Source organism: Mercurialis annua, linkage group LG8 (genome assembly GCF_937616625.2).
Source record: "Mercurialis annua linkage group LG8, ddMerAnnu1.2, whole genome shotgun sequence".
Classification (NCBI taxonomy): Eukaryota; Viridiplantae; Streptophyta; class Magnoliopsida; order Malpighiales; family Euphorbiaceae; genus Mercurialis; species Mercurialis annua.
Genome location: NC_065577.1, coordinates 34,996,848 through 35,057,795, shown reverse-complemented (window position 1 = coordinate 35,057,795; position 60,948 = coordinate 34,996,848). Strand labels below are relative to the sequence as shown.

At 34.6% G+C, this 60,948-nt stretch overlaps 3 protein-coding genes across 3 annotated transcripts; 1 reads left to right on the top strand and 2 right to left on the bottom strand.

Moving 5' to 3' along the window:
• The first annotated feature begins 21,874 nt into the window (after positions 1-21,874).
• On the top strand, positions 21,875-22,936 carry LOC126661257 (organ-specific protein P4-like). The gene is made up of 2 exons (XM_050355082.2): positions 21,875-21,950; positions 22,116-22,936. Exons 1-2 carry the CDS (start codon positions 21,906-21,908, stop codon positions 22,704-22,706), a joined length of 636 nt encoding a protein of 211 aa, XP_050211039.1. The 5' UTR covers positions 21,875-21,905; the 3' UTR covers positions 22,707-22,936.
• A 586-nt stretch (positions 22,937-23,522) lies between these two features.
• Positions 23,523-23,948, bottom strand: LOC126661978 (uncharacterized). Its single transcript, XM_050355862.1, has one exon. It carries the CDS (start codon positions 23,946-23,948, stop codon positions 23,523-23,525), a length of 426 nt encoding a protein of 141 aa, XP_050211819.1.
• A 3,595-nt stretch (positions 23,949-27,543) lies between these two features.
• On the bottom strand, positions 27,544-29,062 carry LOC126661372 (uncharacterized). Its single transcript, XM_050355205.2, has 2 exons — positions 29,005-29,062; positions 27,544-28,521 (listed from the first exon to the last, which is right to left on the bottom strand). The coding sequence occupies exons 1-2, from the start codon at positions 29,047-29,049 to the stop codon at positions 28,102-28,104; spliced, it is 465 nt and encodes a 154-aa protein (XP_050211162.1). The 5' UTR covers positions 29,050-29,062; the 3' UTR covers positions 27,544-28,101.
• Between the last annotated feature and the right edge of the window lie 31,886 nt (positions 29,063-60,948).

Here is a 60,948-nt window from a genome sequence, read left to right as displayed (position 1 = left end):
AATAGTTTTTAACTGTGGCATCATCCAAATTTTCTCTGATTAAAAATTCATGGCTTAATTTTTTGGCTTCATACCCAGGAGCTGATATGATTGTTAAGTTGCGAGAGATCCGCCGTATTATTTCAGCTTGGGATCGGGACTCTTATTGAGACACAAATGTGATGCTGAAAAAAGTGCATAAGAATATTGTAAATCTTAAAGTTAGAAATGATGTTTCTATTCTCTTCGACGCACATGTATCGCAACGTTCTTCTCTGAATACTGAATTTTCCAAACATTTAAATGACTTGGAATCGTTGTGGCAGTAAAAATCCAGAGTTAACTAGCATCTTTTTTATGACAAGAATACAAGGTTTTTCATATGGTAGCCTCTATGAACTATTCAAGTAATTATATCTCTGATTTGGTGATCAATAATGTGTGTTATAGTTCCCTAGATGATATAAAACAACATGTTTATGATTATGTTTTTGATTCCTATAAGCAGCGGCCGCAAATCACCTTTTCCTTGGCTTCTATGTGTATTCAACAACTTACTAGTTTGCAGGCTTCGACACTTTTGAATCCATTTACTGCAGAGGAACAAACTACAGCTTTTTTAGATCACCAAAAAAGGGATGAAGACAACAGTTTTGCCCAGAACTTTCAGCAGTTGCCGATGGTTTTTTCTTCCCCGAAGGTAGCAGGTTGTGTTATAAAACAAAGGCAGGTTACAGGTCCTTCCCCAGTTCATGATAAATATTCCTTTCGACATTGATCCATTTGATAATATTATATCTTGCTTTAATTCACAAGCAGAAGATGAGAAGGAACTACCAGATGCAGATGTTGCAAATATGAGTCGTTTGAATGACATTGAGAGTAATAAGTCTGGTCCATCAACTTCGGAAGATGAAGTTAATAAGACTTGGCAAATCAGACACGACTTGGGAATTTTTGACAGAAAGACAAAATCAGCAACTGTTAAGAAGCTGCCTCAGAAATTGGCACCAAAATCTAACATACAATAACTCTTTTCCTTTCAAGGTCTTTTTAATTTTTATGTCTAATGCCGTTATCTTTTGTTTCTTGGAATTGTAGAGGTGGTATTTCTTTCAATAGGAAATAAATATTTAGGAAAAACATGGTGGCTACTCAAAACCTGCCGTTTATTAGTTTAATCGAGTCTAAGAAGGAGATCGTGGATGGAAATTGTATTAAAAATCTTTGGCCTAACGTGGATTTTATGTTTGCTTTTATCCTACTATTGGTGCTTCAGGCGGTTTGGTGCTCATTTGGAATTCAGTCCTTCTTCGAAATGTGGTTTGTCCTCGTTGTATCGTTATGGATTTTGTGTATGATTTTAAGCCTTTCCATCACATTTTGATTTACACCAGTAATATGGCTGCAGAGAGGACTGTTTTTTGGAAGGATTTAAGATGTTTTTTGGGTTTCATTGGCACTATCTTCATTAGCGGTGATTCTAATGAAATTCTAGCTCTAGAGAAGAGATTAAATGGCTCAGTTTTTACCCCATCTATGTTGGCCCTTTGTGATTTTATTAATGATGCAGAGATGTTAGATTTGCTGCTTTAGGGGAGGTTTTTTACTTGACAAATTTCTTTTCAAGATCTCGTAATTATATATGCTTGATCTCTACGACTGCTAGCTCACTTTTGCGAAATATGTTTTTATCGGCTTTGCCCAGAGGTTAGTAAGATCATGTTCCTATTTGCTTTTGTTCAACAAATAAAGTTGATTGGGGTCCTAAATTGTTCCGTTCAATTGATGCTTGGTGGGATCATGAGGAATTTAGTGACTTTGTGGCTGCCAAGTGGAGTGATATCTACTTGAATTCTACTAATCTCATTCAGAGGTTAAAAGATCTAAGCCATCATATTGAGGCCTAGAATTTAGAGGTGTTTGGTGATCAATCTAAAAGAATTAGAGAGCTTTTAGAAGAGATTCTTATAAAAGAAGTATCATGAGACGCAGGGCTGATTTCAGATGAGGATGGTGTTGTCTAAGCTAAACAAAGAACTTTGGGCAGTAGAAAATAAAATGGTATCTTTATAGATTCAGAAATCCAGGCTAAAATGGAATGTCGTGGGCGAAAAAAAAACACTAAGTTTCTTCATAGTATGGACTCAATCCATTATAGAAACAATAATATTTCCTCCTGCATAGACTCAATGTTGAGAGGTTCTGATCAGCGTCTGCCTGCATAGACTCATGCTGATGCTCTGTGGTCATGTCCCCTTGTATCCTATTATTATTCAAAGAATTGTGTTCAACTTGATGCATATTTTTAGTCATAAGAGTTGGAGCAATTTTTTTCTGAAATCGTGGGATCATGGCACCCCTAAAAGTTTGCTCGTCAAAAATAACATTCATGTCTTTATATACAAATGAGTTTGCAATGATCGTACTGAACGAGCTCCAAAGATTAGTACCTCCCATAGATGAGGCAATATTCTTTTCAGAACTTGACCTAACTTTGATAGACTCCACTTCATTACGAGAGTATATTAAAAAGAAGCTGCTCTAACTTATCAAACTGGACTGGTAAGCTTGATTCCACCAAATAAACTGATAAATTGTCATCTCCAAATTTTAAATCAACCAAATGATTTATAAAACGACATGTAGTGAAGATTAGAACAAGGCCCATATTCATACGATCCCACAAATCCACCGTTGGATGAACTAAAATAACTTCATAAACAGAATCATCAACTTGTTTAAAAACCTTCAAAGTCAAAAGTGAAACAGGGATATCCGAAATTGACACCCAAACAAAATGCAAATAAGCATGGCTATAATCTTCCACCACTCCAAAGATTAAAAATAATCAGAGAGGGTTGGTCCTGCATTCATAATGAAATCCTCCGCCTCAATAATCGAAGCAAACGTAAGAAGAACTTGTCCGATCAACTATATGTTCTCAAATTTAATATTTCTTACAAACATGAATTGCTTCGTTTGTAGAATAGTTTGTATGTCATTCACCCTTGCAACAATAGATCTCATCATCCATTCCTTGTTTGCCAAAGCTAAGTTGCCATAGTGAATATCAATTGTTGGTTGCTGAATTATCACTGAAGCTTTCGAGTCCTCCGGATACAACGATCCCCCAAAATTCACATCCTTAAATAATCTCCTATCTCTAAAGGAAGGTGAGTTGATTTTTTTTGGGACCGAAATTTTCCTCTCAGGCCTAGGGTTATTGATCAACTTCTTTTCAGGAAACATAGAAACAAAAGATCCAAGTTTTAACCTCCCAATTGCCGCCATATTCAATTGACTGAGAATATACGATATAGGTTTAATTGAGTCCAGTTTGAGAAATCAAAAATTTAAATTACGTTTGGTAAGCTTAGTTACCAAAGAAACCCCTTTCAATAACTCCATGTCTCGCAAATACTTTTTCCAAATCTCAAAACCTCCAAGTTTTGGGAAAATTCTCGAAATAAATCAGGCTTGCTGTCACGACCCAATCTCAGGGCCGAGACCGGCGCTAGGGAATGGGAGTGGTTGCTCCGAAACCCGTAGCAAGCCTAAAAAAACGTAAAATAATTTTTCGCAAATATAAATGTCATGCATGACGTAAATAAACACGTGTCGTGCAGAAACACACATGCCAGGCACACATATCCTCTGGCAATCACAATATAAATAACGCAGCAGGCGTAAGACGTTTAAAACTTTAAAACATTAAAGTTATATTTACAGAAAACTATATATTACAAGCTGACTGACAAAATACTTATCTACTGCAGCTCTAAGAGTAAAGTACTGTTTCTTTACATACTCAAAAATACAGACTTCTGGGAGTAGGATAGAAGTCCGTTGCTTCAAAGCGTCTTTATCCTGAAAGGAAATCTGTGAGGGGTCAGTATATTGGGATATACTGAGTGAGTTTATACATTTACTAATAAGTATTCAAATAAAACATAAAATCGCAATCAATCATATGCAGCCAAGTACAGGATCCGATTGAAACCTTAATCCTCAAACATACTAATAATCAATCTATCAATCCAATCATAAATATCAATTGCGAGTCCAACTCGCTGGTGGCCCAGCCACTAGATACGGGGACTTCCAGGCTACACCGTAGCCGAGTTCACTCTGCGTATCTAAATCATAACCCAATCGTAAATTTCATACTCATCATCAGCTCCCAGCTGAGTCATATCAAAACTGGTGATCACACAGTCCTATTGTCGCCCAATAGGTAGCACGTTCCATCGGATCAATACTGGTTTCAAATCAAACATATGCAATTCATAAAAAGAATTCGCATACCAAACATGAAATTCAAATACAAAGCAATATAAAATAATTGCTTAAATACTTTAAAAGCAAATCGTATAAACTCACTGAAAACGCTTATCCAAAAATACGTCGGGGCTTTAGAACGTCAAGCTTCCCGAACTCCTGGTCCAGCTCCTTCTTGCCTTGCTGGATCTAAAACAAATTTCAAAACATTTGACTCACATCAGAATCCTATTCTAAGATTGACTCTAGACTCGAGATTCAATACGTTTTTCTTTCATTAATCATCGTGCTTCTCACGTATTTACCGATAAATGATATCAAACTCGTTTACGGACCGTATACCACTTCAAACTCTATTCACGTTTAACCTCATTAGGTTAACTATTCAAGTTAATCGATAACTAATCGATTCCGACAATCCTACGCGAAACGGGGTAAGATTTGAAAATGAAACGGCCGGGCGAACTGCTGTGCGAGAGCACATCCCACTGTGCGTTCGCACAGCAGACTGTGCGTTCGCACAGTTGACTGTGCGTTCGCACAGTCTGTTCAGACTGTGCGATCGCACAGTCTTGCTGTGCGTTCGCACAGCACCTGTGCGAACGCACAGGGTGCTGTGCGTTCGCACAGCTAAGCTGTGCTACGCACAGTACGGGTTTTTCAACCCCGGACCCGATTCCGACATGCTTTCAACGATCCGACATCCAAACGAAGCGTAAACGTGCCAAAAACACTAATTCTAAACTCTAAACGCTATAATCGAATTCAATAATCAATAAAACGATAAAATCGTTTCGTGGCATAAAACTTTGAATCGATATAACTCAAAATATAATCAACGAAACGGTAAAACGTCAAGCTTACCGTGATTCGCCTCGTGAATACGATCAATTCGAGTTATTAAACGTCGAAAATGGACGAGAAACGGAATCGAGCGACGGAAACGTACGTTGTCGCCGTTTATGATCGAAAGAAATGGAAAGGAGATGAAGTCTGGATGGTTCCTTCATCTGAAGGAAAATATATATATAATCTGGCTAATTTGCACTTTGGTCCTTGAAACTTTTCAAAAGTTTCAATTCAGTCCAAAACCTATTCGCGTCTAAATTTTAAACAGTCTCCGATTGACTTGAAACTTTTACCATAAATACTATAAATTATTTCGCGGACTTTGGCGAAATAAAATTCCTTACGGGATTTATAAATTATTTTATATCAATTTCCAAACTTAAATCCTCAAATCCCGCTATTTAACTTATTAAAATTTATTCAAATTTCCCGATATAATTAAATTAAATTCTTCTTAATTTAATTTATCGGAAATCACGACACGTGGCACGACGTAATTATCTTAAAATATTTTGGGGTATTACATTCACCCCCCCTTAAAATAAATTCGTCCTCGAATTTAAAAGTTAGCCACGTACCTTGCGTAAATAGATATGGGTACTTCTGCCTCATATCCTCTTCTGTCTCCCACGTGCACTCTTCTATGGACTGACTCCTCCAAAGAACTTTCACCATCGGGATTCTCTTGGTTCGCAATTGTCGTATCTGGGTATCGACAATCTGCACTGGCCGTTCTTCGTACGTTAGCTCTTCGCTCACGTCTACTGCTTGCGGTTGAATTATTCGAGAAGGGTCTGGTACATATTTCCTAAGCATGGAAATATGAAAGACAGGATGAACTTGCGACATCTCCTGTGGCAAGTCTAGCTTATAGGCAACTGAGCCTATACGCTCCACGATCTGATATGGTCCGACATATCTCGGAGCCAATTTACCCTTCTTTCCGAAACGAATTACTCCCTTTATCGGTGACACTTTGAGAAACACGTAGTCTCCGAGTTGAAATTCGATATCCTTCCTCTTGGGGTCCGCGTAACTCTTCTGTCGACTGGAAGCAGTAGTCAAATGCTGTTTTATCAACGGGACTTTCTCTGACGTAATCTGAATGATCTCTGCTCCAGTGAGTTTTCGTTCACCGACTTCGTCCCAACAGATAGGGGAACGACATTTTCGCCCGTATAATGCTTCGTAAGGAGCCATCTCAATGCTTGAATGATAGCTGTTGTTGTAGGCAAACTCGACTAGAGGTAGGTACGTATCCCAACTACCTCCAAAGTCTAATACGCAAAGTCGAAGCATATCTTCTAACGTTTGAATCGTCCGCTCAGACTGGCCGTCCGTCTGAGGATGAAACGCAGTGCTAAAACTCAATCGTGTTCCTAACGCGTCTTGTAAGCTCTTCCAGAAATGAGAGGTAAATACGGAACCTCTATCTGAAACGATTGACACGGGAACTCCGTGTAGGCTCACGATTTTATCGATGTAGATCTCTGCTAACTTTGCTGCAGAATACGTCGTCTTGATAGGAATGAAGTGCGCTGACTTCGTTAAACGATCCACGATTACCCAAATAGAATCAAAACCTTTCTGCGTCTTGGGTAATCCGATTACGAAATCCATCGTGATCTGCTCCCATTTCCATTCCGGAATGGGTAATGGCTGAAGAAATCCATAAGGCCGCTGATGCTCCAACTTGACTTGTTGACAAGTCGGGCATTTCGCCACGAACTCTGCGATATCTTTCTTCATTCCGCTCCACCAATACGTTGATTTGATGTCATGGTACATCTTCGTGGAACCAGGATGAACGCTATAAATCGTTCCATGAGTCTCTTCCATGATCTTCTGTCTTAAGTCTTCCACGTCTGGAACGCACATTCGATTACCATATTTCAAGATTCCGTTGACAATACTGAAATCTTGACTCTTTTCTTGTTGCACTTCCTCAATTAGATGCTTCAATTGAGGATCGCCTGCTTGCAACTCTTTGATCTGATCTATCAACGTTGATCGTATCGTTAACTGAGCCATTAGGTTTCCGAGAGATGAGATCTCGAACTCCATTCCTTGGCTAAACATCGTATGTATCTCGTTGATTAATGGCCTCCGCCATGTCGTTGTAACGTGCGCGAGACTTCCAGCTGACTTCCTGCTTAAGGCATCTGCCACTACGTTGGCCTTGCCTGGATGGTATTGTATCGTGCAGTCGTAATCTTTCAGTAGCTCCATCCATCTCCGCTGTCTGAGGTTTAACTCTCGTTGGTCAAAAATGTACTTGAGACTCTTATGATCTGTAAAGATCTCGCACGTAGCGCCGTATAAATAATGTCTCCAGATCTTTAACGCAAAAATCACCGCTGCTAGCTCTAGATCATGCGTGGGATAGTTCGTTTCGTGCTTCTTGAGCTGTCGCGAAGCGTATGCAATCACTCGACCGTGTTGCATAAGAACACATCCTAGCCCAACTCTTGATGCGTCACAGTAAACTGTGAATCCTTCCGTTCCTTCTGGTAACGTTAGGACTGGTGCCGTCGTCAGACACTCTTTCAATTTTAGAAAACTTAGTTCACACTGATCTGTCCAGTTGAATTTCGCGTTCTTTTGAGTTAACTTCGTCAAAGGTACAGCGATCTTCGAAAAATCCTGTACAAATCGTCGATAATATCCTGCCAAGCCAAGAAAACTTCTAACTTCCGTAACTGATTCAGGTCGTTTCCATTCTATCACAGCTTCAATCTTCTTTGGGTCAACCTTAATGCCACTTTGTGAAACCACATGACCTAAGAAAGCCACTTCCGTTAGCCAAAATTCACATTTAGAGAATTTGGCGTAAAGCTGATGCTCTCTTATCGTCTGTAGTACTATCCGCAAATGTTGTGCGTGCTCTTCTTTTGTAATCGAATAGATTAAAATGTCATCGATGAACACGATCACGAACTGATCCAAGTACGGTTTGAATATTCTATTCATCAAATCCATGAAGGCTGCTGGGGCGTTCGTTAATCCGAAGGACATAACGAGAAATTCGTAATGTCCATATCGAGTTCGGAAAGCAGTCTTCTGAACATCGTCATCGCGAATCTTTAGCTGATGATAACCTGATCTCAGATCAATCTTGGAAAAGTATTTCGCTCCTTGTAACTGGTCGAACAAATCGTCGATCCTAGGTAACGGATACTTATTCTTAATCGTCACCTTGTTCAGCTGTCGATAGTCAATACATAATCGAAGCGATCCATCCTTCTTTTTCACAAATAGCACTGGTGCACCCCATGGGGATACACTCGGTCTGATGAAACCACGATCAAACAACTCTTCTAGCTGATCCTTAAGTTCCTTGAGCTCTGCTGGCGCCATTCGATAAGGTGGTATCGATATCGGCTTCGTGCCAGGAGCCAATTCGATACAGAACTCAATCTCGCGGTCTGGGGGTAATCCAGGTAATTCCTCTGGAAAAACGTCTGTATATTCTGACACAACTGGCACGCCACTTAAATTTATACTTTTCTTCTCCATGTCTCGTACTATCGCTAAAAATCCTTGACATCCCTTCTTCAACATACTACAAGCTTTAATAGCTGAAATAATACTTGCAGAAGATTCCATTCTATCACCCTGAATTGAAACTGCTTCAATTCCAGGCGTGTTAAACGTTACCGTCTTCTTCCGGCAATCCACATTGGCATAGTGCTGAGCTAGCCAATCCATTCCTAATATGACATCAAAAGCTAATACTTCAAGTAAAATTAAGTCAACTAATAAATCTCGTCCTTGAACTTTCACTGGACAGGACGGATAAACGATACTAACTTCCACACTCTCGCCAACTGGGGTGGCTACGGACAAAGGATTCCTAAGGTACGCTGGTTGCACTCCTAACTTACTAGCAAAACTAGGTGAAACAAACGAATGCGTAGTGCCCGGATCAAATAAAATTAGAGCGTCTTGAGAAGCGATAGAAAAGGTACCTTGCACCACCGCATTGGAAGCCTGAGCCTCCTGAGGATTCAGTGCAAAGACTCTGGCCTGACTCCCGCCAGCCTGCGAAGTCTGACCAGTACCGCGTCCTCCGCCATTTCTTCCTCCTCGATTTGCATAACCACGGCCTCTCTGGCCAGTAAAGGTACTTCCTGTCTGATCGTATCCTGATGCTGTTTGCTGTGCAGTCCTCTGCTGCTGATAAGTAGGTTGTACTACAGTAGTCATCGAACCCTGAGGCATCTGCCTCGGACAATCTCTAGCAAAATGGCCCCGTTGACCACAGTTAAAACATGCTCCACTAGCAGTGTAACACGCGCCATAGTGCCTCCTATTACAGTTCAGACATATAGGAACTCCGCCTCCCATGTCACTCATCGATCTGGCACTAAATCCAGTGCCTGAAGTACTGACTCTAGTTCCATATCGAGCTCTCTTATTTCTCTGCTGATGTGATGGAGGTCGAGAATAATTCCCAGCATATGATCGGGTAGGTGCGCTCTGTACGCTACGAAACGTATTATCTCTCACAGGTGCAACATTGGAAGGGTCAGGAATTCTTCCAAAACGAATCAGAGAAACTTCCATTTGCCTAGCACTATCAATCAGTTGCACTAGGGTTCTTCCGATATCAGACGTTAGACTCACAAATTCAGCTCCTAGACCCTCTACAAACCTCGAGTTCACCCTGACTGGGTCTGTAGTCAGGTCTGGTGCAAACCTACTCACCCTGGTAAACTCCGTCACATACTCTTGCACAGACCGATTGCCTTTACTCAGGGTCAACCACTGGCTACGATAACTCTCCGTCACCGCATATGGTAAAAAGTATTCCCTAAAGTGGTTTGCAAATTCAGCCCAGGTCATAGTATCCATGGTTGGCTGAATATGCTGCTGAAACCAATCTTTCGCGGGTCCTTTCAATGACATTTCCACCATAATGATGGTCTGTCTCTCATTAGCTTGCAGACGTCGAGCGTTACGTTCTACTTCTTCGAGGAAATCGAGAGCATCGCCTGTACTGTCAAACTTAGTTGGTTTGAGGCGCATATAAGCCAAGACGATATCTCGGTCAGTGAAAGCCACATTGCGTAGCTGTTGTTGCTGTAGTTGTTCACGATGCATATTCTGCACCTCAGCCTGATTGGCTTGCATAGCCGCAATTCCCGTAAGAAACTGATTCAGATCAAAACCCACAACATTAGGTTGCTGGGCTTGCGCTTGCACTCCAGGTGCCTGCGCCTGGGCCTCTTGGCCACCACCTCCTCCACCCTGAACAGAAGACTCATCTTGAGCTTCTGGATGGACGTCATGCGCCCCTTCTATAACATTTCGTGCTGCAGCGGCAGCTCGCTCTACTTCTTGTCGTTGGTCAGACATCCTGACCAAGACAAACAACGTCACTTAGCCACATAATCGCATACTATCGCAAACACATACCGTATTAAACACGCATCTCGTCACATGCGAACACACACGTATAACAGACTCACATCCTAGAGGGAAAGCTGAAAGTTGGAAAATCAAACGAATACGTAACAAAGACAAGACTCGAGTCCTATGTGCTGCAGTAGAATCCTATGAAAATCAATCACTCTTCTAACATAAGCAATGGTAACTGGACCATGCTCTGATACCAACTTTGTCACGACCCAATCTCAGGGCCGAGACCGGCGCTAGGGAATGGGAGTGGTTGCTCCGAAACCCGTAGCAAGCCTAAAAAAACGTAAAATAATTTTTCGCAAATATAAATGTCATGCATGACGTAAATAAACACGTGTCGTGCAGAAACACACATGCCAGGCACACATATCCTCTGGCAATCACAATATAAATAACGCAGCAGGCGTAAGACGTTTAAAACTTTAAAACATTAAAGTTATATTTACAGAAAACTATATATTACAAGCTGACTGACAAAATACTTATCTACTGCAGCTCTAAGAGTAAAGTACTGTTTCTTTACATACTCAAAAATACAGACTTCTGGGAGTAGGATAGAAGTCCGTTGCTTCAAAGCGTCTTTATCCTGAAAGGAAATCTGTGAGGGGTCAGTATATTGGGATATACTGAGTGAGTTTATACATTTACTAATAAGTATTCAAATAAAACATAAAATCGCAATCAATCATATGCAGCCAAGTACAGGATCCGATTGAAACCTTAATCCTCAAACATACTAATAATCAATCTATCAATCCAATCATAAATATCAATTGCGAGTCCAACTCGCTGGTGGCCCAGCCACTAGATACGGGGACTTCCAGGCTACACCGTAGCCGAGTTCACTCTGCGTATCTAAATCATAACCCAATCGTAAATTTCATACTCATCATCAGCTCCCAGCTGAGTCATATCAAAACTGGTGATCACACAGTCCTATTGTCGCCCAATAGGTAGCACGTTCCATCGGATCAATACTGGTTTCAAATCAAACATATGCAATTCATAAAAAGAATTCGCATACCAAACATGAAATTCAAATACAAAGCAATATAAAATAATTGCTTAAATACTTTAAAAGCAAATCGTATAAACTCACTGAAAACGCTTATCCAAAAATACGTCGGGGCTTTAGAACGTCAAGCTTCCCGAACTCCTGGTCCAGCTCCTTCTTGCCTTGCTGGATCTAAAACAAATTTCAAAACATTTGACTCACATCAGAATCCTATTCTAAGATTGACTCTAGACTCGAGATTCAATACGTTTTTCTTTCATTAATCATCGTGCTTCTCACGTATTTACCGATAAATGATATCAAACTCGTTTACGGACCGTATACCACTTCAAACTCTATTCACGTTTAACCTCATTAGGTTAACTATTCAAGTTAATCGATAACTAATCGATTCCGACAATCCTACGCGAAACGGGGTAAGATTTGAAAATGAAACGGCCGGGCGAACTGCTGTGCGAGAGCACATCCCACTGTGCGTTCGCACAGCAGACTGTGCGTTCGCACAGTTGACTGTGCGTTCGCACAGTCTGTTCAGACTGTGCGATCGCACAGTCTTGCTGTGCGTTCGCACAGCACCTGTGCGAACGCACAGGGTGCTGTGCGTTCGCACAGCTAAGCTGTGCTACGCACAGTACGGGTTTTTCAACCCCGGACCCGATTCCGACATGCTTTCAACGATCCGACATCCAAACGAAGCGTAAACGTGCCAAAAACACTAATTCTAAACTCTAAACGCTATAATCGAATTCAATAATCAATAAAACGATAAAATCGTTTCGTGGCATAAAACTTTGAATCGATATAACTCAAAATATAATCAACGAAACGGTAAAACGTCAAGCTTACCGTGATTCGCCTCGTGAATACGATCAATTCGAGTTATTAAACGTCGAAAATGGACGAGAAACGGAATCGAGCGACGGAAACGTACGTTGTCGCCGTTTATGATCGAAAGAAATGGAAAGGAGATGAAGTCTGGATGGTTCCTTCATCTGAAGGAAAATATATATATAATCTGGCTAATTTGCACTTTGGTCCTTGAAACTTTTCAAAAGTTTCAATTCAGTCCAAAACCTATTCGCGTCTAAATTTTAAACAGTCTCCGATTGACTTGAAACTTTTACCATAAATACTATAAATTATTTCGCGGACTTTGGCGAAATAAAATTCCTTACGGGATTTATAAATTATTTTATATCAATTTCCAAACTTAAATCCTCAAATCCCGCTATTTAACTTATTAAAATTTATTCAAATTTCCCGATATAATTAAATTAAATTCTTCTTAATTTAATTTATCGGAAATCACGACACGTGGCACGACGTAATTATCTTAAAATATTTTGGGGTATTACACTTGCGTTCTCTTACATTGAATCCTGACGTCCATACAAATTCTCTGCTCAAATTCTGGTATCAGAGATGACCGTATCCATGCATGGTGGGATAGGGTTCAAGATAGGGTTAACGGATTTTGCTGCGAGTAGGTTAACCAAAGTGATGGGACGATTTCTATGGACTGGAACTATTGAGTTGCTGCTGATGACCTAAGCCTAACAATTGTGGTTGCTGGGGATGATCAGGACGTTATGGATGTTGCTGACGGGGCTAGGGTTCCACCAATCCATCATCGCTTGGAGAAGCTTTTTATATTTTCAAGCTTTGTGCAATAAATTAGTTTGTAGTACTTACTAATATATGTAAGAATAAATTTACTAGATTTGATAATATAAATCATAGATATTATTAACTTAAAGGTGTTAAAAAATTATCACATAAATTTGTGAGTATTAATAGACATAGAAACACAAATATATTTTGACTAACTATTTACAAAAATATTAATTTGCTATGTATGTCAATAGTTTATTAATATGGCATATGAATAGAAAATATAATTGGCACTTCAGTAAAATTTGACCAACATTTATACATGAATCATTACTTGAAATTAAAGATATTAAAATAATATAATGGTATATAGAAATTATTATATAGAAATTTTTTTAGATAGACTGAGTCTATCATGCCATCTATAGACTAAAGCATTCACGTTACGATACCTTATTAAAATAAAAACAAATTACTCTAAGGCCCCTAATGTTTTTCATAATTCACAGTTTGATACCCCTTGTTTGAAAATCAAACAATTTGGTATCTCAGTTTTGATTTTTTAAACTATAAGACCCCTCTGTTAGTTTCGTTAATAATTTGATATTTACTTTCAAACGATTTGGTACTCAGTTTTAATTATGTAAACGATTTGGTATCTCAGTTTTAATTATATAAACGATTTGGTACCTCATTTTTAAGCGTTTTGGTACCTCATGTTTCATTCCGTCAATGATTTGGTACCTATATTTAACAGAAGGGCCTTATAGTTTACAAAATCAAAATTGAAGTACCAAATCGTTTGATTTCCAAACAAAGGGTACCAAACTGTAAATTATGACAAACATGAGGGGCCTTAGAGTAATTTGCTCTTAAAATAATGGTAAAATTGTAATTAATTTGTGATGAATTTGTTCATATTTATGATGTCGGTATCTCAATTTTAATTATGTAAACGATTTGCTACCTCAGTTTTAATTATGTAAACGGTTTGATACCTTATTTTCAAGCGATTTGGTACCTCACGTTTCATTCCGTTAATGATTTGGTATCTGTATTTAACAGAGGGGCTTTATAGTTTACAAAATAAAAACTGAGATACCAAATCGTTTGATTTTCAAACAAGGGGTACCAAACTGTGAATTATGACAAATATGAGGGGCCTTAGAGTAATTTGCTCTTAAAATAATGTTAAAATTGTAATTAATTTGTAATATATTTGTTCATATTTTAATGATGCTATTGCAAAATTGCCATCATTTTAATGAGGTGTTATAATGTGATTGTTTTAATCTACGAATGACATGGTAGACTCACTCTACCTAAGAATTTCTCATCCAAGTGTCTCTTAATCATGTTTCCCCACTTGGGATCATGTTGTCCAATGTTTCACTCATAAACTTGCTCTTCAGAAAGGTGATAGCCATAATAGGAAATAATTCCTATAATCCAGCCATATAATCTGCTGAGAGTATCTCTTATGATACAGCCATATATTAAGGATCAAATTAGTGTCAAACTTTCCTTGTATATTCTCTAATTTGTATAGCAAGAAACTTCCTATTTGAGCATTGTAATCTCTGTATATAAACCTTGTAAATCAGAGTAATTATCAAGACAATAATACCATTATTCTCTTCATGGTATCAGAGCTTCAAGCTACAAAGCTTGTGATCCTCAACCTAAAATAAACTTCTCTTAATCCTTCTTCTTAAAAGAATTCTACTGTCAACCATGGATGACTCAAACACCTCAACCACCAACTCTTCTATTTCCCCTCAAGTCATCATTACAGGAGCATTAACTCCAAATCAAACCTCTTCTATAATAGCAATCAATACAACTCAAGAAATGGTTTCGAATCCAAATTACCTAATCTGGCTTCGCCAAGATCGTCTGATTCTCCATGCTATTCAAGTCTCTTGCACAACTGCTGCACAGTCAATTGTCACTCGCTGCACTACCTCTGCTCAAGCATGGGAAAAACTCAAAACCTCCTATGCTAATAAATCCAACACTCGAAAATTGGCTCTTCTCGACTCTCTCACCAATGTCACAATTGAAGGAAAAACGGTGAATGAGTATATGCAGGAAATTAAGAGTATTCTTGATGATCTCGATTTAATTGGTCAGCCAGTGGATGATGGAACCACAGGAATATATGTTCTAAATGGTCTCAGCCCTACCTACAGCTCCATAGCTTCTGCAGTACGAGCCCGTGATACACCAATGTCCTTTGAAGAACTCTATGACAAACTTCTCGATCATGAACAATCTCTCCGTCGCGAAGAAGCGAAAAAGGGAGGTCCCCCTATTACAGCTCAATACAACCAGAGAAACACTAATCGAAGAGGACGTGGGCAGCAGCCTCACTTTTCGAATCATTCCGGTAATTCTCTATCTGGATCTAATTTTACATCACAAGCAAACCGTGGAGGTTATCGTGGCTCATTCTCGGGGTATACTGGACAGTCACGCCCTAACAGCCCTAACAATGTATTCTCTTATGCTCAAAATCACTATCGCACCCCTGCATCTACTAGTGGCATTTCCCAACTTGTGTGTCAATTGTGCGACAAAGCAGGTCACTCTGCTAAAATTTGCCGCACTCGACAACAATCAGGTTTGCGCAATTGGCCTCAAGCCAATCACATGACTGCTGAACCATCTACCGTGCGAAACAATTGGATACTTGACACGGGAGCATCTCATCACATGACATCTGACCTGCAAAATCTCTCTCTTCACTCTGAATATGGTGGTACAGACGACATCATGGTCGGTGATGGTAAAACAATTCCTATCTCTCATACTGGTTCAACCACATTAAATACTCCCTCTAATAAATTTAAACTGACCAATGTTCTATGTGCACCTCAAATTTCTCAAAATTTAATTTCTGTATCTCAGTTTTGCTCTCAAAATAAAACTTCAATTGAATTTTTTCCTCATTCTTTTCTTGTGAAGGATCTGAACACGGGGGCATCCTTGGTCCGCGGCCGGAGTGATGGAAATCTCTATGTTTGGCCAAAATTAACTCCAACCAGCTCTACCACTAAGCAAACCCACTTCAGCACCATTTCTACATCAAATACTGCTTCACAATTAGTCTGGCATCGTCGACTTGGTCATCCCTCTCTACAAGTACTCCACACAATTTTATCTACCTCAAAACTACCCACTTCATCCTCTACCTTTTCTCATTGTGATGCTTGCTTATGTAATAAGAGTCACAAACTACCGTTTGGTGTCTCAACTCTTACTTGCAATAAACCGTTAGAAGCTATTTTTATTGATGTTTGGGGACCAGCTCATTTAACATCCTTTGACAATTTTCGATATTATGTCATTTTTGTTGATTATTATACCAAATATTCATGGCTTTATCCTCTCAAACACAAATCTGATGTGCCGCAAAAATTCCAGCAATTTAAAACACTAGTTGAAAACTATTTTAATAACAAAATCAAAACTGTTTATTCAGACTGCAGTGGTGAAGCCCAATCATTAGGTCATCTTCTTGCTACCTATGGTATACAACACCTGAAATCTCCACCTCATACACCTGAGCATGTCGGCATTGCTGAGCGTAAGCACCGCCATATTGTAGAAACAGCTCTCTCCCTTCTTTTTCACGCCTCCATGCCTTTAAAATTCTGGTCACTAGCCTTCCAAACAGCTGTATACCTTATCAATCGCCTACCCACTAAAACACTTAACAACCAACCACCATATAGCCGTCTCTTTCATGAAACTCCAAATTATCAAAAACTTCGCACATTCGGCTGCCTCTGTTACCCATGGTTGCGCCCCTACACGACTCACAAGCTACAACCTAGATCAAAACCTTGTATCTTTGTTGGTTATTCACTTGAACACCATGCTTATCTTTGCCTCGACCCCCAAACACATCGTTTATACACTTCTCGGCATGTTGTGTTTGTTGAAAACATTTTTCCCTTTGCCCCTCATAATAAAGAATCACTTCCTCACCTTACCACTAATATAAACACCTGGTTACACTCATCCTCATCCGACGATGACATTATATCTACCACTTCAGATATACTAACCACTCATTCGATTCTTCCTATTATTTTACCACCTAACTCTTCTACTCTTTCTCAGCCTATACATTATCAACAAACATCGCACCCTCTCTCACCGACATCATTACAATCACCATCCCAAAACTCACCCGTTCCTCACTCAGTGGTCAATCATATAAACTCTCATAATCCAGCGCCTACACAGACTGCCGCAGCTGTGGACCAGCCCCCGGAGGTAAGTGATCTCAGCCATAGTTCTCCACTGCATCGTACAATTCAGACACGATCCAAAAACAACATTTTCAAACCAAAAGTTATTTTAGACTTGCATATGAAAGGACCTCCTGTCTCTCAAACTGAACCAACCACCATCACTGAAGCTCGCAAATGCCCAGAATGGCGCCAAGCCATGAGTGAAGAATATGATGCACTAGTCCAGAACTCCACATGGACCTTAGTTCCCTCACATCCATCTCAGAATATTATTGGGTCTAAATGGGTCTTCCGAATTAAACGAAATCCAGATGGATCTCTTGCTCGCTATAAAGCGCGCTTAGTTGCCAAAGGCTTCCATCAAAGACCTGGCATTGATTTCGCTGAAACTTTCAGTCCGGTTGTAAAAGCAGTAACAGTTCGTTCAGTATTGACCATTGCTATATCTAACGGTTGGCTCTTACGTCAACTAGATGTTAATAATGCTTTCTTGCAGGGTACTCTCACGGATGATGTTTACATGGCCCAGCCACCTGGCTTTATCAACTCTGAGTTTCCAAACCATGTATGTAAACTTCGAAAAGCAATCTATGGTCTTAGGCAAGCACCGAGGGCATGGTACACTGAGCTACAGACGTTTTTACTTCAATCTAACTTCAGCAATTCTATTTGTGACTCTTCTTTATTTGTATGGCGACACAGTGGTCACATTATGTATCTTTTGGTTTATGTTGATGACATCATCATCACAGGTTCATCTCCAACACATATTCAGATGCTCATTACCAGTCTTGCTAATCGGTTCTCGATTAAAGATCTTGGACAACTCTCCTATTTTCTTGGAGTTGAGGCATGCCACACTCCAACAGGTCTCTTTCTATCTCAACAAAAATATATCAGCGATCTCCTTCACAAGAACAGTATGCAAGAAGCAAAACCTGTCTCCACTCCGCTCTCTGCAACAGAAACTTTAAAACTACATGATGGAAGCACAAGCATAGATGCTACACAATATCGGCAGGTCATTGGCTCACTTTAGTATCTATCGTTAACACGTCCAGATGTATCATTTGCTGTCAACAAGTTGTCCCAATTTATGCATCAGCCGACTGTCACTCATTGGAATGCGGCAAAACGTGTTCTGCGGTATCTTAAGGGCACTATAGATCATGGCTTATTCATTGAAAAACAATCACAACTTCCTCTCCATGTATTCACAGATGCAGATTGGGCAGGCGACCTCGATGATCGACGTTCAACAACAGCATATATTGTCTTTCTCGGTGCTACACCTATCAGTTGGAGCTCAAAAAAACAAACAACTGTTGCTCGTTCCTCAACCGAAGCAGAATACAGAGCCATTGCATCAGCAGCAGCTGAACTAAATTGGATACGTCAACTTCTATCAGAAATCCACTTTTCATCACCAAATACTCCAGTCATCTACTGCGATAACGTAGGTGCAACATACGTATGTGCTAACCCTGTCTTTCACAGCCGCATGAAGCACGTAGCTATTGATTTCTTCTTTGTTCGTGATCAAGTAGCACGTAGGCAACTTCGTATTTCTCATGTTCATACCAAAGATCAACTTGCAGATGCTCTCACAAAACCTCTCTCCCGTCAGCAATTTCATCTTCTTCGATCCAAGATAGGCATTCGTGGACGATGCTCTATCTTGCGGGGGCATGATAGCCATAATAGGAAATAATTCCTATAATCCAGCCATATAATCTGCTGAGAGTATCTCTTATGATACAGCCATATATTAAGGATCAAATTAGTGTCAAACTTTCCTTGTATATTCTCTAATTTGTATAGCAAGAAACTTCCTATTTGAGCATTGTAATCTCTGTATATAAACCTTGTAAATCAGAGTAATTATCAAGACAATAATACCATTATTCTCTTCAAAAGGTTCTTTGCTTTCGCCTGTAGGGAGGTAAGTACTTTTAAAATCGGTCGTTTCCAGCATTCCTATCTATTTTATGTTAATCCACAATATCCTAGTTGGTGTTCAATCACAACATGAATGTTACATGAAAATGTTTCTTTAAAAAGGCAATGCCTCTGCAAGAACTCTTTACAAAGTCTGTTGGGAAGTAGTTTATAGAGTTTTTTTAAATGGATGTTTGGGTGTTTGCAATCTCAAAATCAGAAACCAAAACCTTTTATTTAAATGGTTATGGAAGTTGTAATTTTCAAGTCAAAATTCCCTTTGGCTGAATAGTAATTTCAAATTGTTCTTCTTTAAATAAATGGAACTCTTTATTATTTGGAGATTTTAAAAAACTTTCCTTCATTTGGAAAGGACAAAGAAAAGCTTGCTTTATTAATGATGTAGTTTAGGAATTTTTATTACAAATCTTGGTTTTTATATCAGGTGTGGTGATTCGATTTCTTTTTCGCATGATAATTGGTCGGATAGGGGAACGGCTTCTGCCCTTTTTAACTGTTTTTTAGCTTTACAACATCTAACAAGCTACGGTTCACCAAGTTTTCTTATATGGTTGGAGATGGCGGAGGAGACTTTGCGGATTGGAAACTGTATATATAATTCTACATAATTATTTACAGCTTGCTGGGCAACTTGCTCCTACTATTAACAGTCACGGTAATGCAGCAGGTGTGGTAGCAGTGGATATAATTTTATGGAGAAGTAGGAGCTCGGTATTTACAACAGCTAATATCTCCAAACTGTTCAGAAATGACGACGGGTATACAGTAGCTAATGGACAATTTCTTTAACACTAGAATCAGCCGCTCCCTAGAGTTGAATTCCTCATGTGGATTGTAGTGCATAATCGGGTATAGTCGACCCTCTAATAATTAATACACATGGTGGATCAAAAATTTATGAATTATGAATTTATTGAATTTGTATAAAAAAAATTAAAATATATAAAAGATATCTTAAGCATCTACATTAATAGACCTAATATTTATATTATATAATAAAAAAAACTAACTAAATACACCTTACAATCACTCAATTTTTTTTAAAAAAAATTATATTCAATTTAAAAAATATACATTTGATATCGAACCAAAAAATAATTATTAAAAAATTGTATTCATAAAGTAAAATAAATTTTAATATTTTTTTAGGGTTAATTCCATAAAACATCACGAACTTTACACAAAGTTTCATTTTAATCACGACTTTTAACATATAAAACTACCACCTTTCATTTTTTTTTTTCAAATCTATCATCGATTATTTTCCGGTGTATTTTTACCTTTCATTTTTTTTTTCAAATCAGCCGGATTCCTGTTGCCACGTCAGCAAAAATACACTTAAAATTAATTTGGTGATAGGTTTGAAAAAAAATTCATGATTTGACAACTTTTAAAAGTCGTGATTAAAATGAAACTTCGTGTAAAGGTCATGATTTTTTTATGGAATTAACCAATCTTTTTATATTAGAGATGCTTCACTTACTTTGACTTGTTTATCTAATAACTTCCCTTGAAATTTCTCAAACGAATAAGAAAGTTATAATTTGATGGTATTTTAGCTTCCACTTTATAAATTAAGATTAGTATTGCCTCAAATAAATCATCAACTATTATATATATTTTTAATAAAATCTCTCTAATAATTAATATTCATATAGAATATAATTTTAATTTTATTAAGTATTAAATAATAAAATTATTAATTATTCAATGTGAAACGAAGTTGGTTATCTCAATTTTCTATTAATTATTAATATTATTAATTTATTAAATATTAACTATTAGAGGGTCGACTGTAGTGACTTCTTTAGCCATTTGTAAAATTAATGTTACAGCTGAAAATGTAGAATGTGATGTTTGTGAAGTTGCTGAAACTCGAAATCACTTATTTATGTATTGCAATTTTGCTCGTCCGATTTGGTATGATCATCAAAAATTGGGCCTAACTTGCATTACGCCGCTTTCATTTGATGATTTTTGGATTCAGTGGATTACTCTTATTCCGCAGGGTGGTTATTCGAACTTATGAGTAAATATTTTAGAGGATATAATTTATATTTGTTTTATTTGGTCCGTTTTCTTTGTTACAAATGTAAACTTTGTTATTTTGCATATTCGGGTTAAAGTTGTATAGGAATTCAGATTGTACTTTCTTTTTGATTTTATTTCTCCTTCTTCATAGTCGTAGCATTACGTGACGTAAACTCTCTGAATAATAGAGTCTTTGCCAGATTTTGTGGCTTTTAATAAAGTGTTATTCATAAAAAAAATTATTAAAAAGAACAGCATTTTTTATAATTTGAATTTTATAGATTGAGATATCCCATGTTTATTGAAAATAAGAGATCATGTTTTAAATATTCACTATTTATTTTAAAATAAAAGATATAAATTAAGTTAATTATAATTTAGTTTCTTTTAATCTAAAATGGAACCAAAAACATATTTATTATTTTGGCCTATAAATAGACATATGATAATGTATGTCACCACCACACAAATCATATTTTCTTTTGCTAACAGAAGATATGAAATCTTTGTTTTCCTTGGTCTCTTTCTTTTTGCTTCTACCGGTAAGCATGCATTTCCAATAATTACGTTACATATATTTCGGCCTTTTAATTGAAGCATACAAACTTTGATTATGAAGTTATTTTATAACCTAACTATGATATAGAATCAACTATATTTGAATTTTAAATTGAGCTAACATTTGGCTATTTATTATATATTTACAGTTGTTGAGTACTATCAATGGGAGAAAGGATGTGGGAGAATATTGGAAGAAAGTGATGAAATTAGATGAAAATGTTGAGCCAAGGCCTGATGCTTCAATTTACCACAACGACATACCGTTCGGTAACGAAACAACCAAGCCACACCCCGATGCTTCGATTTACCACAACGACATACCGTTCGGTAACGAAACAACCGAGCCACACCCCGATGCTTCGATTTACCACAACGACATACCGTTCGGTAACGAAACAACCGAGCCACACCCCGATGCTTCGATTTACCATAACGACATACCGTTCGGTAACGAAATAACCGAGCCACACCCCGATGCTTCAATCTACCACAATGACATACCGTTCGGTAACGAAATAACCGAGCCACACCCCGATGCTTCAATCTACCACAACGACATACCTTTCAGTAACGAAATAAGTGAGCCGCACCCTGATGCTTCAATTTACCATAATGATGTTGGACTCAAAGCAAAGAAGCAATTTAGTGAGCTCAAAGGAGAGAAGTCGATAGATGATAAAGTAGCATTTGTTAAGGCTTTTGAGCATTCGCCTGATGCTTCAATTTATCATGAGTGATCACTTGTCCCTTAACTTTATCTTCATTATGATCATCTTATCTATTAATTTTTAGTTATTGTGTGGGGTTCGATTAAGCTTATAAATTGTTGAGATAAGTTTATAATATGATGTGTGATTTATAAGATAAGTTTATGTGATCATGGATGATTAAGTGGTAAGATAAGGTTTTGTGATGAGTGATACATGTATATGAATAAAACTATTTATGAACGTTTGGATTACAGTTATTAGCATAATTTACAATTTGGGTTAAATAATTGAGTGATATCTAAATTTCAACCCATGATTTAATTGGTACTTAAACTTTAATATATATGTTTTTAGAATCCATTTTCTTATATATATATAATACTTTATTTTTAATTATTACTTCTGAAATTTAATTTTGAATACATCATATCACATGTCGATTAAATTGGTTTCAAAATTGAGCCTAAATTGTTGTCAATCTTTAAATATTTAGTTAAGTTTGTCATAAGTCTAAAAGTTTAAGAATGTCATATCCATTACACCATATGGAAACTATCTGTTTACCAATTACTAAATGAAATATACATGTCAATATGTAAGAAATTAAAACTAACAGTTTTACAGATATTGAAACAAATTCAGACTCACTTATAACAGAGTTTTATTCATATATCTAATACAAACATACATCACAATTATCTTAACAATTTTGCGTAATTTAATTGAACCACACACGCAATCACTTTAAACACATGAGATGATCACGGCGAGCATAAAACATAAAAGTTAAAAAGACAAATAAAACTTATATATAAATTTATACGTCGGACTGCGGTTTAAATTTCAACGGTTTATCTGCTTGAGATTATCGTTGTGGTAAATCGTAACATCATCTTCTTTGACATTATCGCTTTGGTAAATCGTAACATCATCATTTTTGAAATTATCATTGTGGTAAATCGTAACATCATCCGCTTCAAGATTATCATTGTGGTAAATCGTAACATCGTCGGCTTTGAGCTTATCATTGTGGTAAACCGTAACATCATCATTTTTGAAATTATCGTTGTGGTAAATCGTAACATCATCTACTTCAAGATTATCATTGTGGTAGATAGTAACATGATCCGGCCTTCGCTTGAACTGAAGATCACTAGCAAGATCTTTTTCTATTGTTCGGAAATGATGAGCTTGAAGTTGTTGCATAGATTGATCTTTAATTACTTCTTTCCAATATTTTGCAACATCCTTTCTCCCATTGATAGTCATCGACAACTGTTATATAAGTCACAATAATTTGCCAAATATAAGTACTTAAATTTAAGAAAATCAAATACTAGATCAATCAGACTATTATAAAGGAGTGTGCAAAATAAATACAAAAATTCATTTTTTTCTATAAGCTAGCTACCAAAAAATGCATGCTTACCAACAAAAGCAAAAATAGAGGGGCTAAAGCATATCAAGATCTCAACAACATTAAAAATAATAAATCAAGTTCAAAATCATCATGAACATTAAATCCTGTCACCAAATTTAATTCAACATTAATTCCTAAGTAATATATTAATTTATTTTTTTAATTACATATTCATTAAAATATATTATAATATAAATTTATTAGATTTAATTAGGTTTAATAAAAAATTAAAATTAATTAAAATTAGTATTAAATAGAAAATATTAATTATTTTTAAATATATATAAATTTCATAAATGATATAATTAATTTACTAATTATTAAACTTAAAAATTGGCTTGAATTTTGAAATTAGGTTTATTCACCCAAAAAATACCAAACCTATTTTTTTTGTGTCAGTTATAGCCAAACCTTATTTAAATATTCCAGCTGACATGTCAGCCAATTGCTTAGTTGGCTGTGACGTGGATGACACGGTGTCAGAAAAACGGGTTCGATTCAAAAATGGTTAAAAAGAAACAGGACATATAAGGTTTGGCTAAATCTGGTGATTTTTAAAGGCTTGGCTATAATTGACACAAAACGTATAAGTTTGGCATTTTTTGGTGATTAAGCCGAATTTATATATAAAATTACCATTTTTTTGTTTTTTTTTACAATTTTATCACGATTTTTAAAAATTATCTTTGACATTTTTTTTACAAATTTGTCACTATTTAAAAATTCTACAACTTTTTTTTGATATTGTCACCATTTAAAAATTCTACGACTTATAACTGATGTGGCGACTAAAGAACGATGAGAAATTCTTATGTAGACTCGGTCTACCACGTCATCCGTAGACTAAACCTATCATATTATGACACGTCATTAAAATGATGGCAATCTTGTAAATTCGTTTGTTACTTATTTACACCTTTGAATAGTAATATTACAAAATTGCCATCATTTTAATGACGTATCATAATGTGATAGGTTTAGTCTACGGATGACGTGGTAGACCGAGTCTACCTAAGAATTTCTCAAGAACGATGTGGCATGACAAGTTAGTTGCTAAAAATAATTAATCATAATTTTACACTGATATTTTGAAGTATAATTTGTCATTTTGCATATTTTCCCACAAAGACAATATATAGTCCAAAATTAAATTTTGAGCTAAATAATTAACCTAAAAACATGATATGGCATCTGACTTGTCATACTAGGTCATTCTCTTATCGTCACATCATCTATAAGTCAGCCAGATTTTTAAATGGTCATAGAATTTCAAAAAAATTGAAAGGTAGTAAATGAAATTGATAAGTTTTAACAGTCATGGTAACATTAGAAAATATTATAAACGTAATAATTTTATATGTAATAAACCCTTAAAAAATACGGCTAATTGTAAAATAAATTATGCCGGTTGCAATAATTTTTTGTTGAAAATTGATCCGTTTCTAAAACTATAAAACAAAATCAATAATTGGTGTTCTAGATTGTTAAAGTTGGAAATTCATATTAAAATTAAAAAGAAATGCTAAAATAGGTGCTTTATTTCTTAATTCCCTTTTAAATGCTGCAGATGATTTAGTCTTATTCAGAGGAGATCTTGAGATTTTTATATGTTGATCAAATCTTATAACAATGCCAAACGACCGGATCTTCTTCATGGGATAGGATCTATACTACAAAACTTTATTGGTCAACTTGTTCTGTATTTAATTCTTTATAAAGATTGCTTTTTGCACTCATATTTGATGATAGATGCTTATTCTTTTAAAATTTGTTACTACAAACCATTTAAATGTGATTATGATACAACAAATTTAATTGGTCAGCTTTTTTTTATCTACTTATTGTTTTAAAATTTGTTAATACATGCAGAGTACTTAAAATATGATTATGATGATGTCTAAAAAGAAAAATGTAACTATGATGTTGCATAATTCTGTTTTAAAAAACCCAAATTGGTTTCTATACGCATAATTTGTACAACGTGTGGGGTTTCAACATATTTGCTTACAAAAGTAAAAACTATAAGAGGGACAATGAGTCAAAATTTAATTGTTCTGTTATCCTATCTTTAAAAATTAGTCCACATATATATATATATATATATATATATATATATATATATATATATATATATATATATATATATATATATATATATATCCTTGAAAATCTCCGACCATATAACCCCTTTTCGATTATATCCTGACGTTGAAAATTTATCAATTTTATCCTATTTTATATTTTATTGTTTCAATTGTATCCCAATTTTTAATTTTTGTTAATTTTTTTAACTCAAATGATGAAAGTATTCAATTAACCATATTTAGAGATAATTAAATTTATTTACTACTATGTTTTATCAGAAGTGATATGTCATTTATTTCATCAAACTTTTATTTATTATTGAAATAAAATCAATAATAATGTTTTAAAATTATTGATAAAACATATTCGTGACTTGGATTTGATGTGTAAAATTCAGAAATTTAACAAAATTGCAATTAAAATTAAAATATTGAGTAGAGTAAAATTGATTATTAATTTTAATAAAAACTGTTCAAATTATTATTTAGGCAATCATTTTTTAGATAAAATTAACTATACTACTTTAAGGTGGTGTTTGATAAAAACTGAAAATTAAGTGCTGAAAACAATAATTGCTGATTTTTTTAAGTGTTTAATACAACAAGCCCTTTTGATAACTGCAATTACTGAAAATTATTAAATTTATTTTATTTAAAGAGAAGACATTGACATCGGCCAAATTGGCGCGATACATAATTAGGGCAGTAAGTCTCGATGCCACTTTTTTTATAGTCAAAGACTAAGGGTGTCAAAATGGATCATGACACGATAACACGATTCGCCTAACCCGTAAGTTTGGCGAATCCGGGTTGAGGCTTAGCTCCTCCAAAATTTTTCAGTACAAACGATGCTAATACATGTCAATTAATTGTTTTTAAAATGGAGCTAAATTTTTTGTCAATCTATAGGAAATTTTTTTAAATAGACCGAGTCTATCACGCCATTCCTGAACTAAACTTATCACATTATAACACGTCATTAAAATGGTGGCACTATCATAATATTACTATTCAAATGTGTAAAAAAAAATAAACAAAATTATAATAGTGCCACTAATTTAATAACGTGTCATAATGTGATAAGTTTAGTTTGCGGATGACGTGGTAGACTCGGTCAACCTAAGAATTTCTCCAATCTATAGAAATATGATAAAATTACCTTAATTAAATATATTAGTTAAGATTGTCTCAAGTCTTAAATTTTTAGAATTTAATTTCCGTTGCACCTTATGGAAATTATGTGTTCACAAAATGAAATATATATATTAATATGTAAGAAATAAAAACTGACAATTTTACAAATATTGAAACAAATTCAGGTTCACTTTTAAGAAAGTTTTATCCATATATCTAGTACAAACACACATCACAATTATCTTAACAATTTTGCTTAATTTAATTGAACCACACGCGCAATCACTTTAAATATATAAGATGATCACGGTGAGCATAAAACATAAAAGTTGAAAAGACAAATAGAGCTTATATATAAATTTAAACATCGGACTGCTGTTTGAATTTCAATAGTTTATTTGCTTTGAGATAGTTGTTGTGGTAAATCGTAACGTCGTCTTTTTTGAGATTATCGTTGTGGTAAATCGTAACGTCGTCTGCTTTGAGATTATCGTTGTGATAAATAGTAGCATCATCTTCTTCGATATTATATTTGTGGTAAATCGTAGCGTCATCCTTTTTGAGATTGTCGTTGTGGTTAATAGTAGCATCATCCACTTTGAGATTATCGTTGTGATAAATCGTTGCGTCATCCGCTTTGAAATTAGCGTTGTGGTAAATAGTAACGTCATCCACTTTGAGATTATCGTTGTGGTAAATCGTAACGTCATCTGCTTTGAGATTATCGTTGTGGTAAATAGTAGCATCATCTTCTTCGACATTATCTTTATGGTAAATTGTAGCATCATCCGCTTTTATCGTTGTGGTAAATCGTAGCGTCATCCGCTTTGAGATTATCGTTGTGGTAAATCATAGCGTCATCCGCTTTGAGATTATCGTTGTGGTAAATCGTACCGTCATCCGCTTTGAGATTATTGTTGTGGTAAATCGTAGCGTCATCCGCTTTGAGATAACCGTTGTGGTAAATTGTAGCATCATCCGCTTTGAGATAACCGTTGTGGTAAATCGTAGCATCATCTGCTTTGAGATTTTTGTCATGGTAAATCGTAACATCATCCAGGCTTTGCTTGAACTGAATATCTCTAGCAAGATCTTTTCCTGTTGTCTGAAAATGACGAGCTTGAAGTTGTTGCATAGATTGATCTTTAATTACTTGTTTCCAATATTCCCCAATATCCTTTCTCCCATTGATAGGCATCGCCAACTATAAAATCACAATAATTAGCCAAATATAAGTACCTAAATCTAAGAAAATTAATTACCAGTTCACTAGCTTAATTTATTTAAAATTAACTATAATTGAGTTTTTTATGGCCTTTTTTTTTAAATATGAGACAGTCGAACATGATCTACATAATAAATGATATATTTTGGTGAGGATCCTCTCAAATTAGTTGGAGATACTTTTTATTATAAAATGAACATTTCAATTTAAAGAAGTGTAAATTATATCAAATTAATCTATATCACTTATTTTGTAAATGTATGTTGATTGATTGAAAATGATAATCAACTTGAGATGATTCCAATTGATTAACTTTTTCTATTAACTATAAGTATAATTTATTGCCATGAAAAAAGATAAATTATAAAATTTTCATAAATTTTCACAAAATGAGAATAGCAATCAGATTATAAAACGAAGTGCGCAAAATGAATACAAATCTACCAAGAAATGCATGCTTACCAACAGAAGCAAAAAGTAAGGGGCAAGAGCAAAAACAGACTTCATGTTTTCTAAAATCAACAAGAAAATTAGAGTGATTTATCCGTGGTGCATTTTTATGACTTTTTATAGGCCAAAAATAAGAAAATAACAAATAACTAAATAATTAAAATAAGAATTAACTATATATAAAATCGCCATTTATTTATTTATAATTTTATCACGACTTTTAAAAATTGTCAATTTTATTTTTTTTACATATTTATCACCATTCAAAAATTCGATGACTTATAACTGATATGACGACTAAAGAACGATGGCATGACAAGTTTGTTACCAAAGATAATTAATCATAATTTTACACCGATATTTTGGAGTATAATTTGCCAGTTTGTATTTTTTTCCCACAAAGACATATAGTCCCAAATTAAATTTTAAACTAAATAATGAATTTAGCAACATGTGTCACGCTAGATCATTCTCTTATCATCATATCATCTATAAGTTGTCAGATGTTTGAATGGTTATAGAATTTAGAAAAAATAAAAGGTAGTAAACAAAATTAATAACTTCTAACGGTCGTAATAACATTGCAAAATATTATAAACGTAATAATTTTATATGTAATAAACCCTTAAAAAATAAGGCTAATTGTAAAATAAATTATGCCGGTTGCAATAATTTTTTGTTGAAAATTGATCCGTTTCTAAAACTATAAAACAAAATCAATAATTGGTGTTCTAGATTGTTAAAGTTGGAAATTCATATTAAAATTAAAAAGAAACGCTAAAATAGGTGCTTTATTTCTTAATTCCCTTTTAAATGCTGCAGATGATTTAGTCTTATTCAGAGGAGATCTTGAGATTTTTATATGTTGATCAAATCTTATAACAATGCCAAACGACCGGATCTTCTTCATGGGATAGGATCTATACTACAAAACTTTATTGGTCAACTTGTTCTGTATTTAATTCTTTATAAAGATTGCTTTTTGCACTCATATTTGATGATAGATGCTTATTCTTTTAAAATTTGTTACTAATACAAACCTTTAAATGTGATTATGATACAACAAAGTTAATTGGTCAGCTTGTTTTTTTATCTACTTATTGTTTTAAAATTTGTTAATACATGCAAAGTACTTATAATCTGATTATGATGATGTCTAAAAAGAAAAATTTAACTATGATGTTGCATAATTCTGTTTTAAAAAACACAATTTGGTTTCTATATGCATAATTTGTAGAACGTGTGGGGTTTCAACATATTTGCCTACAAAAGTAAAAACTATAAGAGGGACAACGAGTCAAAATTTAATTGTTCTGTTATCCTATCATTAAAAATTAGTCCTAATATATAGTGTTGAAGAAAACAAAGGTTTATCTCCCTATTTTTGTGGAGCTCTCTCTCCACCTTAGGTCTCAAGGGTTAGGGTTTTTTCTTCGAATCTGGAGTTTTATCTATCGGTTTCTCGATCTGATTACGCCTGTTTTATGTGCGTTGCTTTCTTTATTTTCAATACGATCAAGTAGTGGCAGCATGGAGGAGGGATTAGTCGCAGCTTGCTCCCAACTGCGATTAACGGAGGATGAACATGAAACAATTACGCTGGAGGATGTGGTGGACGAAAACGCCGGTAACAAGCTTAGCCTGATTGGCAAACTATTCTCTCAAAAACCGTTTAACCTAATTCATATGAAAAATGCACTGTCAAGTGCATGTAGGCTGGCCAAAGGTTTTACGATTAGAGATGTTGGTGACGATCTCTTTGTATGTGAATTCTTCTCTAAGCTGGATAGAAATCGAATCCTTCGAGAAGGACCATGGAACTTTGATAAACAATTAATTTTCTTTGAACCCATGTCGGGTAATATGCAACCCAACAATATGATCCTAAAATACTATCCAGTGTGGGTGAGAATATATAACCTCCCGATGAATTGTCGAGGTAAAGCTGCTGTCACTAAACCAGGGACAAAGTTGGGAAGAGTGATGGAGGTTGATGGGGGCAGCGGGGATTACAATCGTTATGGCAGGGTTAGGGTTTATTTGGATGTATCATGACCACTAATAAGAGGAACAAAGGTTATCAATCCACTAGGCGAGCAATGTTGGATTCCTTTTAAGTACGAGTGACTCCAAAACTTCTGTTACTGGTGTGGTATGCTAGACCATCTGGTTGCTGAATGTGAAGAGAAACCAGAGGAAACGGAAGTGTCAGATTGGCCATATGGGCCAGGGTTACGTGCTACATCGCGCAAAAAGATATTAATGGGTAATCGTCAAAATCCTAGAGAAACTTCACATGGACTGAATGGGCAAGCAAATTTAGGTTCTCATTCCAGCAATGGAGAGAATCCAATGTCCGTTAGAAGGAATTTAAACTTACATGAAGACGTGGGGAATGATACTTTGGCTGGGGCAAATGCCGAGTTGCAACAGGTAGACGTACGACTGCAGGGGCATGGTAGTGAAATTTTCCAAGCTGTTATGGAGCATGTAGGGCGAGGAACAACTGAAGGACTTGTGGATGTTTGCGTTCAACAAGTGCAGCTAGCGAATAACTCACAGGGTGCGACTTCGGGGCACTCCAAAGCTGTTAAGAATAATGGAAGGGAGGGATCATGGACTCGGAGTAAAATTGTGAGAGTAACGACTAGTAAGGCAAAAGAGGTCTTAAATCAGAAAAAACCTACCAAAAGAGACCACAGTATGATAGTAGAAGGGGATTCGGTCGACTTTTTCTTGAAAAAGGTTCGAGATGGGTTATCGGATCGGTTCGAACATTTTGAGATATCGGCAGAGACTAGCGATCAGTCTCGCCGGACGCAATGAAAATATTTAGTTGGAACCTTCAAGGATTGAGGAATCCTTGGATGGTTAGAGCTCTAAATTTTTTTATCAAAAACAATTCCCCCGACATTTTCTTTTTGATGGAAACCAAATTAATGTCTCATGAATTTAGTAGCATTTGTAGTAGTTTTAGTCTCTTTAATTTTTTTGTCGTCGATGCGAATGGAAGGAGTGGAGGTCTTGCTTTGTTCTGGAGGAAACAGGTTGATGTCAGAATAGAGAACTCTTCCTCCAACCATATTATTTTTGTCGTCACTGATGTAGAAGTAAATGTGAGTTGGAGAGGGGTAGGTGTTTATGGATGGCCTGAGTCACAAAATAAGCATCGGACATGCGAGCTTATCGAATCCTTCAGTGGTGATTATGATAAGGCGTTATTATTATTCGACGATTTCAATCTTCACTTGCACCATGATGAGAAGGAGGGTGGGCGCCAAACTGATGTTAGGGAGATGGCCAGTTTTCGGAATGCCATTGATATTTGCTGTGTGGAAGATTTGGGGCACTCCGGCAGGATATACACTTGGTCAAATGGGCAGAGCAATAACGGTCCTATTCAGATCAGACTCGATAGGTTTTTGGCCAACCATAGTTGGAGGGAAGATTATCCTGAGTGGGCTGTAGTTTAACTTTCGCGGTTCAAATCAGATCATTGCCCAATTGTCCTTAACACGACTAGGCCTCCTTTATCTCATAGAGGTGGGCGAGCAGGACGAATTTTTTGTTTTAAGCAAATGTGGATGACGCATGATCTTTTCGACGATGCTGTGTACTCCACTTGGAATGATAGCTGCGATCAAGAGGCTGAATTTATGGGCAGAATGGAGGCTTGTGGTGCTAACTTGAAGGATTTGGCTTATTCGAATTTTGGTAATCTCAACAAACAAATGAAGGACAAGATGGCAGAGCTTCAATTAATTCAGAATAATATTGGGATAAATCAAAACGACAATCGGGCTGCGGTGGTCACATCAGATCTTGATGAACTTTTGGTTAGAGATGAAATTATGTGGAAGCAACGGAGCAGGGAAGATTGGTTGCGAGAAGGCGATAGAAATACCAAATTTTTCCACTCGAAAGCTTCTAATCGCAGGAAAAATAACTCCATCCAGAGGATAAGAGATGGGAATGGTGTTTGGAGGAATGGAAAGGAAGTTTTCCCCGTTATTGAAGCGTATTACAAGGATCTGTTCACGACCTCAAACCCCACGAATCAAGATCGTGTTATTGTGTGCGTTGACACAGCCATCTCTGCTGATCAGGCCGCTAATCTCCAACTCCCCTTTCACGAAGATGAGGTCTTACATGCTCTCAAACATATGGGTTCTCTGAAGGCTCCGGGTCCTGACGGTATGCATGTCTTGTTTTATAATTCATATTGGCACATTTTGGGTCGTGATGTTATTAAGTGTGTGCTTGATTTTCTTTCGACGGGTGTGATGCCAAGTACAGCCAATCATACTTTCCTCACCTTGATTCCAAAGATTGCTGCTCCGGAGACCGTGAAAGATTTACGTCCAATTAGACTTTGTAACGTCGTTTACAAGATTATGGCGAAAGTCATTGCAAATAGATTAAAGCGGGTGCTATCTGATATTATTGACGAGGCTCAGAGTGCATTTTTTCCAGGCAGATTGATCACAGATAATGCGATAATAGCTTTCGAGATGTTTCACTCCATGGATAAACGTTTTCAGGGAAAGGCGGGTACTACAACACTAAAGCTCGACATGAGTAAAGCTTGTGACAGAGTCGAGTGGAGTTTTATTGAATTGATGATGGCAAAAATGAGGTTCCCTGCGCATTTCATAAAGCTCATTATGGTTTGTATTTCATCGGTTTCCTTTACCTTTTTTATCACCGACTCTCCTTTCGGTTTTTTGCACCCTCAGAGAGGTCTTCGATAGGGTGATCCGCTCTCCCCTTACTTGTTTCTACTGTGCTCTGAGGGATTTTCAGCTCTTATTAGACGTTGTGCTCAAAACAATGCTATATCGGGCGGACGTGTTTGTAGAGGTGGTCCTCGCATTAACCATCCGCTCTTTGCGGATGATAGTGTCTTGTTCATAAAGGCAACGACGAGGGAGGGGCAGAATTTGAAGAATATTATTTGCTCCTATGAACAAGCTTCGGGACAGATTGTTAATATTGATAAGTCTGAATTGTTTTTTAGTGCAGGAACAAGTCAAGCTAATAAGAACGCATTGCAACATATTCTGGGTTTTCGAGTGGTGGATCAGTTTAAGAAATATCTTGTTATGCCTACCTTGATAGGTCGCTCTAAAAAGCCAATTTTTGCTTTTTTGAGAGACCGCCTGCATAAGCCAGTCACGGGGTGGAAGGAAATTTTTTTATCTAAGGCCGGAAGGGAAGTTCTTATCAAGTCGGTAGCCCAATCTATCCTGACATACATTATGAGTTATTTTGCGCTCCCGATTTCTTTTTGCAAGGAGATGCGTGGTATAATCTCTAATTTTTGGTGGAGTGGCACGGACGACAAAAAGAAAATAGCTTGGGTTAGTTGGAGCTCTATTTGCAAACCCAAGAAGGAGGGCGGGTTAGGATTTTGAAATCTCCGAGATTTCAATTGTGTGATGTTGGCTAAACAAGCATGGAAGCTTATTCAAAATCCTCACTCTTTATGTGCGAGAGTTCTTAAAGCTAAGTACTACCCTACTACTACTTTTGAGAAAGCTGTCTCTAGGCGTGGTTCAAGTTACGTCTGGCAGAGCATTGTTGAAGGCAAGAAAGTACTAGACTCTGGACTCGCTTGGAGAATAGGGAACGGCAAAGATGTGGACGTTTTGAATGATAACTGGATCACTACTGCCATTTATATGAAGCCGGTTGGAAGTCGTAATGTTCAGGCTGGCTGCAAAGTTAGCTTCTTCTTAGATGATCGCGGTGTTTGGGATACGGGTAAGCTTGATGCACATTTCCTCCCTGAAGACGTTGATAATATAGTGAAGATTCCCCTCAGCAGAAATTTACCTTCGGATAAATTGTTCTAGACCCAGAATAAACATGGTTTCTACTCCGTAAAATCAGGTTACTATCAAGCATGCAAGCTTCTCGGCAGTCAGCAGGCTTCTTCCTCTTCAAACGCTACAGGTAACGAGAGGTGGTCTAAAATATGGAAGTTTAAGGTTCAACCCAAAGTTTGCCACTTTCTTTGGCGAATCCTCGATGAATCTCTTCCGGTTAATGAGAAACTCTCACGAAGAATGCATGAAATATCGACCTTCTGCCCTAGATGTGGAATGAATGACGAATCTCAGTTGCATTCACTGAAAGAGTGCGAGATGGTTAGGGGTCTTTGGTTGGTGTCTCCGTTGAATAATAGGGCATATTTGTTTCACTGTGAGAACATGACAGGGTGGCTGAAACTGATGTTATCTTCTCTAAAAGAGGAGGATTTACAGATTTTTATTCTTTGCTTATGGACCATTTGGTCCGATAGAAATAATTTGGTATTTGGAAACAAGAGATGGCCTCCTTCGACTCTCTTTTCTCAGATTTCGTCCATGCAGAGTTCTAGAGCTGCTTCGGACCGTACGTCGAAGGCACTCAGACCAGACCAAGATCTGAAATGGACACTTCCTCTGGCCGGCGCGATAAAGATAAACTCAGATGCTGCTATATTTGTGAACAGAAAACTTTATGTGGCCAGTGCAATATGTCGGGATGAGAAGGGTGCAGTGTTGAGATGGGGTGTTTCTGTGCTGCATGGAATAGTAAATGTTGAGACGGCTAAAGCTCGTGCGATGTTGCTTGGAATACATATGACAGCAGATCTGCCTGGTGATAGGATTTTTTGTGAATCAGACGCCTCTAATGTCGTTCACAGATTTCTCAATCCTTCGTGTGATATTGATCCCATTCAGCTCATCGTTGATGATTGCTCTCTTGGTATGGCAGCTCGTGTGATTCATTTTCAACATGTTCGACGACAATGTAATCAAGTTGCTCATGCCCTCGCTAAATGGGGTATGTTTTTTCGGTAAAGATTGTATTTCTGACGGTGGAATTCCATTCCCAGTCAATGAACTTGTTGATCTTTTCGTTTGATTAATAAAGTTCAATCTTTCCTCTAAAATAAAAAAAATTAGTCCTAATATATATATCCTTAAAAATCTACGACCTTATAGCCTCTTTTTGATCATATCCTTACGTTGAAAATTTATCAATTTTACCCTAATTTACATTTTATCGTTTCAATTGTATCCCAATTTTTAATTTTTATTAATTTTTTAAACTTCAATGATGAAATTATTCAATTAACCATATTTAAAGATAAAACTAAATTAATTTACTACTATGTTTTATTAGAAGTGATATGTCATTTATTTTCATCAAACTTTTATTTATTATTGAATTAAAATCAATAATAATGTTTTAAAATTATTGTGAAAACATATTCGTGACTTGGGTTTGATGTGTAAAATTTTATCAAAATTGTAATTAAAATTAAAATATCAAGTAGAGTAAAATTGATTATTAATGTTAATAAAAACTTTTCAAATTATTACTTACGAAATCATTTTTTAGATAAAATTAATTATACTACTTTAAGGTGGTGTTTGATAAAAACTGAAAATTAAGTGCTAAAAACAATAACTGCTGATTTTTTTAAGTGTTTAATACAACAAGTCCTTTTAATAACTGCAATTACTAAAAATTATTAAATTTATTTTATTTAAAGAGAAGACCTTGACATCGGCCAAATTGGCGCGATACATAGTTAGGGAAGTAAGCCTCGATGCCACTTTTTTTTATAGTCAAGACCCTAGATCAAATTTTATGAATTTAAAGCATTTCCCTAGTAAGGACCAATGAGCTGAATTCTGGCATCGACCCCCGTCTCATCATTGTCTTTGCTCTCCCATTAAAAAAAGCCAAGAAGGCAAGTATTTCATTCTGAATGCCGAAAGAATAGTTCGAGTGATATGAAAGAGTTGTTGTTGAACAAAGCAAGGACATCCAAAATATGAGGAAGAGGCGTTCCTGCTAAAATGAGCGAAAACAGTAATATTCGGCTTTGATATGAGGGTCGAGCTCGAATAATTCAGGAAAGTACAAGGCGAGCCACACAATTGAGCTACCCATAGTGGTCTGCCTGGAAACTTGAAGATTCTCTTAGGTCCGAATTAGCGATATGATTCAGTTTGGGATAGAGGCTGGCCAGCATAAATTCGCCCAAATTGCATCACCTTCCTTTAGCTAGAACCGAGGAGAGTAAAGAACAACATTGGGTCACTCAAAAAGAAGTAGTGCACAAGATATATTTCACCACAAAGAAGGCGAGAAAGGCCACGTGCTTTTTGTAATCAGGAATACTGTCGTCTTCGCTCTTTAATAGTTTCACAAAAGGGCCATAACTTCGCTGCGCCTTGGTCAAGGCGGAATCAGGAATATCAACATTGATGTTTGGGGAGATCCTATCGCCATTAATTGGGATGTTGAGAAGTAGGGCGAGGTCAAGTAAAGTAATTTTCATAGGGCCAAACTTGAAGCAGAAGCAGTTGATAGCACTATGCTAGTACAAAGACGCGCCCATGATGTTGTGTTTGGCGATGAGTCTACTCGATTGACAAAGAGCGATCAAGTCAGAGATGCATGTATCGGTCTAAATACTGCCAAAATAAGGCTGAAGTCTGATCACCCACTCTTGAAATCTAGTATGTTCAATTAGCCAGTATATGAATGTTGTATTAACCCAGATGGATGAATAATGGGGCATAGTAAAGCGTGGTGGAGCTTCATCATAGAAAGGAGAGGTTGTTTCGCATAATTGGCCGGGCGAAGTTAGAATAGGACTGCCACAAATTAGATTGTTTCCAGCATTGGTTATTACCTTTAATTCGCTGGATGGAGCAGCCGGGCGAGTTTTTTCAATCTTGGTGTTGACTTCGGTGACGAGTTCAATGTATTGAGCAGCCACTATAGCTTTAGGAAAAGAAAAATTGCATGTTAAGCAAAATGATTTGAAGAAAGGGAACAAAACGAGAAGGGCGATTACTTTCCGAAGAAGTTAGAGTTGCAAATACTTAAAGAAATAATCTTTTAGATTGAAAAATTTGGATAATGAGAAAATGAGTTGAATTTTCTTAATAAAATGAAAACATGAGTAACGAAGAGCTCATGCATGAAGGACGTGGCAACATGATGTTCATATTGGGAGTATGTGGCAACGTGGGATATCGAGAAGGCAAATTAGTCTGCTGGACCTGGGCTTGCTGAGGAGCCCAAATTGTCAATGCCGAATGGAACAGTGGAAATTAGACCCAGCACCTTATAAGTGCTAAATATTCTCACAAGCACTGTGCCGCAAGTTTGATTGCAAAAATACGACTCAAAGCTAAACCACCTTCATTTCATTTCAATTTAATTATAATCTCTACTTTTGTTGTAATTGTATGTCTTTTTTTTAAATAATTTCTCTGGTTAGAGTTTGTAATCTATTCACTCCTCATGCCGCAACCTATTCAAAAATCTTAAGAAGAATTTGTATCTCTGTCTCTTCACATCCGCAACGAGCGCGGTGGACAGGAAATAGAACAGCAGCGCCGTCTTCGTTCAGCAATTTTGAGAGTAACTGATTCTTTAATCTCAGTCTCTTCACATCCGCAATGTAACTATTTGCTTTTGGTTGAGATTTGTAGAATGATTTTAACAAATTGTATTTCTCAACTTAAAAAGTATAGCTCTACAATTAGGTAATTCTCTACTGTGACATTATTTTGGGGTTTTTGTTTTCTCTGTGTGTGTTTATTAAGATTTTACTTCATCAAAAGCAAATTTAGAAAGTCATGTCAGTAGACTTAATTTGTTCTTCAATTTTTTATTTGGTGAATGGGGTATCTTTTAGTTTAGCTGATTTTATTGATCTAAAGTGGGAAGAATTGAACGTTTATTTTGTGTTAATTTATTGATTTTCGTATATTATTTTTGATTTTGATAAATTTAAGATGTTCTTGCCAACCCTCCTGCAGTGTCAGATTCCGCTAATGAAAACCCTTCTGCAAGACGACTGTAGAAGCTGAAGGAACCCCCGAGACAGAAAAAAATGAAATAAAGGATGAGGGTGTAGAAGTAGAGAAGTAGTGTAAATTCTTGAGATTCAGTTTAATTGGGCTAACTAATATTCTGCAACATTGATTAGGTGGGAAAATGAATACGGAGCGTAAAGGTGGAGTAGGTGAGTGTATTTTAGAGCCTTGTGTATATCATAATGAATGGGGAATGTTGTTTATTAGGTTCAATTCTTTTTCCCCATGTGCAGAAGCTTGAGCTCACTCTCTCTTTTCCTCTTTCAATAAGGGGATTTGATTAATATTGTCTTATTATTTTCCACCTTTTATGATGCTTTATTATTTATTTAGCTTTTAGTTTCTATTTGGTTGATATAGGAACTGAGTACGTTGTTTTTTTTTTCACAATCAATCAGGCTATGAGATTAGGAGATCTTCCCTCCTGGGCCTTTCAACTCTCCAATTCAATTCGTGAAACACTTCAGTTCGCCGGCAAAGAAAAACTGCTACGATTTATGCTTGTTTCTATAATTCTAAAACTGTTGTCTTCTTAGTAAAACGATAGTAAATTGTTAGTAAACAGTTAGTAAATTAACTTATCTTTTAGTAAACGGTTAGTAATTTTTTTAATAATTGAAAATAAATGGGTGTTGGGTACTGTTGCAAAATTTTATTTTTGTTGCTAGTTAACCAATGGTGTACTAATGGTACACCAATAACCTTGTTTTTATTACACTGTTAGTAGACGTTGGGTTAACCGTTCGTAAATGTGTAATAATTTTAATTTTGAATATATGGTTATAAGTTGTAGTATTTTGTGTAAAAAAATCTATTGGCCTTTTTATATTTTTTACAATTTTGTTTTTAAAATACCATTAGCGAACCGTGAGTAAACCATTTATCTTTTATTTTTTGAATTATATTTACCTATAATATCCGTTCTATAACCAATTTGTGTGTGATAAATTCTGAAAATGAATCAACTTTTGGTGTAGTATGTATTTTTTTCTAATTTAGTTTAATTTTACAGTTTTTGGACAAGGAAAAATTTAAATTAAAGTAAACTGGTTTTTTTTTGGCAAATTGATAGTTAGTAAACTGTTAGTAAACCAACTTAATTTTTTTAGTAAACCTTAATAAATTTGTTTTTAAGTAAATCGATAGTAACTATAGTTAATTAGGTAAACCGATACCAACTTATTTTTATTTGTTTAAGAAGTTGGTGGTGTTTTTAGTTTTTTATCTATACAATTTATTTGGTATATTTTGACTATTTTTTGTACAATTGATAAATCTATTAGTAAGCATGAAGATGATTGTCTATTATTTTGTTTGTATTTTATATTTTTTATATCAAATTAATGGTTTGCTATACGTTTTCTAATGGTGTTTTTTATGTTTACCAGATTTAACGGTTTGATATAGGTTTTCTAATGGTGTTTTTTCTGTTTACCAGATTTAACGGTTTGCTGTAGGTTTTCTAATGGTGTTTTTATGTTTATTAGATTCTATATTTTTTTCTCATATGTCTGTCATTTTAATTCTAATTTGTGCTCGTTTTTCTTCAAATCTTACTTACAGGTGCAACTTAATTTTTTGAATCATTTCAATTGCAGTCATGGAGAAACATCTCTTTATTTTTATAATATCTATTATATTTTATTAAATAGTTTCTAACAGTTCACTAAAGGATACTAATTTTATATATTTTTGCTGATCAACAGCGGGAGCGTATTACATTTCTTTTGTATCAATATGGAAACATGAAGATGGCTGAAAATATTGAGAGTGACGAAGAGGTTGAAGTTAAGAAGACGAATGTGGAAGCGAGAAAAGAAAAATGAAGAAAAAGTCTTAATACTTTAATTGTCTAGTATGATTGTAATAATTTTGTTGTTGGTTTATCAATAGTTTACTAATAGTATTCTAATAAATTTAATTTTAATAATACTGTTAGTAAACGTTGAGTTAATCGTTGGTAAATTTATAATTATTTTTTGATGATGCTTTTAATTTTTTATGTACTTTTTTTCATTTGTGTATTTGTAATGGTTTTATTGTTGGTTATCCAATTATTTACTAATGTAACACCTATAAATTTAGTAAATTAAGTAATAATTTATTTTAATTTTAGTAAAATAAAAGATAGTAATTTGATTTAAGTAAATCGATAATAGATTGTTAGTAAACCATTACTGAACTTATAGTTAACAAATATTTAGTAAACTGTTAGTGAACTAACTAGATTATGAAATTAATTAAAATTTATAAAGCAAGTTGTTGAGTGATGTTTTTTGTAGCGGAGGAAGGAAAGCCTGGAGGAGGAGGATTGTGGAGGCAACAACTAGTTGTAATGGCATTTTTAAGTAAAAATTTATGTATTGTATTTGTTTATAGAGAAAAAAAAATTAGTTTTTTAAACATATATTTTGAAATAATTTTATTTTTTTATAAACTAGACTTCGATAGCTGACTGTTAGTAAACTCTTAGTGAACTTATAGTAAACTAAGTAACAATTTATTTTAATAGTTTATAATTTAAAAATAAAAAATAATAATTTTTAGTTAGTTTTCTAAAAAAATAAATTAACTTATCTTATAGCAAACCGATAGTAAATCTTTAGTAAATTTGTATTTTAAGTTAACCGATAGTAAATATTTTTTTTTAGTAATTTAAAAGTAAAGAAAGAAACTAATTTGGTAAATGTTTATAATACTGGTAGTAGCCCGATAGTAAATTAAGTAATAATTTACTTTAATAATTTATAATTTAAAAATAAACAATAGTAAATTGGTATTTTTAAGTAAATTGATAGCCTATTAAGTAATATTTTACTTTAAAATTTTATAATTTAAAAATAAGTAATAGTAAATTGGTCTTTTTAAGTAAATCGATAGTAGACAATTAGCAAACCGATGATAGACTTATATTTTAGTAACTGAAAGTGAGAAAATGTTACAATAATCACCCAAAAATGTTACATTAATTATGCTCACATATCATGTACATACATAAATCTATTATTGTTGTCACATACAAATCATGGTATGAAGCTAATTAATTAACAAACCATCAAAAATCTTACACTCAGTTCAATCTGAAGATCAAACATTAAGAAAGCCAAATTAAGATAAAGAAATTTGTAAAAAAGATAAAGAAGTAAGAACGCCATCTTGTAGCACATTCAAACAAGGTTTTAGCAGTAATAGATCCACTTTCAAAAACTTAATTTCCAGGGAATTAATTTATGAAATGGTTCAATAGACATTCAGCTTCAATAAAATTAGCAGCACCAGCAACACCAAGTCGCTGTCTTTATCATCATCCCCGAGACCGAGTCGCCGTCTTTGCAAAAAAGTGGATAGAATGAAATACATCCATTCGTTGATTTGAATCTCACCGGCGACATCAATCATGTAAAAATTTAAGAATATCATCAAATGTACCGTCCTCTCCAACTGAACCAGCAGCAGCTCTGTCGTAAGCGCCAACCGACTCCAAGTAAGCAGACATACACCGTTCAAGCTCACCATCATCATCCTCATCTTGACCGTCCACTATACTGCTCACTGTGTTCTTCTTCTTCCTCCGCCGTTTGCGGCTGATTTTAAAAGAAAACACTAATCCGACACCAGCAGTATCGCCGCCGTCGTCGTCTAAACAAACTCCACTGTTTGATTCAGAGTGAGAGCACAACAAATTTTGATTAGCTATGATCTCGATTGATTGTAAGTTTATTTTTGCAAAGTTAAATTAGTCAAACCGTAAAATTCAATTAATTTTAGTCAATAGGTGCTCTTGAGATTATTTAGGTGTTTTGGGGGTATTTGTCTAAAAAACTCAATGGAACAAGCCTAAAATTAATAGAGAAAATTACATTATTTTTCAAAAAAAAATGAAAATAATTACAAAATTACTTGTTGACTTTTTTCATTTACAAAAATCCTAAAAATATATATAAAAGCACCAAAAATAAAAAATAATTACATACATACGATGTATACTGTGGGTGTAATGTCAGTATATTAATAAACAAACATTATGTCAACATTATACCAAAATTATACCAACATTATGAATATTGAGATTTTATTAATATTAAATTAATAATATACCAAAATTATACCAACAGTATACCAAGAGTACACACATCAAAATATATTGAAATTTTATTATTACACCAACATTACACCACATCGTATACTATAAATTAAACTAACAATATACTAAAATTATACCAACAATATACAAATTCTCTAGTTCATTACCAACTATAGTAAAAATACATATAAAAAAAATTATACATGTTATTGACTAGAAAACATATATAAAATTTTATATTTGATATACTGATATTATACCAATAATAAATCAAATACTATTTTTAAATTATCTTATTTATAGTTTTGATATTCCGAAATTATACCATAATTATACCGACATTATACACATCGTACTTTTGTAAATAATTTTTATTTTTTGGTAGTTTTATAATTAATTTTAAATCACTCGATATTTTTGTAAATAAAAAAGGTATTTTTGTAAATATTTTTAAAAATTTAGATAATTTTGTTATCGTCCCAAATTAATATTAGGGTTGTTCGGGCAATTGTTTACAACAACCCAAAAATAGAGGTTCAAAAAAATCAAACAGACTTATGTAGGAATTAAAGCCCATGCATGTCATTTGGCTTAGTGATATATTTCAATAAAAGATTTAGTCTCACTAGAATTACCCAACAATTGTTTACAACAACCCAAAAATAGAGGTTCAAAAAAATCAAACACACTTATGTAGGAATTAAAGCCCATGCATGTCATTTGGCTTAGTGATATGTTTCAATAAAAGATTTAGTCTCACTAGAATTAATTTTTCTTTTAGAAATAGAAATTAAACTTAAATTAGAATTTTAGATTATTATGGTTATAAATAGCTGAACATTTATTTGTATTATTTTAATCATTCAATAAATCAATCAAAAATCAAGGCCTCGTGCTTTTTATTCCACAATTCCGAACTGTTGATAATTTAGAAATAGATTTTCTCGTTTGAGTTTTTTAATTTTCAGATTAATCCGTATAGTTTAACTGGTTAATTTTGTTGACCAAAAAGTTCTGTGTGAATTTGAACACTGATTCAGTTAAAACATCAAGACTAAATAGTACGTATTAACAAATTTAAAAATTTGAATAAGAAATTATTTCCCTTGCTAGCAATGTTAATATGTAAGAAACTAAAACCTAAAAATTTCTACAAATCCTGAAACACTAGATACTATCTCTTCTTATAAAATTTTAGGCTTAAACCATTCTGAGACTTGTGTACTTTTTCACTTTCTATTTCTCTAGTCCTTAATAAAACGTTATTATTATCATCATGTCTTGTATAATAATTACACATCACATTGAAAAGTCTTATTTGGACGATAACTATTAGATTTTTAGTTAACAGAGATGGAGTACGCACACTCAAATTCTGTTTAAAAAAAACCTTTTGAGATTGGATAAATAAATAATTATATAGGAATTAGATAAACAAAAATGTAAATACACGGGCCTCAATAAGGATTAAGCAAGAGTTTTATTCATATACATACATAATGTTACAAATAACATTTTAACAAAGGGTTAACGCGCCCTCTAAACTTAAGACACAAGGTCATCTAATCCAATTTATACTTTTTTGAGAACTAACTCCAAAACTCTTCATTTTGGATTAAATCACCCATAATTTATATTTTTTTATTACAGAACATATATTTAGGATAATTATATCGCACTAATTAGAGAAGTATCTAATTACTTTTTGCATCTCTCACCTCCGATTTGTATTTTACACGTTTTAAACATACAACTATGGGGTTATTTGACCAAAAAATGAAGAGTTTTGTGGTTAGTTGCTCAAAAAAATATAAATTGAATTAAATGACCTCATGTCACAAGTTTAGGGGGCACGTTGACCCTCTGTTCAATAACATTTCATACTAATCTTAGCAAGCTGGCACAATTAAATCACACATACAATCACTAGAAATACATAAGATGATCATAATGAACATGAAACTTAAAGATTGTAGAGGAAAACAAACTTAGATGTAAAATCATTCATGATAAATTTTGGGCTTAATGTCTTAAAAAACTCCGACCTTTCATCCCCTTTTTAATCCTATCCTGACGTTGAAAAAGTGTCAATTTTACCCCAGTTTGCTTTTTTTTTTTCATTTCAATTATACCCTAAAGCATAAAATTCACCTTTATTTATTTGACAAAAGTTCAATAATTTTTTTAAAAATGGTCAATTTAATATAAAGAGTTAATCTAATGCAAAAAGGGTCAATTTAGAGATTTTTTACTAAATAAAAAAAGGTCAATTTTATGCTTTAAGGTACAATTGAAATGAAAAAAATGCGAAATAGGGAAAAATTGACAGATTTACAACGTCAGAGTAGAATTGAAAATGGGATGAAAGGTAAGGTTTTTTTTAAGACATTAAGCCTAAATTGTGGCATCAGGTAATTGATTGTCATCTAGTGATTTATCTGCTTCGAGACCAGTATCATTGTGATAAATCGTAGCATCATCAAAACTTTGCTTGAAGCGGTGATCATTAGCATCGGTAAATCACTTCTTTGCTGTAAGACAGACATTATCATGGTCGTTACACGATATGTCGTCGTCATGGTACATAGTAAAGCCAAGTCTTGGTTCAACATTATTTTCTGTTGTCTGAAAATGATGAGCTTGAAGGTGTTTCTTTGATTGATCTTTCATTACTTTTTTCCAATATTCTCCGACATCCTTTCTCCCATGGATTGTCATCGAAATCTGGTCAAGCATAACAAATAACAAAATATCACAACATAAATTTAAGAAATTTACCTACTAGATTAGCTTATTTTAATAATCAACTCATATCATAAGTTTTTTTAATACGAAGCGGAATAATTCGGGGATCTACACAATTTAAAGTAGCTCATTACATCATATTTACTATAAAGATGGTAAATTAGCACCTAAACTAATAAGGGTTAATTTCATAAAAAATCACGACCTTTACACGAAATTTCATTTTAATCACGACCTTTAAAAGTTGGCATTTAAAGGCACGACCTTTCATTTTATTTCAAATCTATCACCAAAGTAAAATTCGGTGTATTTTTTCGGATTAAAAATTACTAATCCTACATACTCTAACTAAAAGATAATAATATTTGGTGTCGATTTATAATTTGGATCTTTAATTAATGGTCTAATGAAGAATTTAGTCAAAAAGAAATACACTAAAATGATAGATTTGAAAAAAAATGAAAGGTCATGGTTTTATATGGCAACTTTTAAAGGTCGTGATTAAAATGAAATTTCATATAAAGGTCGTGATTTTTTTATGGAATTAACCCAACTAATAATAATATGGTCGTACGGATATTTAGATTCGATATTTTTATAAATTTTTTAAAAATGAAAATAGCAATAATTTTATCTGATTAAAAAAAGGCTTAATTCCTTAAAAAAACCCCAGCTTGTATTTTTTCTTCGTTTATACCCTGACCTTATAAAAACACCATTTGTACCCAATTTTGAATTTTTATGTTTCATCCCTACCCAAAAGCATTAAATTATACTCTTTTCATTTGGAAAAGAGTTTAAAACATACTTTTTTCTATTTTAAAATATACAAATAAATTATTAAACTTAAAAAATAATCAAATACATCCAAATAATTAATTAATTTTTTTAATTTTATAAAATAATAAAAAAATTAAAAAAATATTATTTTTTTTAATTTTTTTGTCGGAAATATTTTTTTATAAAATTAAAAAAAATATAAAAAATTCGGAAATATTTTTTTTAAAAATTAAAAAAAATTATTATTATTTTTAATTTTTTGAAGAAGATGGTATTTTTGTACTATTAATAACATTAATATCTAATTAGTATATAAGTTAAAAATGAAGGATTATTTTAAACTATTTTTCAAATGAAAAAAGTACAATTTAATGCTTTTGGGTAGAGATGAAACATAAAAACTCAAAATTGGGTACAAATGGTGTTTTTACAAGGTCAGGGTATAAACGAAAAAAAATACAAGATGGGGTTTTTTTAAGGAATTAAGCCTAAAAAAAATGGTTGAGGTTAATACTCTAATCAAGTGGGCAAGACAAACACCAACTTTCATGTTTTGTATTAGCAAGAGGTGAATTAGTATAATTTATGCATGAGTGATGGTGATATAAAGACTTTCTTATGACTATTTATAGGCCAAGCGAATAAGAAAGCAATAAATAATAACTAAATGCATTATTGAGGGGAAATATTTTGATATTATTTTATGGTTCTACAATCCATATCAATATGAAATTGTGGTATCTTCTTTAAAAAAATTATTGGACGCAACCGTTGCGTCATGTCATTTGTGCAACAAGCCAATGATGCGTTAGTCATGTGGAAAAAGTGATAATAAAAAAATTAAATGATAACTAAAAGATTTCCTATTGCAAATGCTCATTCGCTTGTTGTAAATATGATATGACACAACCAATACATAGGATAAACACTCATCTTCTTAATGGGGTAGAAGTAGAACTCATTCTATAAAAGTTAATTAGTCTGCTATTTTTTTATTTTAATCGTTATAAATATAGTTTTTGAACTCATAGTTGATAATAATAAAATAAAATTACTTAAATCTGATCACATGATGCATTATTGATGTTTTCAAATCATCAACTCTGTTATTATATGCATTATTAGTGCAAAGTGCAAACGTCTGCTGTTTCAACATAATGTGCTATATTATATATATACAACTATTTTAAATCCAAATTTCACATCTTCTATCAATCATATCTAAAGTTTTATATATAGTAATGTCTTTTAAAGTTAAATTATATTTTAAAATTTAATTATAATTCATTAAAATTTAAAAATAAGATTTAAAATTATAAACAAAATAGCTATTAAAAAACATTATAAATTGGACATAAATAATTAAAAAGTCATAATTAATAACAGACTGTTTAAATTTTAAAAATAAGTGCTCCTCAAAATTATGACAAATTTTTTTATGGTACACGGTTTTCTATTTTATTTTCAATTTTACATTGTTTTAAAACATATTTACATCTCGTGCCTTAATTTTTTTTTTTACCAAAATACATTTTTGACTTTTTGACGATTTATAATTTTTTTATAGATTTTTTTTATTTTTCAGGTCTTTTTATGGTAGCTTTATGGTGTTTTTTTGGGTGTTTTTATACTGTATAAATTGTGTATTTCTGGTGTAATTATAATATTTTTTAAAGTTTAAATGGTGTAATTTTGGTGTTTTTTACTGTTTAAATGATGCAGTTTAGATGTCTTTTTGGTGTTTTTTAATTAAAAACCCACAGATACACCAGAAAAACACTATAACGTAAATATCCCAGAAATATACTATAAGTACACTAGAAACACACTATAACGTAGATACACCATAAAAACACTGCAAATACACTATAAATCCATTCGTTGTTTACAAAATCAATAGCACTAAAAATAAAAGAACAAATCTATGAACAAGAGAAACACAAAATAATTATATGAATAATAAATAAAAATTATAAACACAAAAATAATAGATCAACAATAATCCATTTACAAAAAATCTAAATTATCACAAAATATCTAAAATGTTACAAAATAAATTTAAAAACGACGTCGAGAAATTCATTGGAAGAAAAACGCGATAGGAAAATCATTGGAAGAATCGAGACGATGAGAAATCCATCGGAAAAAAACGCGACGGCAAAAAAACCACGTCGAAAAACGCGAGGGCTTAGGTTTTTTTGCTAAAACGAACAAACGCTATTGTGATATTAATTACATTTGATTAAATTCTGTCTAAGAGATTGATACATAAGTGGTCCGCTCGTGATCCTCCAATCTATCCTGAGAATTTTTCTAATGTGATCATTTAACACAATACGTGATTCGCTTGTGCATTATGCTGTCATCAACGGAATGTGCGGAAAAAGCGAAAACCGGGAAAAAAAAACCCCAAAAAAATTATTTTTTTCATAAAAAACCAAAATGCTGAAAAAAGGGTTTTACACCCGGGAAAAAGTTTTTGACTCGAAAGAAAATATTTTTTTTTTCCGTAAAAAACCAAAATGCTGAAAAATGGGTTTTGCACCTGGGAAAAAGTTTTCGACTATAAAAAAAGTAAAAAAAAGGTCAAAAAGAATTGAGGATCAGCGACCGGTAGAGGCTTTCGGAGGTTTTAGGATGAATTCTCGATACCTAAATAAAGCAGATATTACATAGTAAATGATTAGAGAATCATTTCCAAGATATGTAAAAGTTTGCTCATTCTTTTGTGGCTAATGAGACCTAGGAAGTATATGATCATACATGTGTGATTGAATGATTCATTTTAGCTTTAATATATATGAGATGCACGCTAAAATGTGATGTATGCTTGGTGAGACCGTAATAATATAAAACCCTAAGAAATCTTCCTAAAAAGTTGAAAGATTAAGTTTATATTGATTAATCATTAAATTAATTTATCAATGGCTCTCCATTGGAGCAATAAACTAACAAACATTGAGTTATCATCTTGTCGGCTATTGATACCTAGGGGTGAAATGATATCGTCAAAAAGCTGTTGTTGAGTTTATTGTTAAGCATGAGATGTTACGGGTGTATCGATATAGTACACGGCAGTAACGAAAATTAGGCATACCTGAGTCGTGTATTATTCAAATAGATATATCTTAATTGATTCAATGGGTTAAAGTTAACTAATGCAGAAATCTAATAATGAGAATGGGTATCTGAAGGTGAAAGCACTAGGAGCCATGAGATATGATGAAAAAGTGTTGTTCACTTGTAATTCATTGTGATCCCATTAATGGCAACTAGGCGTACCTGAGGTAAAGATCAATGAATACAAGAATTCAATCACTCGCATGAAATTTTTTCCAACAAAGATTTACGTTTCCTATTTTGGAAGTGTAGGATTCGAAAAAGATAGTGGGAGGCTATTTTGGTAAATACCAAATCATTATGGTTAAATATACAAAATAACATGAATACTAATTAGAGATCTTTGATGTCTAAGGGATATTAAATAGGATCCTTTAAAGTGACATTCACGATAGTAATCGGCTAGTGGTTAAAAATCATTTTTTGATTGATTAAGATATTTAGATGCATCTAAGGCTATTGCGAAAAAGAAATGCACATCGGTTAACAAAGACAAATCTTTTCTTTTCTTCAGATGTAGGGCAGTATAAGTCGTTGCCGGAATTATTTGGAATATTTGAAAGGCGGTTCGGTCAATAAAAGAAATTATTTCTTTTGTGAAACCAAAAGACATTGAAATGGAAATTGCATTAAGTATTGTGAATACTTAAAGGGCAATGACAAGAGGAACGATAATTCCATCAAGAATGTGTCTATCTCATGTTCCAATGTCAATTGCTCATTGATAAACTATTATTTTATGTAGTTTTTATAGCATGTATTCGCTAGTTTGTAGTACTTATGCGTAAAATAAGAGCTTATATAGTTAAATTTCCGTGTTTTGTAGTTTTTATGAATAAATGTTAATTCTTATCATTTTTGGGGTATTTATGATTGAAATAGGGTCAAATAATCAAAGCCAGAAGAATTCAGGAAATCAGAACCAAATCAAAGCCCGATCGGTTTGAGAATCGAACCGGTCAAAGAATTAAAAGACAGAAGGTCAGCCGGCCTCCGGCTGGCCAAGGGCCGGCTGAGACCTGGATATGCGCGAAATTATGTTTGCATGGGAAAAAGGCAGGGAATTTCTGAAGTTATCACATCGGACTTTCCATAATGAACGAAAATTGTATTCACACTCAAGAGAAGTGATCCTTCTTGACTAGCACACAAAGAAATGAGCTTTGACAATAAGTTATAAGCTCATCAAGGGAAGAAGCTATGCTCTTTTAGAAACAAGACAAGTTAAAGATTGGTCCACTCAAGACGATTATGGAAGGACTTGATCATTACTCCACTTTCAATGGAAAGAAGATATTCTCAACTTGATCTTCACTCAAGCTTTACATGGAAGGATAATATCTTTGGCTTGAACTCCACTCCAAGTGACTCTATAAATAGACCCTATTTGTGTAGAGAAAATATATACCACTTAGTGTAGACTTAGTCTTAGACACCAAAAATACTCTTTTAGTATATATTATTTCTATCTTTTATTTCTCATGTACTCTAGGTGTAACTTATCCATTGTTATAATTCATATGACAATGGGTAACTAAACCTTTCGTTCGAGGGTTGATATGAACGTTTATTTATATATAATTGATTGACCTTGAATATTTTGGTGATTTATCGTGTTTCGATTATTGAACTTAATGCTTGGATTAAATTGAGAAATTGATTCATGATACATGTTTAGTTAACTAATTGAGAAATTGTTAATTAAATAGACCTAAGTAATCAGAAACTTAAAGCACAACGCCACGAGAGTGGGTTGGAATTTAAGTAATCTTGAGTTTGCTTCATAATCACAATTTAGTTGGTTAATTGGTTTTTAATAACACGAGAGTGAGTTAATTATCGATTAATTAATAGGTGTTAAAATTTGGTGTTGATTAATATTCTTCATGCTTGAATGTTTTTGATCAATTCATTCATTTCCCTATGCTTTAATTATTGACTCGAGAGAGCTTAGTTAAAATAAATCAGTTAATCAACAACGTATGAATTAATAACACGAGAGTGAGTTAATGAATACATATTCTTAAGGGTTTTCTTAATAAATATCATTTAATCATTTGACTAGGTTCATTATAACACGAGAGTGAGTAATTTGACTATTAATTGGTTATTTGCTTATTTTTATCTATAGTAACTCGAGAGAGAGCTATAGGTGCTTTAGACTAGTCTGAACTATAATTTTGGCAATACAACTGAGTTGTGATCATTTCGGTCTTTGAGGCTCCAGAGAGCGGGATTCGATGTTTTAGAATAGCTCGATTCTAGATAATCACCAAGATATTCATTGTTCATGATTTTATATTCTTATTCGGAATTATCAACTTGAACCTTTTACTCTTATTATTTCCAAAAATTATCTTTTAAATCATTTTAACATTATTGATTTTAATTACTTAATTTATTTGTTAATTGGTTACTTTTAATTATTTTGGTCACAAATTCTCAAACCATTTTCGTAGCTAATCGGTCAAAAGAATTCTCAAAATTAGTCGTTTAATTCATTGTCTCTGTGGGATCGATATCCGTACTTCCGGATTATATTACTTGCGCGATACCGTCACTTGCGGTTTAGCATCAACACTCATTTGAAAGCTTGGGTATTGAATACCGATGCTAATTCTCACATTTGTTTATCTTTTATGGATTTAGTAAAAGTGAGAAAGAAAGGAGAAAGATGAAGTAATCTTAAATCTCAGAAATGACGCAAGCGTTGCGACAAGAGAAATAAGATCAACTTCAATTTTCTTAAATAAACATAAGTTGTACTTAAACAAGTTTTGTTGCACTTACCCAATATATATATATATATCATGTCCGAATTTATATGACAAATTTGGTAGTTGATTTTCTATTTACAAAGAATGTTTATAGTATTATGTTTAATAATACAGAGTTGGATATGGATATGTACAAAATGGTCTTTATTATTTGATTAAAGATGTTTTGGAAATTTATACCATAAGTTATCAAATTTCTAAACAACTTTGGCACTTATGATTAGGACATATTGCAAAAGATAGACATAACAAGTTAAATGGGATGGCAATCTTGAGTAATCAAGATTTCGCATCGCTTCCGATTTGTGAGTCGTATCTTAAAGGCAACAATGACCTGGTCATTTTTTGTGGGACAAAATGGTAGAGTCAAAGCCGTTTAAGAGATCATACATAGTGATGTATATGTTATGTTTAAAAAAATGGACCAAGGTATATACTTATACTTCATTTCCTACATCGATGATTTATCACGATATAGTTAAGTTTGTCTTGTGAAGAACAGTCGCGAAGCTTTTGAAAAGTTCAAAGACTTCAAGAATGAAGAAGGAAACTAAATTGGAAAAAGTATTAAGAATTTACGATGTGATCGAAAAGGGAAGAATACTTGAGTACATAATTTGGTACGTTCCTAAAAGAAATGTTGTATTATTTTTCAACTTACTCATTGGGAACACCATGGTTGAATGGTGTGTCTGTCAAAAATAATGTATCGTACAATGTGGGACATGATACGATCAATAATGAGCTATATACTGACTTATCCATCTCGTTATGGGGTCATGCACTTCTTACCGCATATAAAATTCTAAATTGAATTCCAACTAAATTCGCTCCATAGATACCTTATAAGATATGGTATGGAATCAAATCTTAAGGATGTTAAGATTTGAGGATGTTTGGAATATATCGGGAAACTGATATCCGATAAATTTGGAATTAAAATCAATCATGGAAAGGTTATGTTGGATATCCTAAAGACAATATAGGATGTTATTTCTATTTTCTAACCGAACAAACAATTGATGTTTATCAGTGGTAGTCTTTCTTAATAAAGCGTTTATTCAAGAGGAAGACTAAGAAAGGAATATAGAATTAGATGAGGAGTCATCTAGTTACAACCAAAAGAATGAATCAATAATGATTGATCAAACCCACTAAGAGCTAGAGTTAGTAAAAGATGTATCTACATTAACATATCGAAGATCAAGTAGAGTATCTCGTCCAACGGAGATATATGGTTTTCCCACATTTAGTCATGGAGAAAAAGATCAAGTATTGATCCCTCTACTTATAAGGAATCTATATATGATATAGATTCTTCAAAATGGTTTGAAGGAATAAAATCTGAAATGGATTCCATATAAAGCAACCAAATTTTGGGAGCTAATCGATCCATCCAAAGGTATTATACCGATAAGGAATAAATGGATCTTCAGGCGTAAAATTGGTGCTAATGGAAAGGTGAAGACCTTTAAAGCCAGACTTGTTGCAAAAGGGTTTTGCTAGAGGCAAGAAGTCGTATTGTGAATACACTTTCTTGCCGGTAGCCATGCTTAAGTCCATCAAGATTTTTCTTACCAAGGCTACACATTTCGATTATGTGGTTGGACATGTGGATGTAAGAACCACATTCCTTAATGGTTTAATTAAGGAGTGTATCTATATGGAATAAGACAAGGATTTTGAATCCAAAGAAGGTTCCGAGGGGTGTAAGCTAAAATGATCATAGTGGATGAAAAGAAAGCTTCGATATTCGTCGTCTTGATAAAGTCGTAAGGAGTTATGAATTTATTAAAACGATGATAAACCCAATGTTTACCAGAAGATTAGTGGGAGAAAACTCACTTTTGTGATCTTGTATGTAGATAACATATTACTAGTAAAGAATAATATCAGAATGTTAACTTCTGTTAAATTTGGTTTAATACATACTCCATCAAAGTCCTTAGAGAGGTAGCCTAAATTCTCAGTATTAGACTCTATGAAGATAAATCTAAGAGAATAATTGGTTTTTACTTAAGGCTCTACTTAGAAAAGATGTTGAAGTTGTTCAATATTGAAGTTCTAAGAAAGGATTGGTACTAGTTAGGCATGAAATTGTTCTTTCCATTGGAATGTCTTTCGAGACTTCTGAAGAAAGAAATAATCTAGCAAATATACCATAGGCTTCGGCAATTGGTAGTCTGATGTATGTGTTGTCACTTACAAAGCAAGAAATTGTCTATGCGGTTAGTGGGACTAATAGGTTTCAATCCAATCCATGTTGGGAATATTGGATAATTGTTAAGGATATCTTTATGTACTTGTGAAGAACTAGAGATATAGTATAAACAAATCGAGAACGAGATTTTTAGGTAGACCGTTTTACAGATTCTGATTAATAATCAGATATGGATAATAGAGAGTCTAGCTCGGAATTCATATTTATCTATAATGAAGGAGTAGTGAGCTAGAAGTGTTCTAAACAAGAATCAACTCCAGATTCCATTATTGAAGCCGAATATATTATGACATGAGATGTCGTAATAGAAGGTGCTTGGATAGATTAGTTCGTAACTGAACTAAGTACGGTTTTTTTCCATGAAGTCGACAGTTCCTCTTTTCTGCGACCACAATGGTGCTACTGGCCTAGCAAAAGAAACTGGGTCTCACAACTTATTTGAACATAAGAAAAGGCATTATCATATTATCTAAATAAAATGTTGGAAAGAGAAAAATGTTTCTCTAAAAGATAGCATCAGCCAATAATACGATTGACCCACTGACAAAGCCCATGACTCTAGAGTCATTAAGGTTTAAATGACTTAGAGTCATTAAGATTTACATCTTGAGAAGATAGGGCTTATATATAGTTGTCAATTGCACTAGTGCAAGTAGGAGATTGATATTAGTATGTGCCCTAGGGCCATTTAATCGTGTATATTTGTAGAACTAATCCCAATGGCAAAGATATATATGTTATATTTGAACTAAGTGTCTTATCAACTAAGTGTTCATTTATTACGTATTGTCCTTATCACATTGTGATAGAATCTATTCTTAAGGTGTTAAGAATATGAGTGACAGATTATATTATACAAGTGGTCTAAATAACCGTTCACGATCGATGGGATGCTAAGAATAAGGGCATCGCATTAACCCGGAAAGATCGTTACCTCTATTTATTCTCCTGATTAGTAAAGAATTACTAATTATAGGAAGTAGTGAGTCTTATACTACTTGATGGGGATCAGAATAAATATGTAGACACTCAAGGTGTTGAGTGAGTCGAACAAGTGATGCTAGATGACTTATACATGGTAATTCATCAAAGTCAATTTAATGTCATCTAGTTCATAATTGTACATATGTCCTTTGACTTGCGGTGACACTATCTTGTATATAGGTGATTAGAGTTTGATACTCCTTAACCCTAAATCATTCATGAGCTAGGGCCGCGAGATGTGTTGGCTCTAGTTAGTTGTATATGGAGATAGGGGTTTAACCTAGAAAGGATTCATCACTCTGGATGAACGGAGATAAGATTCTATGCTATCTCAAATTATTCTTGATGGATGATAAAGCATGCGCAGGTGTATATGACTTACTTAGAAAGTTGTTTCTAGTGGAAGTCATATTTATCAAGAATTAGAACTGAGAGATGAGGTCATATGATCAAGACAAATAGTGTTTGATTTGATCGTGACACTAGTCGAGATTGGAATCTTAGATGAAGGGAATTTTGAGTATACGGTAATTATGAATATTGGTTCATAAAAAATGCATCGAAACATTCATCTCTATTTGGGGGTCGTGATATGTTGCTAGACATCACTCTCGATCTACGAGAATTAATAATTAAATGAGATTTAATTATTTAGTATAAGAAAGGCGTTTCTTATGTCACTCGTTGTAACATCCCGTATTTTTTCCGACTAGTTTCGTTAGGCCTAAACGGTACTTTGGGTTCGTTTGAGTGGTTCGACCACTTCGGTTCGCGGTTCGAATGTTCCAAACCTTTTAAAATGTGTTTTAAGGTGTATTAGAAGTAACCTTGGAGTTTGAAACGTTTTCGATTTCATTTTCAAAATCTCAATTTTTCATCGGAGGCAGTAGCTTTTCACGGGCGCGATGATTCATTCATCACGGGCGCGATTCATGTTTCACGGGCGCGATGGAAGTGTAGCGGGCGCGACTCGTGCACTGTTCAGTTCGCTGATTTCTATAAATAGACCCCTTAAGCGACCTAAATTCATTTCTCTCGTTTTCTAAAACCCTAGAACGGCCTATACTCTTTGAAATTCATATCCTAGCTATTCCTAATCCATTGGTGATCATTAGTAAGCATTCTAATCATTTTCTTAAGGTTTAATTAGTGTTTTATCATATAATTGAGTTGTGTGATCTTTAGCTATCGTATGGTTTGTTTGTAGGCTGATTTTGGAATTATATTCTCTGGGTTTTCCGTTGATTGTTGTCCTTAATCTATCTCAAGAGGTTAGTGGATTAATCCCTTATATTTGTGTGTTGTGATTGTTGTGGCTCGATTTGAAATCGATACTTTGGGTGGTTTGTGATTATATTCTGTTTTGTGATTGTTTATAATCTGAGATTTCATTCTATGGTGTTGTGATTGTTATACCTTGGATGATTATTCTAGATGGCTTTGAGATTGGTGGTTTCGATTAATGGCATAAAAGAATTGGTTTATAAATGAATTTAAATTCTGTTTTTCTTATGATATAAAATCTGGAAATTTTGTAAATATGAATCATAGGTTGTTAGATGTCTAATGTTACTTTAAATGGTTTGGGTAAATTGCCTAATTGATTTAGTATAACAAATGGATTAAGTATTTGAGTTAAAACTGTTTTGAGTAATTAATTAAAAGCCGGAAATTTATTTGTGATGTTAAAGAAGGTTGATTTCAACAACTATACTTTGGGTGATTTGAGACAAATGTTTAAAGATAATTTATATGTTTAATATGGATTTCTAAAGGGTTGAATCAATGTTTTGAAATGATTGTATTAATGGGAATCATTTACAAAAGATGAGTTTGGTATTTCAAAGGTTAATTGGTATTTTATGGTTAATGATTTTAATCAAAGATTGTGACTTTGTTAAATGCCTACTTAGGGTGGTTTGATCTTGTTTTAAAGAACGGGAAACTTTGTTTATGAAATGGTTTGAACTTATTTCAAGGATGTTATTATTATCTTAGGTTGTGGATTAACTTGTTTAAACAATATGAGGCATATAAGGTGTTATACGTTATGTAAGGTTTTGATTGAGTGATTTTATTCTCAAGTTGATACTTGTTAATTGTTGAATCATTTTAATTCTATTTAAGGTGACATATTTGATTATACTTTGGGTGTACTTGTCAAGTGTTGGCAAGGTAATTGATTTGTTACTTTGGTGTTCGTGGTAGTATTAAGTTAGGTATGAGTTCTTATTTAAAAATACTTTGGTTTCATTTAAGGATTTATTTAAGACTTTGGTTTAAAATTTTGGTTTATGGATGGGTCGGGTTAGACGTGGTCTTCCGACATGTGTTGTTGAGCTATACTGCAGTTGAGGCTAACACACTACTTTGGGAAATCTCTTTATTTTAAATAAAGTATTTAAGCTATGAAAGGACTTTGGTTTTGTTTTAAAGATAAGAACTCACCTAAGCTTAATTTGCCTAACTTGTTATATGGTATACTTTGGTTATGATAATACGTTGGTTATGTTTGATTACTTTGGTTGTGTTTGGTTGTGTTTGAGATACTAGTCCTATGTGGTGTCTAGAAATCTTAGAGTTAGGGGTTGAATGGATTTTAACTTATACCTTGTTTTAGACCCGTCGTCTGTTCGTGCTTCGGAGTCCGCTCAGGGTTAGCTGTTTGCCAAGATATTCACGTGGATACGCAAGCAGTGAGTTTATAGTGTTATTTACCGCTTTATTAAGTACCGCAAATTATTTTAGTATATCAAATGTTTGTGAACTGTTTTAAGGATTATGGATCTGGATTGAAACGAGCTACTCGATAGGCTTGTATCGAGACTGTGTGCACCGGTAAGTACTTTGGGATCGGCAGACTAATGTCTAGCCTACTTTGGGATCGACGAGGATTTGTTCCCGTCTACTTTGGGATTTGGTGATGATACGTCACACCTACTTTGGGATTTCATTTCAATACTGTCTTCCATAATCAAATATATATATTAGTATAAAAGGATTTGTTTTAAGGTTTTAATCTTAATAAATGTAAATAACATTATGGACTCATCTCAGTATATCTGACCCCGTTGCTTTCCAAACTTTTCCAGGTTTATGATTTTGAGAGCGTTGGTCATCTCCGATCTTTTGGTTCCTCGGAGGTCTTTTTATATTATCAGACTAGTCAACTGTTTCACTTCTTAGACCGCAGTAGAGCTAGTTGTCTTTATTATTATACTTTGGTTTGTCGTTGTGGTACGACTGTTATGTTATTTATACGTTGACATGTTACATTGGATTATTGATTTATGAGGCATGTTTCTAGTTTCGGAATATTATCAATTGGTTGTAATAGAATTGTTATATAAGTTGTTAGACTTAGGTTGGAGTCTCGGTTGCCCCCGAGCATTGGTTTTCTTGCAGGTTTATTTTGATTATATGGTTTTCCGCGAGGCTTGCTACGGGTTTTGGTACGACCATACCCATACCCTAGTGCCGGTCGCGATCCATGAAATTGGGTCGTGACAAAGTTGGTATCAGAGCTTTAGTTTCGAACTAAGGCCAAATTTTTGCATGTTATGTGTTTACTGCTTTAAGGCATGTTAAGTGTTACTGTTATATCTTAGGGTCTACTGCGGAAATTAGGATTCAAGTTTTGTCTTTTGAAACGTCATCATTTGTTTTCAAAACTTTCTACCTTCACCTTTAGGGATGTTGAGTCGGTCTTACGTGTTACTAATGTTACTTTTGAAGTTTATGCTTACTTTGGAATATTATTGTTATTACTTTGGTTGCAATTTTGATGTTTGAGCTATTTAAATATACTTTGGGTGTTGCCTTGAGGGCTTTGTTTTGAGAATTGTTTGTTTCATTCTTAGGAATGAATACTCGTAGGCGTGCTGCAGCTCAGGCTGAGGCTGAGGCTGATGACGCTATGTCGATTGAGATTGACCAGCATGAACCAGAGGTTCAAGTTGGTGGGGGTCGTGCAGGCGGAGTTCCGGCCGGCCGAGGCCTAGCCGGCAGAGGTCAGGCTGGCAGAGGTCGGGGAGGCAGAGGTAGGGGACGAGGTGGTGCAGGCATTCATCTCGATCCATTCGATTTCACGACGTTTTTGGCTGGGATCACTGCACTTCAGAATAATCAGGTGCAACTGCAGGCAGGACAGATTGCCATGCAGAACCAGTATGCTATGCTGGGTCAGATTGTTCAGCAACAGGCACCTCAGGCTGGTGGTAATGCAGTTGGTGGTGGCGGGACCACTGACAAGGATTTGGTGTTGGCTTATGCGAGGCTTAAGTCGACAGAGTTTTCGGGCGATGGCGATGCCCTAGATTTTCTGGAGGAAGTTGAGCGAAATGCTCAGAGGTTGCAGGCTTCGGAGAGGCAGCCTGTTATGTTGGTGGAGATGTCCTTGAAGGGCTCTTCAAGTGATTGGTTTCGTAGTGCCATTCGTGCTGAGATGGCTACTATTTCTTGGGAGGATTTTGTGACTCGGTTCAAGAACTTTTACTTACCTTTTTCAGTGACCAAAGGTCATTGAGACAGATTGCTGGTTTTGAAAAGGGGAGATAGGTCGGTGAACGAGTACACTACTGAATTTGTGAGGCTGTGTCGTTTTGCCCCAGAACTGCTGACTGAACAGCAAAGGGTGAATGACAGGTACGTGAAGGGTTTAGGCGCTGATTTTATTAGCCTTCTGACTGAGTCGAACAAGGAGTTTTCGGATGTAGTAGACAGTGCTCGTCGAATGGAGACTAGTTTACTACACTTTGGAAAAATGTCTGAGACCAAAAAGGCGAGCGGTGTTGCGCAGGGTAGTGTGCAGCAGAGTGGTAGCAGCAGCTATCATTCCAAGTCTTCTCAGTTCAAGAGTAAGAAAGGAGGTGAGCGGAGGGGATACCAACCGTATTCCCATGGTGCTAGTTACAGCAGTGGTAGCCGTAGTTCTGGGCAGGGTAGCAGTGGAGCATCCAGTGTTCCTTTCTGTCAGAACTGTAGGCGCAGGCACTTTGGAGCTTGTGCAGTAGCACCGGGTAGCTGCTATGCTTGTGGCCAACCGGGCCATTTCGCGAGAGAGTGTCAGACATCTGGGCAGCGAGTGTCGTCGGCTAGTGTTGCTCAGCCGTCTTTTCAGCAGCAGAGAACTGCTTTTACTCCTTCGGCAGGGTATTCCCAACCTGCCGCTTCGTTTGGTGGCCAGCGGGGCCGTGGTTCAGGAGGACGTGGTTTTGGTGGCCGTGGAAACGGTGGTAGAGGCTCGGGTAGTTACAGTTCTTCTCAGGCACCGCAGCAAGGGCAGGGTCAGGCTAGAGTGTTTGCTCTGACTCCTCAGGATGCTCGTGCATCAAACGCAGTGGTGCAAGGTAC

Bases quoted from the DNA above. Each gene is read 5' to 3' on its own strand.
- LOC126661257 (XM_050355082.2), top strand. From the start codon at position 21,906: ATGAAATCTTTGTTTTCCTTGGTCTCTTTCTTTTTGCTTCTACCG. The intron at 21,951-22,115 runs GTAAGCATGCAT...ATATATTTACAG, and splicing joins CTTTCTTTTTGCTTCTACCG to TTGTTGAGTACTATCAATGG.
- LOC126661978 (XM_050355862.1), bottom strand. From the start codon at position 23,948: ATGACTATCAATGGGAGAAAGGATGTTGCAAAATATTGGAAAGAAGTA.
- LOC126661372 (XM_050355205.2), bottom strand. From the start codon at position 29,049: ATGAAGTCTGTTTTTGCTCTTGCCCCTTACTTTTTGCTTCTGTTG. The intron at 28,522-29,004 runs GTAAGCATGCAT...GTGATTTTATAG, and splicing joins CTTACTTTTTGCTTCTGTTG to TTGGCGATGCCTATCAATGG.